The sequence below is a fragment of the Trichoderma aggressivum genome (genome assembly GCF_033847375.1).
Source record: "Trichoderma aggressivum f. europaeum strain CBS 100526 chromosome Unknown scaffold_081, whole genome shotgun sequence".
In the NCBI taxonomy this organism is placed as follows: Eukaryota; Fungi; Ascomycota; class Sordariomycetes; order Hypocreales; family Hypocreaceae; genus Trichoderma; species Trichoderma aggressivum.
The window spans coordinates 1-67,477 of NW_026946447.1; the positions used below are offsets into that span (position 1 = coordinate 1).

The 67,477-nt window shown below is 50.3% G+C and overlaps 19 protein-coding genes across 19 annotated transcripts; 9 read left to right on the plus strand and 10 right to left on the minus strand.

Annotated features, from left to right (window-relative positions):
• Nucleotides 1-1,958: 1,958 nt before the first annotated feature.
• Nucleotides 1,959-3,047, plus strand: Triagg1_10670 (uncharacterized protein; the record flags this gene model as incomplete). The annotated part of the gene is made up of 1 exon (XM_062894767.1): nucleotides 1,959-3,047. The coding sequence occupies one exon, from the start codon at nucleotides 1,959-1,961 to the stop codon at nucleotides 3,045-3,047; it is 1,089 nt and encodes a 362-aa protein (XP_062750352.1).
• Nucleotides 3,048-4,566: 1,519 nt separating this feature from the next.
• On the minus strand, nucleotides 4,567-5,508 carry Triagg1_10671 (uncharacterized protein; the record flags this gene model as incomplete). The annotated part of the gene is made up of 1 exon (XM_062894768.1): nucleotides 4,567-5,508. One exon carries the CDS (start codon nucleotides 5,506-5,508, stop codon nucleotides 4,567-4,569), a length of 942 nt encoding a protein of 313 aa, XP_062750353.1.
• A 2,028-nt stretch (nucleotides 5,509-7,536) lies between these two features.
• Triagg1_10672 (uncharacterized protein) lies at nucleotides 7,537-9,262 on the plus strand (the record flags this gene model as incomplete). Its single annotated transcript, XM_062894769.1, has 4 exons — nucleotides 7,537-7,804; nucleotides 7,895-8,030; nucleotides 8,121-8,656; nucleotides 8,712-9,262. 4 exons carry the CDS (start codon nucleotides 7,537-7,539, stop codon nucleotides 9,260-9,262), a joined length of 1,491 nt encoding a protein of 496 aa, XP_062750354.1.
• Nucleotides 9,263-9,607: 345 nt separating this feature from the next.
• On the minus strand, nucleotides 9,608-12,447 carry Triagg1_10673 (uncharacterized protein; the record flags this gene model as incomplete). Its single annotated transcript, XM_062894770.1, has 6 exons — nucleotides 9,608-9,845; nucleotides 9,916-10,161; nucleotides 10,205-10,487; nucleotides 10,563-11,425; nucleotides 11,496-11,793; nucleotides 11,877-12,447. 6 exons carry the CDS (start codon nucleotides 12,445-12,447, stop codon nucleotides 9,608-9,610), a joined length of 2,499 nt encoding a protein of 832 aa, XP_062750355.1.
• An 892-nt stretch (nucleotides 12,448-13,339) lies between these two features.
• Triagg1_10674 (uncharacterized protein) lies at nucleotides 13,340-18,895 on the plus strand (the record flags this gene model as incomplete). The annotated part of the gene is made up of 5 exons (XM_062894771.1): nucleotides 13,340-13,481; nucleotides 13,593-13,978; nucleotides 14,047-14,689; nucleotides 14,753-15,380; nucleotides 15,448-18,895. 5 exons carry the CDS (start codon nucleotides 13,340-13,342, stop codon nucleotides 18,893-18,895), a joined length of 5,247 nt encoding a protein of 1,748 aa, XP_062750356.1.
• Nucleotides 18,896-21,615: 2,720 nt separating this feature from the next.
• Triagg1_10675 (CAZyme family GT71) lies at nucleotides 21,616-23,085 on the plus strand (the record flags this gene model as incomplete). The annotated part of the gene is made up of 1 exon (XM_062894772.1): nucleotides 21,616-23,085. The coding sequence occupies one exon, from the start codon at nucleotides 21,616-21,618 to the stop codon at nucleotides 23,083-23,085; it is 1,470 nt and encodes a 489-aa protein (XP_062750357.1).
• A 1,229-nt stretch (nucleotides 23,086-24,314) lies between these two features.
• Nucleotides 24,315-28,514, plus strand: Triagg1_10676 (uncharacterized protein; the record flags this gene model as incomplete). The annotated part of the gene is made up of 4 exons (XM_062894773.1): nucleotides 24,315-24,485; nucleotides 24,698-25,048; nucleotides 25,114-25,628; nucleotides 25,688-28,514. The coding sequence occupies 4 exons, from the start codon at nucleotides 24,315-24,317 to the stop codon at nucleotides 28,512-28,514; spliced, it is 3,864 nt and encodes a 1,287-aa protein (XP_062750358.1).
• A 286-nt stretch (nucleotides 28,515-28,800) lies between these two features.
• Triagg1_10677 (uncharacterized protein) lies at nucleotides 28,801-29,693 on the minus strand (the record flags this gene model as incomplete). Its single annotated transcript, XM_062894775.1, has 3 exons — nucleotides 28,801-28,890; nucleotides 28,955-29,261; nucleotides 29,350-29,693. 3 exons carry the CDS (start codon nucleotides 29,691-29,693, stop codon nucleotides 28,801-28,803), a joined length of 741 nt encoding a protein of 246 aa, XP_062750359.1.
• A 1,338-nt stretch (nucleotides 29,694-31,031) lies between these two features.
• Nucleotides 31,032-32,997, minus strand: Triagg1_10678 (uncharacterized protein; the record flags this gene model as incomplete). The annotated part of the gene is made up of 4 exons (XM_062894776.1): nucleotides 31,032-31,770; nucleotides 31,818-31,915; nucleotides 31,981-32,595; nucleotides 32,644-32,997. 4 exons carry the CDS (start codon nucleotides 32,995-32,997, stop codon nucleotides 31,032-31,034), a joined length of 1,806 nt encoding a protein of 601 aa, XP_062750360.1.
• Nucleotides 32,998-34,355: 1,358 nt separating this feature from the next.
• Triagg1_10679 (uncharacterized protein) lies at nucleotides 34,356-38,172 on the minus strand (the record flags this gene model as incomplete). Its single annotated transcript, XM_062894777.1, has 3 exons — nucleotides 34,356-36,285; nucleotides 36,332-37,133; nucleotides 37,194-38,172. The coding sequence occupies 3 exons, from the start codon at nucleotides 38,170-38,172 to the stop codon at nucleotides 34,356-34,358; spliced, it is 3,711 nt and encodes a 1,236-aa protein (XP_062750361.1).
• A 2,625-nt stretch (nucleotides 38,173-40,797) lies between these two features.
• On the plus strand, nucleotides 40,798-42,279 carry Triagg1_10680 (CAZyme family GH7; the record flags this gene model as incomplete). The annotated part of the gene is made up of 2 exons (XM_062894778.1): nucleotides 40,798-41,573; nucleotides 41,655-42,279. The coding sequence occupies 2 exons, from the start codon at nucleotides 40,798-40,800 to the stop codon at nucleotides 42,277-42,279; spliced, it is 1,401 nt and encodes a 466-aa protein (XP_062750362.1).
• Nucleotides 42,280-43,071: 792 nt separating this feature from the next.
• On the minus strand, nucleotides 43,072-43,898 carry Triagg1_10681 (uncharacterized protein; the record flags this gene model as incomplete). Its single annotated transcript, XM_062894779.1, has 3 exons — nucleotides 43,072-43,088; nucleotides 43,148-43,760; nucleotides 43,824-43,898. 3 exons carry the CDS (start codon nucleotides 43,896-43,898, stop codon nucleotides 43,072-43,074), a joined length of 705 nt encoding a protein of 234 aa, XP_062750363.1.
• A 2,233-nt stretch (nucleotides 43,899-46,131) lies between these two features.
• On the plus strand, nucleotides 46,132-47,553 carry Triagg1_10682 (uncharacterized protein; the record flags this gene model as incomplete). Its single annotated transcript, XM_062894780.1, has 1 exon — nucleotides 46,132-47,553. The coding sequence occupies one exon, from the start codon at nucleotides 46,132-46,134 to the stop codon at nucleotides 47,551-47,553; it is 1,422 nt and encodes a 473-aa protein (XP_062750364.1).
• A 2,461-nt stretch (nucleotides 47,554-50,014) lies between these two features.
• Nucleotides 50,015-51,346, plus strand: Triagg1_10683 (uncharacterized protein; the record flags this gene model as incomplete). Its single annotated transcript, XM_062894781.1, has 1 exon — nucleotides 50,015-51,346. The coding sequence occupies one exon, from the start codon at nucleotides 50,015-50,017 to the stop codon at nucleotides 51,344-51,346; it is 1,332 nt and encodes a 443-aa protein (XP_062750365.1).
• Nucleotides 51,347-51,721: 375 nt separating this feature from the next.
• Triagg1_10684 (uncharacterized protein) lies at nucleotides 51,722-55,148 on the minus strand (the record flags this gene model as incomplete). Its single annotated transcript, XM_062894782.1, has 2 exons — nucleotides 51,722-54,663; nucleotides 54,728-55,148. 2 exons carry the CDS (start codon nucleotides 55,146-55,148, stop codon nucleotides 51,722-51,724), a joined length of 3,363 nt encoding a protein of 1,120 aa, XP_062750366.1.
• Nucleotides 55,149-58,179: 3,031 nt separating this feature from the next.
• Triagg1_10685 (uncharacterized protein) lies at nucleotides 58,180-60,259 on the plus strand (the record flags this gene model as incomplete). The annotated part of the gene is made up of 4 exons (XM_062894783.1): nucleotides 58,180-59,008; nucleotides 59,066-59,365; nucleotides 59,429-59,810; nucleotides 59,878-60,259. The coding sequence occupies 4 exons, from the start codon at nucleotides 58,180-58,182 to the stop codon at nucleotides 60,257-60,259; spliced, it is 1,893 nt and encodes a 630-aa protein (XP_062750367.1).
• A 922-nt stretch (nucleotides 60,260-61,181) lies between these two features.
• Triagg1_10686 (uncharacterized protein) lies at nucleotides 61,182-61,939 on the minus strand (the record flags this gene model as incomplete). Its single annotated transcript, XM_062894784.1, has 3 exons — nucleotides 61,182-61,377; nucleotides 61,427-61,848; nucleotides 61,901-61,939. 3 exons carry the CDS (start codon nucleotides 61,937-61,939, stop codon nucleotides 61,182-61,184), a joined length of 657 nt encoding a protein of 218 aa, XP_062750368.1.
• A 319-nt stretch (nucleotides 61,940-62,258) lies between these two features.
• On the minus strand, nucleotides 62,259-63,782 carry Triagg1_10687 (uncharacterized protein; the record flags this gene model as incomplete). The annotated part of the gene is made up of 1 exon (XM_062894786.1): nucleotides 62,259-63,782. One exon carries the CDS (start codon nucleotides 63,780-63,782, stop codon nucleotides 62,259-62,261), a length of 1,524 nt encoding a protein of 507 aa, XP_062750369.1.
• Nucleotides 63,783-64,444: 662 nt separating this feature from the next.
• Triagg1_10688 (uncharacterized protein) lies at nucleotides 64,445-66,386 on the minus strand (the record flags this gene model as incomplete). The annotated part of the gene is made up of 2 exons (XM_062894787.1): nucleotides 64,445-64,916; nucleotides 64,984-66,386. The coding sequence occupies 2 exons, from the start codon at nucleotides 66,384-66,386 to the stop codon at nucleotides 64,445-64,447; spliced, it is 1,875 nt and encodes a 624-aa protein (XP_062750370.1).
• Nucleotides 66,387-67,477: the final 1,091 nt, after the last annotated feature.

A 67,477-nucleotide genomic window follows, 5' to 3' on the forward strand; every position in this document is an offset into this window, starting at 1 on the left:
AGGGGATAAATGGTCGTTTTGACGATTTTACATGGGCTTGGATGAGGTTGGATTTGATTGAGCAAGCGACACGGCACGTTCCTTGATACTTTTTGCTATTTGACGAAAGAAGTTCAGAATGAAGAAGAATAAACTCTTTATTTCTACGTTGGAAAAACTGATCCATGTGCTCGTAGCTGAGAGATGGCGCAATCACCCAATGACATGCACCGTTACGGTTCAAATACTATACCTAAAGCCGTCGAATACCGGCTAATGCACCTTGTCTATTTCCCCATCTCGCAATTCGCATACAATACGAAATGTTGGGGAAGGCCTTTAAAGCAACCAGAGGCGCGACGTGCATTGGCGGTTTCATAGCTAGGCAGAGCAGGGCAGGGTCCAATTACGTTGGTGTCGATATCGGAGCTTTTGTACGTGTCTCAGTTTGCATGTTTGTAAATCCCATGATCAGCAGAGAAAAAAGAAGAAGAAGCAAAAGGCGGAGAACTTGCATCGTGGTCGGTCTAGATCATGTGCCAAGAGTCGAAGCGAAAGCCCGGTAGATGCTTGCCGCTGTACCCCCTCGTGGTCCTTTTTGTTCTTATTATGGGATGCTTTTACCGCAAGGGATGGAGTTTTTGGGCCTGCTTTTTTGATGATGGTTTTACGTGGATTGTATGTCATTGTTGGGGTTTTGCTGCTGTGGCTTGCATTTGATGAAATCCTTCCCCCTGCGTGTCATTGGGTATGGGGGAGGTGAGAGGCTAATACGCTTTCGAGATGATGGTTTACAGTCTAATACTGCGGTGGTAGCATAGTTATCTTGAAACCTCCTGCTGTGGTGGTGATGGACGATGCAACTCGTACGCCCAAAAGCTCCCAAGTCTCCGAGTCTTGTCCGGGCCGAGAAGGGTCTTTAGATAGCAACGGGCTCGTCTTGGCTTAGTAGCTTCGTGGGTTTGCTGATTAGGGGACTTTGCTTGTCCAACGTGGGGCCGATGAAGCGACGATACTGGCCGCTGCTAGTGCACGAGTAGGATCTTTTTCCTTTTTTTTTTTGTCTTTTGCCGTACAGAAATCCCCATCTTATCTCTGCCCATTTGTTCCGTTTGGTGATGTGATGTGATGTGATGTGAGGGGGGGCGATAGGAAGCTCCGGCGCCTCTCTTGTCTCCCCGTCTTCTTCTTCGTGTCGTCGTTTTGAGCTGTGCTTTGATTGAGAAACTGAAACGGTATCACTGCCTTTGTATCATCTGCATCTGCATGGTCACGATACGACGCAAGAGCACAAGCAATGCCGCCTCTCGCCAAACCAAGCAGAATCAATCCCGGGATCCCGCGTCCGATAGTCGGGATGGTCTTTTGGCGGTCCGGCCTGCGTCGGCATGTGCCGGGTAAGCCACTAGTTGGCGCCGGCTCCGGCGGAGACTCTTTCTTTAGCTTTGTCCAAAGAGCCCATCAAAACAACTTTTTTGCACAACGGCGAGGAAAAGACTGGAGAAGCCTTTTTGATTTTTTTTTCCCGGGGCTCGAGTCGGAGTTTCGTAATGGATTAATCTACTTTGCAGTGAATTTCCCTTGCATTGCTCAGGGGAGCACCGTTTTTAATCACGACAACCGGTCTGTTTATCATTAGCTAATTGGCAGGGGAGAGGCTCCGTAGATGGCCCCAGTTGCCCGGCGTATGTGCTGTCAATACTGTACAAGTATCATTGGGTTGCCTTGCCTTGCTCTTGCCTGTGTCTGTGTTTGTCTTGTTCCTTTGCTCTCTTTGTAAAACAAGAGGAACGCTGCTCTCCGCCTCTTGTTTCCTTGCTCCTTCATAAGCTGCTACTCGGTTGTTTACTTTTCGTCATCAACGAGCCTCGTTGTTTGTTTAGATTCAACCGTCTTGGACTCTTCTTTACGCAAAACATCAACAACACCTTACCTTAATCTTCCCAATTCCAACTCCAGCATCGCAATCACAATTCACAATGCCTGCCACCGGCATCGCTTCGGCCAAGACAAAATACAGCTTCACCGACGACTACAGCGAGGGAGCCCATCCCGACGTCCTCAATGCACTGCTGCTGAGCAACAATACCCAAGAGGCTGGCTATGGCCGCGACACTTACAGCGAGACGGCCCGCGACCTGATCCGCCGCCACCTCGGCCGTGACGACGTCGGCATCTTCTTCGTGCCCAGCGGCACTTCGGCCAACGCAATCTCCATCGCCGCCTGTCTTCGTCCCCACGAGGCCGTCATTGCCTGCAGCTCTGGCCACATTGTCACCCGAGAGACGGGAGCCGTCGAGGCCAGCGGTCACAAGATCATCAACGTCGCTCCCGTCAACGGCAAGATGACGCCGGAAACCCTCACCAAGGCCCTCGACGACAACTGGCACTTCCCTCACATGGCAAAGCCCCGTCTCGTCTACATCTCCAACGCCACGGAGATTGGCACCATCTACTCCAAGGCCGAGCTGACCGCCCTGAAGCGCATCTGTGAGGCCAATGGGCTCTTGCTATTCGCCGACGGTGCTCGCATCGGCGCTGCCCTCACGTCCAGCATCAATGACCTGACCCTGCCGGACATGCTCGAGCTGACCGACATCTTCTGGATCGGAGGCACCAAGAACGGCGCTCTGCTGGGCGAGGCCATCGTGGTCAAGGACACCAAGCTGGCGGAGGACTTTGAGTTCTTTGTCAAGCAGCGTGGTTCTCTGCTCGCCAAGGGTCGGATCATGGGCGTGCAGTTTGCGGAGCTCTTCCGAGAGGACGACTGCTTGTACTTTAACCTCGCTCGACGGGCCAACCTGGCGGCTGAGAAGCTGTCTCGCTCCATTACCGGAGCTGGATACGAGCTCAACGCCAAGACGGAGACCAACCAGGTCTTTGCCGTGCTGCCCCTGACTCTTGTCCACGCTCTCCAGCAGGAGTTCTCATTCTACGTATGGGAAAAGTATGGAGAGTTTGCAGTGGTGAGGCTACTGACTACCTGGGCTACCGACCTCTCACAGCTGGAGAGGTTCAATCAGATGGTGCTCAGCTGGAAGCCAGACTCGGAGCAAAAGACGCTTTGAGCGCATGGTTTTCACAAGGTAGAGTGATGGGGGCGCAAACTTTTCATTTTTTTTTTTTTAATTCTTTGGGAAAAGTTGGGGGGGTGTCGTAATGTTGGGACACGCGGGTTGCGATTTTTCAGCGACAAAGTTGATGCACTGGTTATGGCGTTTGAGGGGCTATCGGGTACATTGAGTATAGAAAACTTGGATCAATAATAATGAATATACGGCGGCTGACGGTTTTTGAGTTTTTGAGTTTTTGATGATTTATTGTGCGTGCGATGTTGACTGTTGAGTTCGTCTGTGAGCTATAGAAGTTATGATGGAGAGGTATTTTGAACCGCCCATTCAGCTATAATTTGCTTTAGTTCGAGCCAGAACCAAAAGATGTCTTCACGCAGTCATGATACCGCTATCAATACGGAACATGGAAAGGATTCGTATTAATTACGATCCAAACATCTCTCGAGGAAATGCTGGAGGCAATCATTCCTCAGTTTCAATATTACAAGACCGAAAAACGTGAAGGAAATAATGTGAAATAAATTCCATGGGCCTTGTCTCCCCCTCTGCATCCGTTCACCCGAAATTCCCCGTAAAAACACCCCATTTAGTCTATCGTGAGACATGGGGATGGGCGTGGGGAGGGGAGAAAGGAGATCTCAATAACACGTGGCGTACAGTCTCCTCCCCCAGGTCGTTGATCCTGCGAGTAATGTTGGGTGATTGCGGGGAAGCTTTGCGAGTGAATTCAGGCTTCTGAGTTTGCCTACATTTACCATTGACTATGCGTTGATATAAGGAGCTTTTCCGTGGAGCGTACATGAAGAGGACGTGGATTGCCTGTCTCGAATCTCGTTTGAAGTGAGTCGCAAGCAAGCATGCCGCTGCCCAATGATTTCTCCGCCGTCATGCTCATACGGTGTTACCAAAATCTGAGACATGTCGCAAAGAATTCTCAATCCGCAGTGGGTTTGTGGGCTTGCATTGTCTGACCGTCTCTGGATCGGCTACAAAGATGAAGGAGAAAGCCAATCACCACAGGCCCTGTTAGCGATCGTAGGCATTTGGAACATGTTGTTTGTCATTTGGGCCCGCTCTACCCCTGATCTCGGAACGCTAAAAGGAAAAAAAACTGGAAAAACAAATTGGGTGCTGAGAGAATGTCGCCTTTTCAGCTACCAGTGTAGAGACGCGGACAAGTCTGGGCGAAATGGGTCATGGTAATAAGGATAAGCACATATATTTTGTCTCTATTGGACTGCAAACTCTAAGTGGGAGTAACTAAAAGCAAAAGAGCAAAGTTCTCTTCTGGGCCATCGTGGGCGCCAGATCTAATATTCCTCTATAAACATTTATCCGTCTATTCACACCTTTTCGTGTTTGATGGTTTGCGCCTCGCAAGTCATAAAAAAAGCAATTTTTGAGGATGAGGTATCATGTCGCAGATTTAAAATCCAGTTTAGAAAAGAAGAGGTTGTAACAGAAAAAAAGTACCTCTTGATGCAAAGATGAATGTCAAGTGTCGTTATCTCATTTAGTCGCTGGACTTGTGCATGCTGCCAGTGACGTAGTTTTCAGCCCCGAGAGTGTTGATGGTGTCAACATCTTCCTTGGAGAGTTCAAAGTCGAAGCTCTCGAGGTTGCTCTGGATCCGGGAGGGAGTCAAGCTCTTTGGCAGCACGACGTTTCCGCGAGAAGCATTCCAGTTGAGGAGGATCTGTGCGGGAGTCTTGCCGTACTTGTTGGCAATGGCATTGATGACGGGGTCTTCAAGCTTGTTTCCCCGAGCCAGCGGGGAGTAAGCTTCGATCATGATGCCGTGCTTGTTGCAGAGCTCGACGAGAGCTTCGCGCTGGCAGAATGGGTGGACCTCGACCTGGTTGACGGCAGGGATCACACGAGCATTTTCGAGCAAGTTTTCAATATGAGCTGCGCCAAAGTTGGAAACTCCAATGGACTTGACTTTGCCTAGTCGTCGAGCTGTCTCCAGGGCGCGCCAGCTCTCCAGACGTTTCTCCTCATCTTGAGCGGGGGAGTGAATAAGATAGAGATCCAGATACTCTAGGCCCAGCTTGTCAAGAGAGGAGCAGAGCGCATTGAAAGTGGCTTCGTAGCCGTGGTCAGAGTCCCAGAGCTTGGAGCACACAAAGATTTCCTCACGAGGGGTGCCAGTCCTCTCCATCCAGCGACGGATGGCCCGACCACAAGCTTCCTCGTTGGCGTACCGAGCAGCAGAGTCAATATGGCGGTATCCGGCATCAAGAGCGGCCGTGATGGCGTCCTCGGTTGCCTGGCCGTTTGGAGCCTTGTAAACACCAAGAGCAACCTGGGGTATCATGTTGCCATCGTTGAGGGTGATGGAAGCAACTGATGACACGGAGCTGCTGTGAGACCGGGTCTGGAAGAGGGCTTTCTTGAGACTGGAGCGGCGCTCGGGTTCAGGGGAAGACTTGGGGGAGATTGCAGAGGGAGCCATTGTGAACAAGGGCCAAGTTTTCTGAAGGCGTATGGGAGATCTAGGAGAAAACTTTATCGTCTAAGCTGGGAGAATGGCTTATGATGAGAATGCAGAATCGAAGGTGGTTCTGTGGAGGATTTACCAGCTCCTTAAATACTCGAGAATCCGAGTATCCTCTTGGTCCTTCTCCTTTCTCATGATACTGTGAATGCACATCCTACGAGCTGAGAGCTTACTACGAGCTGAGAGATGCAGACTCGCTTGTTGCCGGATATCCAGTATGCATTCTGTGACTCCATCGGCGGCTTGGCAGCTCAGCAAACACCGGCGGTACACGTCCGTCTCCTGTCGATGCCAACACCGCCTCCGTCATTCTAAGACGGCTTGTGGAGTTCAGCATCCCCTGAAAGAAGGCCTTTTGCGAGTCGGCCCATTGGAAAACGAAGCTGAGCCGCGGGCAGATTCTCTTGACAGGTGGAGAGGACGCGATAACACGGCTGCGGCATTTTATCAGGTCTCCAGTGTTTCATTATCGTGTCTCCAATGGCTGTGAAGACTGTATAGAGGGAAGATATGATGGCCTCGTGGAATTGACGATCTCCGAAGCAATATGACGACGGCGGTGGAGGCTGCCATGGGTATATATATGGGCCGTGATGGATCGAAGGTGACAGGCTGATCCATCTGGAGGTTCGGGGATCCTTGTTGAGAGATTCGCATTGCCAGATTCCATCGCTTGCATATTGAATTAAATAAAAAATTATTCAATGTTGCTGGGTTTCCACTTGATTGTCTATCTAATCGCGCCCTAACGGTGTTGCCCACGGGGAATTTTTTTTTTTTTTTTTTTTTTTTTTTTGGCTTATAGCTAGAAGCTCAAGCACATGTCAGAACAGCCACCGGGAGCGCATCAGCATCAATTGAACTTGATATGCTTTCGTACCTGAGAGGGCATGACGTATGTCTGGTACTCGCACTCCGTATTTAGGTGCTCAGGTACAAGCAGGGTCGAGGCAAGGCCGGTACGTACCTTTTCTTTTCTTTCTGCCTTGTGGGAACCGAAACGGAACTGGGGGAAGGAGGGCAATTTCTGCACCCGGCTACTTGAAGAGTACTTGGAGAGTCCTGCTAATCTATACCATGGATTTTAGTAGCTCTGAGGTTCTCTCTTGGGATTCGACCGGCTGTTGTGACAGAGAAACAACGCGGGGCTAGTCCCGTTGCAGACAAGGCGCGGGTGAGCCGTTCGTCCCTCCACATCGCAATTAAACGCAGTCGAATCAATCACGAGCATGGCTAGACAGGGCAAAATTAAAGCCTTGCTTGCCCGGGACGAAACGAGACGAGACGAGACGAGACGAGACCCGTGCGACGGAATCGAGGCGACGACGGACCGATGGAACGAAGCTGTGCGAATCGCTGCGCCGTCATCGCTGTAACCGCTGCCACTGTAACCATCGAAGCTGTTTACGGGCTCGTATTTGCCCTGCCGCCGCCGCCGTGCGCAGATGCGGTCGAATCCCGATCCTGAGAGCGTCCAGCGTCCAGCGAGAGTCTAGAGAGCCTCCCGAGAGAGTCCGGAATTCCAGAATACATGCGCCTTTGCCTCGGCCCTAGCCACCGACGGCTGGAGCTAGCTGCTGGGAATCGCGTGAAGCGCTGAGGGTGTGTCAGCCAATTTCGAGCGTTAGCATTAGCAGACAATCAACGCGGCTCGCTCACGGAACCAAACCAGACCAGACCAAACAAGACAAGACAAGACAAACCTGGACGAAACCTGGTACGGTACAAGTGCATACGACCAGACGTTCGTGTTCGTTGGGGCCCTGCGCAATATAAACCGCTGCCTGCGCCTGCGCCTGCCCTTCTCTGTAGCACCTGTAACTACCTACCGAGATCCAGACCAATTACCCTCGAGCTCGCATTCACCTTCGCTTCCAACCACACTTTGCTGCTGAGGAAACCGCGCTCCGGGACATGAAACCGCTGATCAAAGCCCTCCCACCGAGCCTCTCCCGCTGCCTCTCCCTCTCCCACTCAACACCAATGTTGTCGCCATCGTCGTCTCCGGCGGCATCGTATCCTGCCTCAACCACCTCTTCCCGCTCTTCCTCGCCGTCTTCGCCGTCCTCGCACTCGTCAGACGCCGCTCTGGCACCGGCCCTGGCATCGCCCTTCCAGCGCCTCGCCTACAGCCGAAACCAACCGCCGGGCCAAGCTCAAGCTCAAACCATGGATCCAGTCAGACACCCTGATTCCCTCGCGATTCACCAGCCCTACCGGAGACCCATGGTCAAGACCTCCTTGGCCAACGGTATGCATGCGCCCCGATCTGGCACCCATCCCGCTCCTGTCCGTCCATGTCCGAGTTTGGTAACTGATCCATGACGCCGGAAAAAAAAAGGCATCATGAACGGCCATCGCAGCTACTTCCAAGAGCCCGACGTTTGGCAGCAGGCCCCCGTCCTCACGGGCACCACCGAGTTTGAGCCTCGCTCCGATGTCAGAAACATCATGATTACCGGCGGCGCAGGCTTCATGTAGGTTTCAGACTCTCGGACGGCCCTTGAGCTCCCTCGCAGGCCGTTTAAATGGCCATGCGCACATGACTAACATTTGCATCACACCAGCGCTTCCTGGGTTGTTCGCCATCTCACCTTGACATACCCCCACGCTTACAACATTGTGTCGTTTGACAAGCTCGACTACTGCTCTGCTCTCAACAACACCAGAGCCCTCAACGACAAGCGCAACTTTACCTTTTACCATGGCGACTTGACCAATCCTTCCGAGGTCCTCGACTGCATGGAGCGCTACCACATCGACACCGTGATGCACTTTGCCGCCCAGTCGCATGTGGATCTGAGCTTTGGCAATTCCTACAGCTTCACCCACGCAAACGTCTATGGCACCCACGTCCTTTTGGAGGGCGCCAAGAAGGCTCGCATCAAGAGATTTATCCATGTATCGACAGACGAGGTGTATGGCGAAGTTGGCCACGGCGAAGACGAGCTGCAGGAGTCGAGCATTCTGGCCCCAACCAACCCTTATGCCGCAAGCAAGGCTGCCGCCGAAATGATGGTGCACTCATATCACAAGAGCTTCAAGCTGCCGACCATTATCGTTCGCAGTAATAACGTCTATGGTCCCCACCAATATCCCGAGAGTGAGTTTTTTATTCAAAGTTCTTCTCAGCACTATGTTCTAACTGATTTGGCTAGAAATTATACCCAAATTCATTTCCCTGCTCAATCGAGGCCACCCTGTGGTCCTCCATGGCGATGGCAGCCCAACCCGGAGATACCTCTTTGCTGCAGACGCCGCGGATGCCTTTGACACGATACTTCACAAAGGCCAGATTGGCCATGTGTATAATGTGGGCTCTACCGACGAAATCTCCAACCTCGAGTTATGCGGCAAAATCTTATCCGCCATGGAGATTGCCCATGACACCCCAGAGCAGTTTCGGAAATGGGTCAAGTACACTCACGATCGACCGTTCAACGATTGCAGGTATGCCGTCGACTGGTCAAAGCTACGCAATTTGGGCTGGGAGCAAAAGACGACGTTTGAAGAGGGCCTGCAGATGACGGTGGAATGGTACCGCCGCTTTGGCGAGCAATGGTGGGGAGACATTAGTCACGTCCTCACTCCATTCCCCATTGTTAGTGAAGGCGAGGTTGTCCCTGATGTTGAGCATCTTGCCAAGGATGATCCTCCAACCCCCATCGAAGATTACCCGCTCAATGGCATTTCTCATAAAGCAAGCTGATTTTTTTTTGTCTTCTCTTTCTTATCGCATCCTAGCGATCCACTTACAGCCGCGCAATGTCCGGTTATTTATTCTTGTCACATGGTTTGGACGTGTCAACTATATCGGTGAATTTGACACGAGATGAAAACGGAGTTTACGGATATCATGAGCATAAGAACGGCGCCCACAGCACCCACAGCAGAGATTATACCAGGGTTAGAAATAGTGAAATAAACAGAAATAGACACTGTAAGAACATGGCGCCATTGAGCTACGTCAAATCCCACAGATAGAGCGGTACTATTCACGCTCGTGTTCTCAAATCATACATCTGTCTTGGTAAAATGCGTCATATACAGCCCATCATGGCCTTTCTGCGCTCAATCTACCAAAGTATCGTAATTTGTTCACATGTTCGTACTCGCCGACAGTAAAATCACGCCAACAATAACAACAACGCTTAACAACCTCCTCCACCACATCCACCACCACCGCCGCCGCCGCATCCTCCTCCTCCTCCTCCTCCTCCAGCACATCCGCCGCCTCCTCCTCCAATACCACATGCCGCTCCACCACCCGCGGAAGCACATGCACCCTGGCCCTGTAGAATTCTTCAATTAGCTTACGACAAGACTAAGACGCAACCCAACGGAGCGTATCGTGAAACTTACTGGGTTGACAGAGCATCCACCAGGGCCTCCACAGCCTCCCGCGGCGATGTTTCCGTTTCCACAGGTTCCGGCGGCGCAGTTGGCCCAGGCTCCATCTCCCGCGGCCATGTAGCACGGATCCCAGCCGTAGTATAAGCCTGGGGCGAAGTAGATGGGATACATGAACGGGCCGTACACTCAAGGGGGGTTTTGATGTCAGTATTTGGTTTTGTTCCAAGCGGCCTTGACATGAAGGGGGGGGGGTTTCTTTTTCTTACTGTAGTAGTTGTATCCCCAATGATCGTAATACTCGTCCCGGGGCGGCAAGGCCCTCCCCTTCTTCTCCGCCCGCCTGGCGGCCTTCTGGTAGGCCTCGTTGAGGCGGCGGTTCTGGCGGGCGCGGATGTAGGCCGTGAACTTTGCGCGCTCGGGGGTCTCGAGGGTGCGGACCGAGTTGTGGGCCGAGATGTGCGCCGAGTTGTCCGGGGGGCAGAGCTTGGCGGAGCCGGAGTCGTGGAAGACGTCGGCGAGCTTTTGGCTGGAGGAGACGTTGAAGATTTTGCCGATTTTGGAGCCTTGGGAGACGCGGATGGCTGGGAGGGCGTTTGTTTGTTAGTTAGTTGCTCTCCTTGTTGGTGAAGAAGGGTGGTTAGATGTATAGGGCTTACACTCGCAGTACCAGCATGTGCACTCGCTGTATACTTCTTTGAACAGTTCTTGATATGTCTTGGTGGTCCATTCGAATGCGTCGCTTAGTTCGCCTTCTTCAATCTTGTCGTCGTGGTCGATAAACTTTGTCGTCTCCTTTACGGTGTAAGCGTAGTAATCCTGGGGACTCAGCTGGTGCGTGTGCCAAGCCAGATCTACATCCAATGTAGGAACGGCCATCTTGAAGGGGTTCTTTTTGATAATCTGCATGAAGCGGTTGTACTTTGTGATGAGGCGGGCCATGGTGGCCTTGGCGGACGGGCTGTGCAGCCAGTCAAGCTTGACCATCTTCTCGACAAAGACGCCTTGACGCATGACGGCGCCGCACAGGTCGAGCGCGAAGGGGGAGAAGTTTTCCCAGTAGCGGCTCATCATCTTGCGGGTGACGATCTTGGCGTCGCGCCGGATGAGCTGGAGTCCCACGCGGCGCGTTGAGCCGTCGATTCGGCGGACGGCTTCGTCGCTGCGGATGGTCTTTTCGATGAGGTCGCGCACGTCGGCCATGGAGGGGGAGGATTTGGGGCTTTGCGATGTGGGATCGAGGAGCTCGACGATCTTGATGCGGAGTTCGTGCCGGATCATGCGGTTTGGAAACATGCGGGTGAAGTTTGGGACGACTAGGGGGTTGGGTGTGAGTGATGGCTGGCCGGACGTAATGTCGAGCAGGGTGCCGGGCATTGGGACGCCTTTTCCGAGTAGAAGAGTGGTGTCGTGGACGAACTTGGAGAGGGAGAGGATTTCCTTGTTGATGGCTTTGTCGCAGGACGGGCATTGGTGTGAGAAATTGCCGTCGCCGTATCCGCTTCCAAGGATGCCAATCGGTCTATATTCATCAAGTGTTAGCTGCCAAGGGTTGTTTTGAGCGCACTCAACATGGCGATACTTGCATTGACGTATCTGCATCTTCGACGGCTCCGCAGGTGGTCCAAGGAACTCGCATGTCCACCTTGCACCACGGGCACTTGAGCGTCTTGACCATGGGATCTGCCGAGTTGTTCCATTGGCGCCCTGTCAGAAGCCAGTTGCTCTTTGCCACTTCACTGGGGGTTTCCTCGAAATCAACGGTGATAGCCTCAGATACTGCCTTCCATGGCATGCCCGCGGTCCAGTATTCGACCAAGCCGGCGCGCATAGTGTCTTCGAGGAAGGCTCTGGGGTTCAACATGTGGGCATGCATGACCATGAGGACGTCTGGAGATTTGTATCAGCCAAAGGTTTCCTATCTAATAAGCGCAGTGGAGGGTCAGCTTTTGAGCTGTCGAGAATTAACTCACCCAACGGTGGAATCGAGTCTCTTGTCCAACCTAGTGGTTTGCCGCTGGTTGAAAAGGCGATGTACTTGGGGCTATCTGGCGTCGACATGTCTTCTTCGGTCAACATGGTCTTGCTCTGGGCCATTGCATTCCACCACGCCTCATATCTATCCACTGCTCGTGCAAGGAAGATGGCCCATCGCTTTTCGCGCAGACGACTAAGAGCAAGCTTTTCTTTGTCACTTTCACCAAGCTTGTCTAGCTGAACTCCTGGAGGCAGGGCCGCGCCATGAAGAATCTCGGTGTCCCATTTGGCACGACTGTCGAAGATGCCATAGAGGCCGTCGGTATAACCCACATCTTCCTTGAGAGTGTCGATGGCGTGGAGAAGCTTCAAGTGAGCGAGAGTGGTGTCAGCATTAGGGCCGCCAGTTGCCGGGCCGGAAGAGAGGGAGAGATTGGCAAAGGCGGTCGTAACGTCGATGTTTTGGGATGGATCTGTGGCATCTAGAACATCTTCGGTTGCCGTGGTATAGCTTGGCGGTGCTTCGCCATCAGGCGGCGCCTCGCCCTTGGACGCCTCTTTGGTCATGGTTTTTATTCTCAAGAAAAGGGTATAAGTTTGTTTGTGATAATAAAGAATTAGAGACACTGGTGATGCTGTTGATGGAGGATCCCAGAGCTATATATCGTTGCTTATGCTCTCGATGATGATCACAGGATGTGCACAGCCAGTGGTGACGTCGTCTTATAAGACCGTGCAACAAATGGACTCCATGTACCTACATAGATTGACAGAGCACAAACCAACAGCCTCGCGTGTAAGGCGAAAGAAGAATCCTTCAGGAACACACGTGATGGCCATATATGACGATGAGGCGGAATAGATCAAATACATCTTGCCAAGGCGCGGTCGGTGTCCTTGGACGGATAAATGTGCCGCCACATGGTGATCAAGTTGTTGCAAGTACCTGACGACATGACGCTTGTTCCGGTTGGAAGAGAGAGGCGCAGCGCATGTACCTTTTGTTAGCGCGAGGGCATCGATCCGATCCCTGCGGTACGTGGAGGTACCTGTGCTAAAGCATTACGGGCGTGATCGAGTCTAGAGTGACAAAAACCCCATTAATACGTGTACATGTTAACGTCCACTGGTACTTGGTGATGCTGCACCGATTCGAGGATTCTGTATCAGATGAACGAAGCATCAGCTCTCTCTGTTAGCAGCTTCAAAACTCACCTTGCATGATACTTGAATCCATTGGACCAGTCGAGGCCCGAGTTGGGCCAATAATGCTCTTAGTGCAATGAGGGGATTTCCGAGCTGAACCACTCCGCTGCAAGAGATTGTGGCTATGTAAGTGACCTTTCGCCTCATTCAGGCATCAGACGTCGGTCCTGCTTCTTTGAGTCTCTCATGGGACCATGAGCGGTTTATTGTACATTCTCCAACCTTCTCCAACAAAGGGAACGAGTTACACAATATGGGGAAATCGTCCAGAATCGACAGAATCAAGGATAAGACGGAGAGGGTGAAGGAGTTGTTCACGCTTAGAGGCAAAGACGGGGATGAGTCTACAAGCTCCTCGGCTACACAGAAGGCTCAAGAATTGAAAAGCTCGCATTGTAGGATTCATCCGGATGATTCTCTCACAAAATAAACATCAAGATTGAATTAATGCGGGGTATCAGGTCCTTCTGTTCTTCTGCCCTTGTCTAACTCATCACCAAACACAGCCACATTGGGCAACGATAACGAGTATCAGAACATTCCCATTGGTGAACTCTGGAATCTCGCGTACGAGAAATTACAACAAGAGGATAGCGCACTCATTGAAGAATATGAGGCGAGACTCCGCGGAAGCGTCACCGCCGCCCTGGGATCGACGTTAGCCGCGGAGGAGAACAAGGGGAGGTGGATGAACGTCATGCTACGATGTAAGATGGAAGAGGTCCAGAAGAACATTTGGAAGTTTTCGTTTCGTAGCTCAGAGGTTCAGCCGGCTGAGGTTGTCCAGCCCATCTTGGGCGTTGTCAAACTGGCCAATGACTTTCTCACCACGGCTTTAGCTTCCAACCCCTATGCATCATTGGCGTGGGCTGGCGTCAGCGCATTGCTGTCGGTATGTTTTGGGTGTGACCTGTGGATTCTTCTACGTTATGGAGTGGGTTAACTGAATCAGGTGCTTAGCTGTTTTTGAATCCCATGGATCAAGCTGCATCCCTCGCCAAAGGGTTGGAGTACATCTCATTACTCATCGTCCAAGGTCGAATGAGGGAAGATCTCTATCGTCGACGCTATGAAACAAGGCAAAGCGACGACCAACCATCTACTGTACCGCATGTACTTTATAAGAGCTCTCTGGAAAGGCTATATCGACAAGTACTAAAGTTCCAGGCAACATGTTACTGCTACTACGCCAATGATGGGGCCACTCGCTTGGCTCGTGATCTTATCGGACGGTATAATTGGGTTGGTTTGATGGAACAGATACAGCGCCAAGAGAGTCAGATGGGTGCGATCGACCAGGCTTGGAGCGATCAACAGTATAATGAAGAATGCGCTGCAGCCGAGAAGCGACACAAAGAAACGATACACAGTTTGATGACTGCTGGTGCGGATATTTCCAGCCTACGCAGGGCAGTAGAGGAAGCCAATGCGAAACAAGATCACCGGGATTTCTATCGCTGGTTATGTGATGTTGATCCATCGGACATGTACAATGCAGCACGTAACAGACATGAAGCTGGCACGAGTGAATGGTTTATCGAGGGCGAAGCGTTCGAATCATGGATGAACAATCCTCGCTCTCTTTTATGGCTTCATGGTAAAGGTGAGTTCCATGTTCCGTCACTCCCTTTTCAAGTTCCCTCATATACCTAATACGCCTGGCCAGCTGGTTCCGGAAAGTCTGTCCTAAGCTCTTCAGTCATCAAATTCTTGCAAAGCAAACACAAAGACGATGTTACAATCGCTACGGCGTATTATTACTTTAGCTTTAGCGACGTAAAAAAGCAGGAAAGAGATGCCATGCTCGCGTCTCTCATCAAGCAAATTTGTTGCTGCCGCCCCAACATGCCCGACTCAATGACAAGACTTAAAAAACACAAAGACCAAGATATGCGCCCACCTACCGAAGAGCTTCAAGAAGAACTTATTGCGACTCTGCGCGGGTTTTCTAAAGTGTACATCGTCATTGATGCGTTGGATGAATGCCCAGAACTAGGCGGGCGGCGTGAAGATCTCATGAAGACATTGCGCTATATCCTAAATGCTGCACCCGATAATCTTCATGTGATGTGTACAAGCCGAAAAGAGTCGGATATATACGCTGAACTTGAACGCTATTTATCTGAACCAACGAGGATAGAATTCGATCTGTCTTCTTACATTCACCGAGAGGCAATCAAGCGCGACATCAGCCAATATATAGACTCAACGCTCGCCGATGCCAACTATAAATCTTGGTCAGATATCATAAAGAAGAAAGTCAAAGAGACTCTGATTGATAGATCAGATGGAATGTAAGTCTTGAAGGGATTGTATTGTACTGCTTTTTGAGGAATCTCGTGTTGCTAATTGCTTTACAAGGTTTCAATACGTTCGTTGTCAATTCGAAGTACTACGGAGCCTCAGGTCTTCGAGTGAAATAAAAATGGCGCTATTAGACCTTCCCAAAGGACTTGACCAGACATATGAGAGGATACTTGGCATGATAGATCCTAAATACCAAGAGCATATCCTAAGTTGTCTGAAATGGCTCGCCTTCTCATTTATACCTCTCTCTGTGGACCAACTAGCACATATCTTCATCATGCGGCCAAGCGACATGGATACAAACGAGAAAATAATGCAGCGTCTGAATCAATCAGAACAATTGTTCGACTCTCAAGATGTCTTGGCATACTTCTCGGGGCTTGTTCTGGTTGAGTTTGGAACAGTCCGCCTGGCACATTTCTCAGTCAAAGAATATTTAACATCTAGTCGAATTTACCGAGATGATGCACTATCGCTTGGGTTTAGTGCGGCAGACGCTCATCTTTGGATCGCCTACTGGTGTCTTGCGTACCATATATACTTGAGCACTCCGGACAGCAGGATCATCCAGACTCGATATGTTTTGAAGAGCTATTCAACAACCTATTGGCCACTGCATCTCGAAATGGTCCCTTATAAGATCTGGACTGCTCAAGTGGTTGAGAAACTGGCAATATGTCTTGCAATGCAAAGCCAAAGCTTGCTCAACATGATAGTTGGCAGCAAGATGTACAAAGATCAGTGGCGAAGAATGAAAGAGCTTTCCTATTCAGACATGACAGAAATGCTGATGCGGCCATACTGCTTTACAGCCTGGCGTGGCTTTACTCTTATAACTGGACATGTGCTTTCACAGAGATTCGGTGTGAAGCAATACTTTGCACAGGAGGATTTCGATGTAGCGCTGTACTATGCGATTCGTGGAGGCAGTCTACGACTTGTTCAACTTTTGCTAGACAAGGGCGCCAACGCGGATGCATCGGCAATATCAACGATTAAAGACGAGTCTGGAGATGGCAAAGCTGGGGATATGCTTCAGTTGGCCGTGTTCCGTGGTAGCCTTGCAATGGTAAACCTACTCTTAGACAGAGGTGCTGATATCAATGCTCAGCGTGGTGGATGGGGTTCAGCTCTGCAAACTGCGGCGAGAGATGAGCATCTCAGTATGCTAAAGCTTCTGGTAGAGCGCGAGGCGGACATCAACGGCCCTTCTAATGAAGCCGGGTGTGTTCTTTACGCGGCTGCAGGGAATATGGATTGCCTTCGGTTCCTGCTTGACAATGGAGCAGACGTCAACAAGCGTGGTACTGGAAACATGGACAAGACGGCTTTTTGTGAAGCGGCAAGGGCAAAAGACTGGGAAATATTCGATTTGCTGCTTGAACAGGGGGCCAACGTCAACCTAGGTGGCATGGGAGGATATCCCCTCCACGAAATGATCACAAACTACAGGCCAGGCATGGATAGGATATTTCCCCAATTGAAACGCACATTCGGCCTTTCGATCGGCGTGGATGGAGAACTTCGCAGACTGAAACTCCTACTCAGCCTTGGGGCAGATCCAAATGCCTTGGACGGGAAGTGTGATACTGCATTGCATAAAGCATGTGGACATCACAAACTCAGATGTTCTTCTACCTGCGTTCAAATAGCACAGCTTCTAATCGACCATGGTGCTGATGTGAACATTGTGGGGAAATCCCATGGGACAGCACTGCAGAAAGCTGCATACAGGGGCTGCATGAATATGGTCAAGTTGCTTCTCGAAAATGGCGCCGATGTGAACATACAAGGAGGAACATACGGTAACGCACTACAAGGGGTGTGTTACAGCCCTAGAGGTCTTGGGACAAAAGCAGAAATGATACAGCTACTTGTTGACCATGGAGCTGATGTCAATGCCAAAGCCGGCGTCTATGGGACTGCGCTGCAAGCAGCAGCTTGTTGCTCCAGGCAAGGTATTGAAACGATGCAGATTCTTCTCAAACTGGGCGCCAATGTAAAGGCAGAGGGTGGTGAATTCGGAAACGCACTGCAGGCATCTTGTAACCTGGGGGACCTCGACACGGTATCCTTGCTGCTCGACCACGGAGCCGATGTTAACGCAGTCGCCGGCGAAGAATATGAAACTGCACTTCGGGCAGCCTGTTCCTCGATGCGATGGAAAGGAAGCGAAGATATAGTGCGGCTTCTACTTGAACGGGGAGCCGATGTGAATGCCGAGGGTGGAAAGTTCGGAACCGCCCTGCGGACGATATGTGCTAAAAGTCCAAGCAGCAGTCAAATCGAGATGGTGCGCCTGCTACTCGATCATGGTGCGAATATCAACGCCGTCACTGGTGAGGAACATGGAACTGCGCTTCAAATAGCCTGTGCCTCGCCTCCGTGGCAAGGGGGTGAAGAGATTGTGCGTCTTTTGCTTGAACGGGGCGCTGATGTGAACGCAGAGGATGGGAGATTTGGGACGGCACTACAAGTAGCATGTGCTGCACATTGTGAGCACAAAAGCCAAGTCAGTATCATACGTCTGCTGCTTGAACACGGAGCGAGTGCCACGGCTGTGCAGAGCAGCGAATGTGCCAGTCCGCTTCAAGCTGCTGCTGGGTTTTATGCCGGCGCTGATGTCGATGGAAACGCTCAGATGCAGCTCCTGCTAGATCATGGTGCTGATGCCAATGGTTACGCGTCTGGCAAGTTTGGCTCCGCCCTTCATTGTGTTCTCTCTCTTGAAGGAACCCTCCGCAAGCTGGAGAAGGGCGAAACGGTACATCTGTTTGCCGTGTCGGAGATGGTGGAAAGGAGGATCCGGCTTCTTCTCGATCACGGCGCCGACGTAAACCTCAAGGGGGGCAAGTATGGCTTTCCACTCCAAGCGGCCTGTTCGGTGGCGTATGACATTTATGAAAATGGGCAGCCACGTGAACGCTGGTATCGCCGGGAATCTGATACTCCCGGTATACGGCTTCATTTAACGGCAATTGCTACTGATGCGGTAAAGATGCTCCTTGATGAATGTCCCAATATTGATGTTAATGCCCGCGGTGGAATCTTTGGCACTGCTTTGCAAGCAGCAGCATATTCGGGCCAGACGGCATCAGTACAACTGTTACTGGATCATGGAGCTGATGTATCGTCGAACGGGGTTTGCGGTAAATATCGCACTGCTCTCAATGCAGCCGTGGTAAGAGCTCATTGGGACATTGTCAAGATTCTGCTTCAGGCAGGGGCAAAGCCGGAATGCCATTTACTTCTACATCCAGATGAGAGATGGCTTGAACAGATCGGAAAAGAAGACGGCAAGGTTGCAGTGGAGAGATATAGAAAGTTTTGGGAGGTTGAAAAGTTGCAGCATGAGCAGGTACTGCTTGGACGCGGTAGACATGTTGCGTATTACCACTTTATGACGATGTGGTTGCTTGCTCAGTTTCACCTGCTGACGGGGTTTATAACGGTAGTTTTCGATTTTTTGATGTGGAAGAAAAAGGACGCTTTAAGGATGTAGCTAGAATCTCATATCATCAAATCTTGTTGAATACTATACCCTATACGCTACAAGCTGCCATCTTCTTTCTACATGACACTGATGGGGAAATAATGCATCATCATCATCAAGCACATGATGTTATACTCGCCAGATATCGGTTTCCCCTTTCATATACATATAGGTATCCTATAGTTTAAGAATGTCCTTCCCTTGACAAATGTCAATCTAATGAGGCAGGGTTTCCATGAAGAAAAAAACAGCTATGATATAAATCTCCTCGCACCCTCCCCCGAGCCTCAAACAATGAGTAGTTTGATGCCCAACTTACTAACAGCTTAGAAATCCGTAGAATCGGTGTTGTTTAATGTCTCTGCTATAATCTGTCCCTCCTACTCTGCAGATACTGTGGTATTCTTCGTATTCATCGATTAGATGCCCAGGAGTCCATTCCCCCCTCTAGCTAAGGGAGGACTTTTCTTTAATGCAACGTTTGTTTGTTACAGCCCACCAATATGTTTTCCGCCCTGTATAACTTGAGCTATCACTTAACTAGGGTATATCTTGATACATTCGAAGTTGGCTGCGCCTCAATTGTGTCGCACCACGCAACGGTAATGAAGCTACTTACCTTCCGAGTTCATGTTAGCCTTCTGAGAGGCGTATACAATTGTTATTTTTGGAAAGTTCAGGCTCTGTTTTCCCGGTGATTTTCTTCATCGTCGGACCATAATTGGTGACGAATCCCAACAGACCATATTGGCCGACTGGCAGGACCTAGTAACAAGCCCGATAGACGCCCGAATACGAACTTGTGCCCGATCTCCTCATGCTCTGGGCCGTCACATTGCTATTTCAAGAGATCATGCATACCTTGATAGGTCGGCAAGGTTTGGATCATTCGTAATCCAAGCCATATCAAATGCCTTACGAAATTTGACCAGGAAGGAGATCCAATCTTGGCTCAGCGGTAACCGGCGAGTTGCGCGACTATCTTCGGAGCTCGGCACAGCAAATGAAATAAAACCAAAGATTGTGACTCGTGATATCCTTGCTAAGTGGTTGTGGAGAGATGATCCGGGCTAAATGACTGTAACTGGTGGTTGCAGAAAGTGTCAAATAGCCTGAACGACGGATATAGCTCATATAAGACGGATGAAAATGATTGCTTAATAGGGCTTTTTTTTCCTTCTCTTCGTCCTACCTAGACAGTATGACTAGTTGTTCTAGATTGTCATGAACCCCCTCGAAGAAACTAGCTCGCTGTATATTTAGAAGAACACTATTGCCAGAAGCTTTGTGACTGAAAAGGTGACTACCCTGGCCACTCTAAGACAGGCAGATATCTCTTTTAGTCGAACAACGGTATACAATACTGGCTGCGTCGGGGAGATGATTGTGCCGTATTCGTCTAATATCCATACAGCTGGTGGATAGTCAACAGTGAATGTGGGGATTATGTGTAGAGTGCAGTTCGAGCCCATGAAGGATAGGTATACCTCGCTAGTATGATATTTGATGAAGACTTTGGTTGAGCGTTTCTATATGATAGTTTGAAACTTTGAATAGAGGCATCGGCGGGCTTTCTTCAACCCTGTCACTTCAGACATGCGTCTCTTGAAATTTGGTCTCCCATAGCAACTTCTTAGTCAAGAAATAATGAAAAAAAAAAGAGCTATATGATACATGGAAATCGCATCAAAATACTAATCATGACATTGTAGGCCGTTTACCGGATGCCTACCTGGTAGTAATGGCTCCACCCCCAATACAAAGTGCCATGATGGGAGCAGTTTGCCAGTCGTAGTAAGACGTTACCAATTGAGTATCCCAGCATACGACTCGAAAGTACAGATCACCAACTGCCAAGACTTGGATAAATACAATGTCAGGGCATGTCTAGTGAGGCGCGGCGAATCAAAGAAAAGCCGACATGTTGTATGTTGCAACATGCGGCATACTGTGGACCTTGGAGATGCCACGGCCAGCCCAAACAAGGTTGCTGACTATTCCATTCCATAGTACTGGACATGGTTCACCCATATGCGTATAGCTTCCCAGCTCCATCATGTATGCCATTGATGCTCGGAGTTAAACAAGGCTGGTTAGTTGGCTGTGAAAACTCGTGTTTGCAATGTGGGTTGCGTGGCGCAGTACGTGGTCATTGCGTGTACAGCATCGTGCAAAAGAAATGAGCCGATGGACCGAGAACCGCCCGAATGGAGGGCACGGCAATGTGAAACAAGGAGGCTGTAATATATCACAAAAAAAGAACGAGTTTAAAGTATTTAACGTTGTTCGTAATTACGAAGATGCGGCTCGACAGGGCTCGATCGAAACAGCGGCATGGGTGCCGTAGACGCGGCCTCGGAATAGAAACTGAGGCAATACGAGAAAAGGGTTTGGCTGCCAATGACTACCTAGTAGCAGCAATAGTTTGACGGGGGACGCAAAAGTGGCACCGCGGCAGAGAGGGCATGACAGCTGCAAGCACGAGTACGTGTACTCCTAATACTACCTACTATTCCCTGCTAGAGAAGCAGATCGAAAAACTAGCCGTTATTTCGTAATCCAAGTCGTGATTCGTCTTACTCGTGGACTCTCCTGTCTGGAATTGTCACTCTCCATGACGGGGGGAGTCTCTCTAGATCCATTGCTCTCCTATTAACTATTCTTGGCATTGCTTTTTTCGTCTTTAGTTTTCCAACTGCCGCTCTATCTTATGCTCTTGTCGTATCATAATGCGTGGGTCTCTCTTTCGTTTACGCGCTTGTTTTGAACGCTCACCAAAAACCGTCGTCTTATTCGTTGTCATTGCTGTTGCACTCTATTTCAGTATTCGTAACGTCGCTAGCGATGTAATCATAGAGACACTGGACTCACACTATCCGGCCAATGGATCTCTCAGGGACATCCTGAGGACAGCGAGAGACTACCGCAGACATCCCATCAAGCGTCCATACAAAGACAAGTTTTGGGAAGTTGGTCAACGGTCTCGCAGCTTGACCCGATGGCTTGATGGCCTCAATGGCCCGTGGGGGTCTAAACTTGGCGACTTTGAGAAAGAGAGGCTTGTTGTAGCCATCGAGACGACGGCCACCTCCCTATTTCCGTTTCTCAGCCCGGAGCTACGCAACAAAGGTAGTAAAACACCACTTTTGGACTTGCGGCGTTCTTTTACCAAAGGCTCACAGGGGATCGTCATCCCTGCCGGCGGGAGTGATCTACAAATCAGGTTTGCGGGACATTTGATTGCTTCTCTCAGAGATGTCTTTGGCTGCTCGCTGCCCATCCAGATTGCCTATGCCGGGGATTCTGACCTGCCAAAAGAACGTCGCGATGCCCTCTTGTCGTTTGACAAGACAAACAATACGGAATTCCTAGATGTGTGGACAGTATTTGACGATGAAACTCTGCGTCTTCGGAGAAAGGGCTGGGCCATCAAAGCTTTTGCGGCTCTAGCATCTAGGTTCGAACAAGTCATTGTTCTCGACGCCGATGCCGTGTTTCTTCAATCACCAGAAGTGCTTTTTCAACAACGAGCGTACGTCGAAAGCGGAGCGTATCTATTCCACGATCGACTATTATGGCAGCATTCTTTCGGGGACAGACACGAGTGGTGGAAAGACCAAATCAAGGAACCATCACCAGCGATGAACAAATCTCTCGTCTGGACAGAAGACTACGCGGAAGAATGCGACTCAGGGGTCGTCGTCCTCGACAAGTCCCGAACCGAAGTCTTTGTTGGCCTGCTTCACATCGCATGGCAAAACTCATGGGCGGTACGAGACGAAGTTTCCTACAGGATCACCTACGGAGATAAGGAGACGTGGTGGCTTGGGCTGGAGCTTGCTGGATCAAAATACGAATTCGAGGAGCACTATGGCTCAATCGTTGGATGGGAAAGGGAGGGGAAACCCGACGAAAGGGCGGTATGCAGCTTTGTTATTGCGCATACGGATGAAAGGGACAAGCTACTGTGGTATAACGGCAGCCTGTTGAAGAACAAGCTGGTCGATCCGGACGGGTACGAGGTTCCATTGTACTGGATGATGGATGGCGAGTGGGAAAAGGGAGGGAAGAAGGACATGAGCTGCATGGTGGGAGCGACGAGGAGGCGACTGAGTGGGGAGGAGATTTCGATACTGCAGGACAGCATGGAGGCAGCGGTCAAGGTGGATGAAGTGATGGCCAGCATGAAGGCATCGTGAAGGTGCATATTGATAGCGGTCCGTCTTACTGTACATTGGGTGGGAAAAGCGTATTGTTGTTAACGAAATTGGACAGTCATAATATTGAATGTTAGGATATCTAGATGAAGCCTTTACTTGCCTGATATCGGACGACGAAACGACAAATTAATGTCACTATTTCCATCGTGATGATGGTGGAGACGAGCTTCAGCCCGGGACGCGCGCGGTTACTCCAGGGCTGTTTGCCTGCATTACCAATATTCCAGGTCTGTCCAGCGCTGTAATACCCTGGAACAGTGCTGTAGCTGAACTGCCCCTGCTGAGTCACGATTTAGCTCCCGAAAGGATCGTGCCTCCTCCTGCTTCTGTTCATCCAGCGATTCAATCCTTGCCCTCAACATTTGACCGTATCAAACATTTTTGCAACGTCAAAAGGAAAAAGGGGCAGCATCACATCATGCAGCGATTCACCCGCTGGACTCGGTGGATTCGGGACAAGCCCTCCGGAAGACGAGATCCTTCAGCTTCTCCCTGATTTCCTTCTCTTCAGCTTGGCCCGCTAGCCCTAGTTCTTAGGCCATGGATGGGATGATGGTGATCCATCGATGGTGGCTCAGCCGAAAGCAAACCAAGCTTCAGCGCTTCTCCACCCGCGCCATCTACGCAATCTCGAGCCGATCGCTTCCTAACAGGCCTGTTTCTGAGATCTCTAGGCTTGGCGATCTTTTGCTTTTGCGACATGGTTTACAGCGTGATTTTCCTTCGATTTGGATTTTCGATGATTCTTGTGCGACGAGGTGGCATCATTGTGAAACAGGCGATATGCTAATGCAGCTTGATGGGCATCCATGGTTACGTCGTTGCGACTCGTTGATATCCATGGGATCCCAGCCGATAGAAGCACAAGCACAAGCACAAGCAAAACTCAGCAGAGCACAATGCAGCACGGCAAACGTCGAAATCTCACAGTGCGTGGCCTCTGTAGATAGCACTCGGGTCTTGACAGTGATGGACAGGATTCCCGAGCCGCGAACGCTGTGGCCTCCATCGCCAGAATGACGAAAGCGCCAAAGCTGCATTGCTGGATTACCGCATTACTTGCAATTAGCCTACCTGCTGGAGCTGCCAAGCTCAAGACTGAGACACTTTAATCTGCAGCTCGAGCTGGAAGCCAGATCTCCACCAACTTGCCTGATGCGCTGCTCTAGCTCGTGGCCGCCATTCACACAATACGTCATCCAAGACACATGCGCGGATCAAGTTTGCAGCTTCTGATGGCTGGGTATCGACATTTGCCACGGCACGGCCGGCTTGTTGCAAATAAGTTGGCGCCGTGGAAGCGGTTCAAAGACAAATTGACTTTGTCCATCTCGACAACTGTCGCTGCTCCACGGCTCTTGCCAAGGCGCGTTATTACTGTACGAATGCCTGGTGGCTGCCCGTTGATGCTGTCAGAAGCGAATCGAGCACATCGGATAGGTGTATATCATATCTGCGGATTCGCTCGTCGTCATCACTACCTAGATCTTGCCTAGTTTGATCCTGAATTCTCCAATGTCTATGTCTATTCCATAGAGTCGACAACTATCCCCGAGTTCAGTTCTCAATCTCGAATTAATTCATCAACCAGAAGCTGTTTGTTGTCTCTCATCCTCCCAACCCAGAGACGAGCTTCGACAACACCGGCGCCATGAACGTCGACGACCATGTGGTGCCCTCGGGCGGGCAGCACTACAGCGCCACCAACCGCGTGCCCAACATCCAGGAGTTTATGCAGCGTCTCGACGCCGAGAAGAAGCAACGGGATGCCGAGATTGACTCCGAACTCAGACGCAACAAGCGCAATCCCGATGTCAAGGTCCATCGCAACGAGCTTCTCAAGAAAAAGGGCACGCGGAAAGTGCGTGATCCAGTCACCGGAAAGGACGTTGAGATTCGCGATGCGGATATCGATTTCACCGAAGCCGTGGAAAACCCACAGGTATGCCTTCTTCCCACATCTGAGCGCGTCTCGATAGCCTTATGCTCAACTAACCGTCCCAACAGATGTCTGTTCCTAACGGGAACCTGGGAAAGCCTGCCACCATCGCTACCTCATCTCAACAATCTGGTGAAGAGTACCGCTACGCTCAAGATGTAACTGCACCTCCCGATCCCATTCAAGAGGGATCAACTTCCGACGTACCTATTCGCAGTGAGAAGACGTCAGTCCTGTTTTACAAGACTCCGTCGGTCAGCTACGAACCAATGTTTGCCTCTCTTGAGCTGCGATCAAACGCCTTGTGCGCTGGCATCTTTATGGGTATCGTCTTCTTCGGTAGACTGTTTGGCGGTGGGCTCCTTGGTCTGATTCCTCTGGCTCTATGCGTTACCTCTGGCGTCCATTTGTGGGTAAAAGAATTGATCCGCCAAGGACGAGACTTGGAGTGGTCCAGCGAACAGGAGCGTGGCGAAACTGCCACCATCAACCTGATTCCCGAGTCTGTCGAGTGGATGAATACCGCAATCGGCGTCTTTTGGGGTATGATCAACCCTGAAATGTTTGCCGGTGTTGCCGACACGTAAGTTTACCTCGCCGTTTCAATTTTCTGCCACACAACAACTGCTAATCCCTGGGCAGCATCGAAGATGTCATGGCTGCGTCCGTGCCTGGTATTATTGAACATGTGCGAGTGGCCGATATCTCTCAAGGAAACAACCCTCTCCGTATTCTCAACATGCGAGCCCTCCCAGACTCTCATGTTCAGGACATCAAGGATGAAATCCACAAAGAAAATGAAAAAGTCATGGACGAAGATGAGCTTGCGGCCGTGGCGCAAGCGGGGGCGTTTTACAACATGGAAGTTTCGGTCGCATATCACGCAAAGCCCTCGGGCGCTGATATCGCCTCAAAGGCGCGGAATATGGGAATGCAGCTCGTCTTCTACCTGGGAATCAAAGGCCTCTTTGGCGTTCCTCTTCCGATCTGGGTTGAGCTGATTGGCCTCGTTGCCACCGCACGTGTCAGACTGCAGCTCAGCCCCGAGCCCCCCTTCCTAAAGACCATGACTATAACTTTGATGGGAGTTCCCAAGGTGCAAGCTGGCTGCACTCCCATGGTTGAAAGGGCCCCCAATATCTTGAACTTGCCTCTCATCTCCAATTTTGTTAATTGGGCCATTAGCGCCGCAGCCTCCATGTATGTCGCTCCCAAGAGCTTGACCTTGGACATCAGCAAAATGGTGCAGGGAGACGATATCAAAAAGGAAACCGAGGCCTTTGGAGTTCTCTTTGTGAGAATCCACAAAGCTACTGGCCTTAGTAAACAGGATCAGCGTGGTAGCAAAGGCGGTGGCTCCGATCCGTATATCACCATTAGCTGGAGCAAGTTTGGGAAGCCCATGTTCTGTACCCGTGTCATCCAGGATAACTTGAACCCTGTCTTCGAAGAAAGTTGCGGACTGCTGGTTACCAGCGACCTCATTAAGGCTGACGAGCAGCTCTCTGTGGAGCTCTGGGATAGTGATCGATCCTCTGCGGACGACGAGGTGGGCAAGATTGAGCTAAGCATTCAAGAGCTCATCCAGCACCCGGGACAGATGTTCCAGCACGTCTCGACGCTGAGTGGTCTCAAAGCCGAGAGCGTTATGCCCGGCGAACTCCACTGGGAAGTTGGGTTTTTCGGAAAGACGCAATTCCGCAAAGCCTTGCGAACTGATGGCCACAACCCTAATGTGGCTAAAGAACTAGGCGACAAGCCCGAGTTTCAAGAAGACTGGGGTACGATTCAAAATGCAGAAGAGGACGCTGTGGTCCATACTCCCCCTGACCCTCTTTGGCCGTCTGGAGTCCTCAGCATTGTGGTCCACCAGATTGTCGGCCTAGAGCTAGCCAATGTCAAGGGCTCTCAGGGGAACCGCAGGGGCAAAGAGTACGAGCCTGCAAGGCCGGAAGCTGGCGAGGTCAAGGAAGAGACAAGCAAGAGACTGCCGAGCTCCTACTGCACCATCCTCGTCAATGATGATTTGGTTTACAAGACGCGAACCAAGGTGGTGTCGTCGCAGCCCATCTTCAATGCTGGCACCGAGAAATTTGTTCGCGATTGGCGCTCTTGCATTGTTACCATTGCAGTTCGAGACTCCCGCAACAGAGAGCACGATCCAATCATCGGAGTTGTTCCTCTCAAGCTGTCAGACATCATGCAGACTAGTAGCGAGGTGACGCGGTGGTACCCTCTCGATGGTGGCATCGGCTTCGGCCGTCTGCGTGTCTCTCTCCTGTTCCGCTCCGTGGAGCTCAGACTACCACCTCCGCAGCTGGGTTGGGAAATCGGAACCTTTGAGTTCCTCTCCGACACAATCAAGGTCTCAAACTATACGCCGGCGAGCAAGGTTCGGATCCGACTGCGCACTGGCGGCTCTTCTGCCAACGTAAAGAGAGACCAATCTGTTCGTGAAACCGATGGTATGACATTCAACATTGGCGTCCCTGAAGGTGAAAAGAAACTTCGACTGCCAGTGCGCTATAGATACAAGTCTCCAATTTTCATGGAATTCTATCCCGCTGGTAAGAGGGGAGCTGATGCGTTTGCCGCATTGTGGCTTTTGGAGCTGGTTGATAATCAGGAGAAGGAATTTGACATTCCTCTGTTCAAATGCGACAATTCTCAACGGCTATCACAGAACTACATTACGCAGGAGAATTTTACTACCATCCCTGATACGAATATTCAAGAAATTGGAAGGGTTCGGTTTAGAGGCCGATTCAAAGCTGGTACCGACCTGGATCATATCAGATTTGTCACTGACAACGATTCTCGCGAGACAATCGAGACATGGGAGGCCTGTTACGCCGAGGGGGTGCGAGATCTAGAGGTTCAGCCCGAAATACCCCCATTGACTCAGAAATTGCATGACGAGTCTCTGACGCAGGGCCGAGATGTGCTCGCACAGGCTGACGAGAAAGAAAAAGACCGCTGGTTGGCAAAGGATGGCACCGACTGGACCGGAGCTTTTGGCAAGGATCCGCAAAACTCGATGGCTCCCGCCATGTCCAGCGCGGATACCAATGGTCATGAGCATTTTGAAGTAGACACGGATGAGGACGAGGACGCCGACGAGGACGGCGAAGATAGAGACCGAGTTATGGACATGCGCAGGACAGAAACAGACCCAACCTATGGCTCGGCCCCTTCTGAGGGCAGTGACGAGCGGCATTCTTTGGATAGCCGTGCGTCAGGCGCGTCGAGGAAGAGCACCGGTAGTACTGGGAGTAAGAATCCCATCAGGGCGTACAAAAACTACAAGGAGAAGAGCCGGGATTTGAACCGCAAGCAACGCGGGCTGATGCAATGGCTCCCCATGCGAAATGCGCGCTTTGCCAAGAACGAGGCCAAGTTTGCCGTCCGCAGAGTGAAGAGAATGGGATCTTTGGCTGGGCGAAAACCAGATGTCGAAACCGAGGTGTAATACCCCTACGCGTTGCTGTACCTGTTATTATTCTAATGTCTCTTATTTTCCTTTTTTATTAACTTTTGTTTCAACGGAATTATTACGGCCTTGTATGGGCGGAACTGGGTGTCAAAAACCATGATTCATGATAAGCTTACGACATTGGTGTTGGAGGTGTCGGATAACGCTCTTTTGATCAATTGCTAATGATTCTTCTTGACACACTCGATTTGTGAAAATCCCCATTAAAAGACTTTGAACTTGTATTTATTACATTGTATGATATCACAAACGCTATCGTTGATTAAAATTTCTCCACGAATGGGCGGATATCCAGTTCCTGCGTGAAAGCTGATCTGTGCTGTGTGTGTAAGTGCCAGTAGCTCTCGGCAATCTGTACATTCATTGTCAGTCATTTGTAGAAGAGAAACAGTTGGACGGTTTGTCACAATACGTACGGCATCAGGGCTGATCTTGCCATCATCTACACCATTGTTCACAACGTAACCCTGGGTCCGGGGAATGTCAATGACACCGTCAATGACAGCCAGGGCGACATGCACGCCCTTGGGGCCAAACTCGCGGGCCAGAGACTGGGTGAGGGCACGCTGGGCGAACTTTCCAGCGGCAAACGTGCTGAAGAAGGCGGAGCCGCGGAGGGAAGCGGTTGCGCCGGTGACGAGGAGAGACGGGGGGTGAGGGGAGGAATCAACAGCTGCGAGAAGAAGAGGGATGGATTTTTGGGCGAAGTAGAAGAGGCCGTTGCTGTAACATATTTGTTTCTGTCAGCGAATGTTTTTTTCAAGAGCATTATAGGCATCGAAGCAAAGTAAGCTCACGGGAGAGAACTTACGCAGCAGAGTCGAGGCTTAGGTCCAGATCGGCGAGGGTCTGCTCCAGAAACGACTTCCGGCCTGTGCCGCTGCCGCCGTTGTACACGGCGGCCGCGAGCTTGGAGCCGGGCAGCTCCTTTTCGATCTGGGCAAAGGCGGCGTCGACGGCGGCCGGGTCGGTGGCGTCGGCGGAGATGCCGATTGCGGTGCCGCCGGCGGCCTTGATGGCGGCGACGATGGGCTCGTAGCTCGAGGGCTTGCGGGCGAGGAGGACGACGGGGTAGGACTGGGCGAAGCGGCGGGCGACGGAGGCGCCTGTGCCGGCGCCGACGCCGGAGACGATGGCGAAGAAGGGGGGGGCCATGATGCCGGGTGTGTTTTGTTTTAGGACGGGGAGATGAGGAAGAGGAGAATGGGAGTGAGTGAGGTTGTTTGATGAGAAGAAAGTTGAAGTGGTATAAGTGAAAGGATCGAGTGAGATGAAGGAGCGTTTATATAGACATGACGATGCTAGATCGACGAATTGCGCAAGACTGCTGCTCGAATCGTATCAACAACCGACATGGACCGCGAAACAACAAGAAACGCTGATAAATCCTTCCCCACGTCCACATACAGCGGGACATTCATGATTGTGCCATTTCGGCTTATAAAGCAAGCATGGCTAGATGCAGAATGTGGGGCTGGATGTAGGAAAGATGGTGATGAACCGGGGCGGGTTTTGGTGCGGGGTGGGCGTTTTTGTGGCTCATCTGGAATCTTTTTTCTTCTTCCTCGTTTATCTCGCTCTGCATATTTGGGGGTTTTGAGTTTTGGGTTTGTTTCGTTTTTTGCTGTGAGGTGGTGTGATCGCTAATGGGCTTGGTTGAGGTCTCGCCATGTGATCCTGCAGCTCTCATCATCGTCTGGTTATAGGGTTTCAGTAGGACCGGCTTGAGCCCCAATGGCGTCATCAGATCTTGCAATGAAAACACTCCGGTGGTGTAACTGTACAGACGCAATGAAATCAAGGCTTCATAACCACTTAGTCACCCTCCTCCTCCCCACAGCTGATTGTCGGGTGGATTCCGCTTCATCCGGGCCGGAGCCGAGGCTTGATGCGGCCCCACACGGCGCCGGAGCCTTTTTGCGCTTCAGCAGAACTTTGCGATGCAGTGTCATTATGTGCATGAGATGAGGTATCTAGTCATGCATATAATATGGAGAGGCTCGTGTGGAGTACAGTTGGACTCGAAAATACAAGGTTCGTCGTAATTACTCGCGGTACCTCTTTAGTTACTGGTGAGTAGTCTCATGCCTATGGCCTTATGGCAGGCCATCGACTTCATCGGTCACGACCTCCATTCTGCGATTATGGATGTGAAGGTTATCGATCATTAATTCATTCTAAATCACACAACTGCACCGGTAGGCTTGAAAAGTACATGTACTCTTGTCCGCATATCTCCTTGTCGCGCCTTGCCTGTGCTTCAGTCTCCCTAGCTACATTTCACCTCTGGGACGCTTTCCACTTTGAATCGGCACACTCAATTTCATCATACCGCAATTCGGGATTCATCATCCTCAGAAGCTTTGGGCGCGAAATTCACGAGCCAAAGCAGCGTGCGCTTTGAAGAGTTCCACATATGCCTCCGCATACCCCGTCTCCGCTGCGGACTGAAGATACGCAATTGAGGCGTGTGCGCGCATTCCTAGACAGGTTTTAGTTGGCTTCAGCTGAGAAGAGACTAGAAGACGGGTGAAAAATGGACTTGCCTTGGGCTGAGAGCGTCAAGCCTTCTATCCTAGCAGATTCGACTTCTTCCTGAACAACGTCGCAGACGTTCCAGAAAATGACTGCTCCAATCAAGAAATTTTCAACTGGGCTGCGGTCTCCACCTTTGTCAGACAACAACCGAAATTGGTCTGTGGAAAGATGCTCTTCTGACTGTTGAAACTCTTGTTTCTGCTCGTTGAGCTTCCTTGCATGAAGCACTACGGCAAGAGCCGCATTCACAGCCTCTTCAATCTTTCGGTCATCTGAATTGTTGGCGTCATCGTCATCAGCCTTCTTCACTTCGGCTTCACCCGTGTTATTGGGCTGATGGGGTTCATCTTTCTCGCCTGTGGCTTCGCCCTTTGGTTTCGAAGCCTGTTCAACTTCCGCGGCAGCTCCCAGAGCGTTCGGTGTGGACATGGCTAGCTGAGCTTTCAGGTCAAGCAGCATGTCAGCAGCAGAAGCCGCAGTTGGCCTGAGCAATGGATTTCTGCTCCAGCATTGCACTATCAAGTCCCGAGCGCTTCCAAAGCTAGAGAGGCCGCTTGCGTTGACATCTCCCGGGAGGTGAGTCCTGTCCAAGGCCTCGCGCAATTTGGCGTAATCCTCATCTTCTGCCCCGACCTCGATCGAAATGTTGTATGGAACCAGGCCTGTAAGGCACTGCCAAATGATGACGCCGAGACTGTATTTGGTTAGAGAGGAGGCATGTCAATAGCATTTGGTGCTCACCTCCAAATGTCCGTGTATTTGGAATGTTCTCCAAGTCTCGCGTACTCCGGAGCTTCGTACCGGACATCGTACTTCAAACAAGGAGTCGGTTCCAGAATCTGATTGCTGTCAACAAAGATTCACAATGTATCTTTAGGGGCTACCGGTAGCTGCGAGTACTTACGTGTCTTGCACTTTGCAACTTGGTGAGGAACGGAACCAATCTCCCAGATGAGAGTTCCTGGAGAACGATTGTATGATCGGAAAAAGATTTCAGCAGCAGCTGAGCATTGTGGTACCAAGCCATCGTCTTTGCGATATCATATGCCAATGATACGCGAGCTAATGCGGTATCCGGTAACCCATTATCTCTGCATGCTGACGCGAGTGTCATGCCATCTCCTAGATCCTGCATCACAGCATAGTAATCCTCGCCGAGTTTGACAGTTCCAAACAGCCGTTGCGCGTATGCTCCTACTTGAATGTTCTTATATATCTTCAAGAACTCTGGCATCGACCTGGTCAACTGAATCTTGTAACACGCGACTTGGCCGACTTTGTTGATAGCGCCACGTTTGAAGAGGCCGTCTTGGGACTCGAATGAAAATGTAAAGTCCTTTTCTTGAAATTCCGTGTGCAGTTCAACGACCGGAGCGGAAGAGAGCCAATCTGTTTTCCCGTCTTCGACAAGCTTTGCGGATGTTTGCAGGTAAAGTACAATCTCTTTCAGTGATCCCTGAGTCTTCAACACGCTCTCCAATCGTAAACTGACCAGGTCCTCCCGTGATAAGATTTGAGTCTGCTCATTGTCAGTGTACGTCTTCGATGGAACAGGCAAATGTCATACCACTGATTCGACTAGAAAAATCGATTTGATAGACAAAATTTGGCCTATGAGCGACAGGTACTCTTGTGTCCAATATAACCTAAGGGCTTTGTCATAGGATCTGCACTGGTTGATCGCAGACACGAAGGCGTCAATTCTATTCAGACATGCCGTGAACTGGCCCAATCTCCCGAAAGAGGTGATTGCGCCTCTATGCTTGTCCAGAAGATGAACCAAGATGTTGGCTCGGATACCCAGGACCTCGCATTCCTTTTTTAGTGCTCGAACTTCATTGATCTTTTTGATCAGTGGGAATAGTAGAGCCGTGCTCTCCGTCACACAATCTTGGACGGCCAATGCAAGTTCGGACCCCATCCTTGGGCAATGGGCAGCTCCCCGTCTCAGGCGGTTTTCTTGGCGGTTCAGTTGTAATATCTGCGAATGTAGCGCGGAATTTCGCTGTAGGACATCCACTTGAAAGCCCGAGGTGAGGTATCAAAACGCTCTGGAGCCTTACCGGTGATATGGAAGTGTGTTCAACAGGTACAGAGGACAAAACACGGTGAAACTACCCCGCAGATCAGAGACAAGGTAAAAACGAGGCTGAGAATTCTCGACGATTGATAGGCCAAGGGCGTCCGAAGTCGCGTTTCTTGGTACTGCTGCATAATGTGGCATAATCACGCGTTTCTCTGAGGCTGGGCGCTCGTGTAACGCGTATAATGCACACGACTTTTCAGCCCCCTTGCTTCGATGCCGGCGCACCTCTTCATATTCTCTCTTTTGATTTGCCCATGAACGTGCACGCCTCTACCGATATACCCATTCACTGTCATCCTTTAAGAGCAGCAGTATGTCCATAGACATAAAATTTAGCTTGCATGACTAAAAAGAAACTTCTTCGGGACCTTTTTGGAATCCTTTCCGTCTCAAGACTTTATCAATGGTTTTCAAGATCCGTCGCTGGAATAGCAAGTCACGCTACTGCATTCATGGTCTTGGACGCGAAAACTGGCAGAAGACGCGTCCACGGTATGCTTTTCTGAAGAATGAACCGCAATTCATGGCAGCCCCGCAGACATTGCCTGGCTTGTAATACAGAGATTCTGGGAACGCGATGTGAGATGTTTCTACAGTAACCACCCTAGATTTGGTTTGCTACTATGTGGTACCCCTAAGCTGGAGTCTCGTCTCAAGGATACGGAGGATGGGCCAAACTTCCCACGCACCGACTATATCTTTCGCCCGAGGACAGGTGGTACTGGAAGATGGTAGCGATAATTCGACTCGTGGTTGATGGTGATGATCGAGCAGGCCGGAAGACCGACTCAACTGCGTCAGTCCGATGCCTTCCATGAAAATATCCATGAATGTGCCAAACAAGAAATGGATGATACCAGTCCCCAGTGGCGTAACGATACAATAGTCAGCAGCGAATCTTCGTAGTTTGAACAGCCGCCAGCTGTCGAAATACCTTACCCTTTTGAAGCAAAACTGGTTCAACCCTATGTAGAAAACATATGTGAATAGCTGTCTCTTTTGTCAGTTGCCGGTACTGCTCAACGATTTCCAACTACAACTTGAAGCGTGAAAACCCTGTTATTGCTGCGAAATCTGGCTGGCGTATACTGCTTCTAGTTGACAGATCGATCTTGGTCGGCTTGCAGCAGCTTCTCAAGGCTATATGCCCATCCTCCACCGAGGAGTACAACAATATCTAATCTCTATTGTCATTAAACTGCAGTGATTTCGCTGGCCAGTAGCTTTACAACCATCTCATGCCCGTTTCTGGTCGCTAAAGATAGCGGCGTCCGATCCCTTTTATCCTTAGACTCAGCCTTCGCACCTTTTTCAAGCAGCAGCCCAACTACCATTTCATGTCCGTTCTCTGCTGCTAAGGACAGCGGCGTCTGACCCCCGTTATCTTTATCATCTATCTCGGCACCCTGCTCGAGCAGCAGTTTTACTACTGCCTCATGCCCATTCTTTGCCGCCCATGATAGCGGTGTCCGGCCGCTTCCTTGGACGTATATTTTCGGGATGCAACGAGTTGAGTTGTGGCTTTCTAGAGAGTGAAAATTTCCCGGAGAACGATAGTTCTCTAGAGAGTCATAGCTCCGTAAAGAATGATAGTTTCCTGTAGAATGATAGCTCCTTGAGGAATGATAGTTTCCTGTAGAATAATAGCTCCACGAAGAATGATTGTTCCATGGAGAGTCATGGTTCCATGAAGAGCGATTCGTTGCTCTGGCTCTTCCCAAGTCAAGCAGCCCACCGCCCTCTTCCTTGGAGTTTATGTTGACCTCTATTCTCAGAAGGAGCAGCTTCACCACTGCCTCGTGTCCGTTTTGCGCAGCCCGCATCAGCGGCGTCCACCCACAATTGTCCTTGGAGTCTGGGTTGATGCTGTTCACCCCCAGCAGCAACTTGACGACTGGCTCATGCCCACCTGATGCGGCTTTTGACAATGCCGTATGTCCATCTATATCACAGCAGTTTGCCTCGATGCCCTTCTGCGCTAACAGTAGCTTCACAACTCCCTCGTAGCCCTTGTTGGCAGCAATCCACAACGGTGTCCAACTGTATTCGTTTCTCGAGTTTACGTCGACATCCTTCGCAAGCAGCAGCTTCACCACGGCCTCGTGGCCATTCTCTGCTGCCAAAGACAACGGCGTCCGACCCTCTTTGTCCTTAAACCGTACCTTGGCTCCTTTCTCAAGAAGCAGTTGTACTACTGCTTCGTGCCCGTTTATTATAGCCCATAATAGCGGCGTGTTACCCCTGCCATCCTCAGATTCTAGCTCAGCACCATTCTCGAGCAGCAGCTCTACCACTTTCGAGTGACCGTTCTTTGCCGCCAAAGATAACGGCGTCTGACTGTCGGTGTTCTTGGCATCAGTTTCTACTGCATTTAGCAAGAGTGCCCTAGCCGCGTCCTCAATCCCAAAGTATGCCACTAGGTGAAGAGCTGTCATACGCCTGGGCACTGGTTGACTGTAATATGAGTTTCGTGGAGGCATCATCAGTGCTTGACTCGCCGCCTCTACTTTTGGTTGCTGCTCTAGGAATCTCATGACTTCCTGGCATAATGTCAAGGCCTTGCGAGCATGGTGTCCCCAGTTGCGTGCTGCGTAGTCATAGAAATGATTCGATCGCAATCTATCATTGAAGCTGTCGTCCGTTGGACAAGATCCACTTTCGAAGACGTGGAATGACAGATATGTAACGCAGATTGTGGTAATGCTGACATTTACATTCGGGAACCAATGCCTTTGAGTCCGCTCAAAGTATTCCTGTGTTGTATAATGGACCAGGCGGATAACATTACTCTCCTCATCAACAGTAACCAATCCCGCGCACACAGTGACCAAATCTTCGATTTCTGGGAGATTGTCTTCGTCCAAGTTAGATTTGCCAACTTCTACAGCAAGTGCATGCTGAAGTTCTAATGTTGTCAGCCGTCTCTTTGCACAGGTGATCCAAGATAGAACTTGTATTGCAAGCTCTCTCGAGCCTGTCTGCCCCTTGATTCGATCCATCGCTGCGTCGTACGTTTCATTATATACTTCGGATCCAGTGGGGAGGGTTTCTAAAGCCCTTCGGATAGCCTTTGGCGTCCATTTACTTTTCAGTGAATCAAGATGAAGCTTTGCGAGCAGGAACCTACAAACAGTTAGCCTTTTCGCGACAGACGAGGGGAGCAACATACATTCCGTCAATCGCTTTGACGATTTTGATCTTAATTTCCTCTTGTAGATCTAGCCTCTTTAAGACACATCCCGGGAGTTCTGACATTTGACTATCAAGATATGTTTGTACATCTTCATCACTTGCAAGGATCTCGAGAGAAGGATATTCCTTGAATGCCTTTTCAATGTCTGGGATTCGTCGCGAAGTCGCAAAGAAATTTGTTTTCGTCTTCGCCTGAAGATGAAAGATTTCCAGAAGGAGTGTCGATCGGCATTTACTTGATGTGTGGCATTCATCAAGGGCGTCGACGACAATAAAGACTCTTGAAAATAAGTCTGCGAGAGTCTGTAGAGCCCTGGAAATTTCGTCTATTGGCGGCCGTGTTTTCTTAGCTTGGTGTTTGTTATAAAGGTCCTTTACGCAGCCTGGCAGAGAAGACTGGCCTTGGGCTAGTTGTTTAAGCAGACTTGCAAGTAAGTCGTAGGCCGTTTGTTCGCCTTTCTGCTGGAAGTTACAGTAGATGTACGCAACCCCGATTGTGGTATCATTAGGGTATCTCTTGCAAAGGTCGTCCACCACAATTGATGTAAGGATGGTCTTTCCTGCTCCTGGAATCCCGGGGCAGAATAACGTCTGCTTGTCGGCCCCCAACCAGGTGGAGTACTCTGTAGAATCCAGAAGCCATTGACCGGTTCCCGGTTGCCGCCTCTGCAGATTGTCACTCTGTTGAGGGCCATAATCAATATTCGTAAGCCAGTTAAGGATTTCGGCATCTTCCTTTCTGTCCAATTTACCCTCGACTTTTTCAACATAGTTGTGAACTACAAATTTGTTAACAATATGCTACTAACTCGGCAGAGGGGCACTTGGTAACGACTAACCTCGAGAAAGAAGCTCCGTAACCTTCTCCTCAGCTTCAACCTTATTGGGAGGGATCCGGTATAAGAGGTCTCTAGCATATGCAGCCGCTGCCATTGCTGCATAACCTTGCCACTCCTTGCTCTTGTGTGTGTCTGAGTAGTCGCAGATGCCCCGGATAACTAGGCATGGGAAATGGTTCATCAGCCCTGCTGCTTCCATTTCAAAACACAAAACGTCCATTTCCGCCGCAATTTTATCTCGAACTAGTGCGTCTTTCATCAACTGGTTTGCGGAAGCTATTAGACCGTAGTGAATTGCTAGATTGTCCTCCTCGCTTCCCCGGTCAGATCGTAACACTAAGTTCGATGTATCGCAACGGCAGTCTTTGGTACAGCTAGAATCGTGAGTGGCTTCAGGCTTGAAAAGTCTATCTGTACTTATAGCTGGGCGTTTGTACTTCTTGCTCAATCTCGGTTTCTTCTCCAGTACGTAATTAATGGCCTCTTCAAGCCGATGGCCATCGATCTCATACTGTGCCTGAAGTCCATTTATAGCCGTTAATAGCACTATTGGTGGCTGGCTTAAGAACCCTGTTGTGCAAAACCTCTGGTTCTGTATTGTCTTGCCAAAATCGTATTGGAAAACGCCGCCCTTCCCATCTCGAGGCACACTGACCACGATGTCGCCAAGACGGATATCGTGCTTTTGGCTTGGTGCACCGCCGCCGATACCAACCATCAGGCCGATCCTGACATTAGGGAAGCTATGTAGCATATCTCTAGCTACAATTGCAGCAGAAGCGATACCATATTCTCCACCAGGCAAAACGGCCGTGACAACATTGTGTTTTCCAATCTTACCTAGGGTGTAATCGTTATTATCGTTAGGAGACACGTACTCAGGCCCTTCGTGCTTTTCGTCAAGAAAAGCCTGCGCTGCAACATACTCCGTGCTTATGGCACAGATCCAGCCAACTGTGTAGTCGTTAGGGTTCGACATAGTTGCCAGCTAAGTCATTAGAGTGGTGGAAGGCGTGAGGCTCTCGATTCGGCTCGCGCATTGATCAAGACTTTTACCAAGCATCCGGTGAGCAAGACTTATCAAGGTATATCAAGTGCTGCGTGCCTCTCGTATACGGATAAAGAGTGGAATGATGTAAAAGAAAGATGCTGAACGTGATGTCTGAGAGAGAAAGGAATATAAGGCAGATTTTACTACATACAGCTTTCAGCACGTTAGGCTGAAATGTGAAGGATTTTGGGCACATTGCAGCCTAGTTGCGGCCACATTGGCGACATGAGCTGTCATATTCGCTCAGCTATCAATTGCAGCTCGAAAAGGTCTTTAAACAAAAAGCAAATGAGACAAATTCAGCGGGAAATTTACGAGGCCCGTCCTTAGATTTAATGTTACTAAGTAAGCTGATGCGAGGCTCAATCTCATTTATACACACAACGGCAGTAGTATAAGAAAGCAAAATATCGCTTGGAATCTTTAATGTTTTTGTCTAATAAAACTGTATATTCAAAGTTTGGCTTTTTTGCGATATTCAATAACTTCAATCTTTTCCTAGTGTTTCTAGTTGCTACTTGTAACCAGTTGAGTATGGCAAAGATGCGCATTAACTAAGTAGCTAACCCAGAGATGAGTGGTTGCCAACATTAATGTCATCGTGCGAATCCCACCACATAGACCTTCAGGGAAGATAAGCAGACGCAATTCACCTATTCAGTGGTTAAGCTAACATCAAGGAGGAAACGCTTTGCCCTACTTGGCAATTCTTCTTGGGAACGTAGCAGGCAAACGGTCGGGATACACATCGGAGGCTCTATATTGTCTTGCACACGCATTCTAGAGTCAACGAACGGTGACTACACATGGGGAAGTTTGCTTCACGTTTCAGTAAACTATAGAGAGGATCTTGAGGGAATAGTTTGAGGAAGTGTCTTATGAGGAATTGCTGGCGCGGGTGATGGTTACTATGAACAAGTACCACGAAGCAGTAGATATACACTTAAATGTAGCTAAACGCTATCGCGAGACTTTTCTTGAAAATTCCTACAGGACAATCGCAAAAGTGTAGAAACTCGCGAATAATTTTCACCACTTGTGTCGGTATAGGGAATCATAATCCCCTCAACTCAAAATCGTCGAGCTCCTTCGAAATGCAATCAGAAAGAAGCATCCTTACCCAATATAGCAAAATGCCTATAATGGTCCACGTTGATGAGGCACATGATGGAAACGGGAAAATACCTAGAGGTTACCTCATCTTTATCACATCTGGCATCTCGCTCTTCAGAAAGGTGGATCTCATTAGATCTTCGTGCGATGGGCCAATCAGTGGGCAGTCGACGACAAGCAATGAACAAAGGCTGTTATATTTGTTTTTCATTCCGTCGTTATTGATCAGCTTTCTATCTTATCAGCGTTTCGAGACTACATGGCGATGTGATTTATGGTAAGTGAGGCTATACGTGTCATTTTCGATCCTTCCGGGGTCCTTCATAGTGACTCGAGTCAGCATTACTGTATATATTCGGATAGGTGCACTTTCTCAATATAGTCTAGATATCAGTGTATGATCGGAGAATCCGGCTGCATAGATTGGTCTGGCTAAGTGCATGCAGGTTGGATCGATCGGGCCGGTCAGCCCCAGCGATGAATGGCCGGCTTGACTAGCGGTCTCTCATCGACAAAGGAGCATCCGGTGGACGAAATATCTACATGTATTCATTCGATTGTGTTATGGTAGTTACAGTTCACTGCGTTTGGTTGATCAATAGTTTCGATGGGATCTGTTGCGCTTGAATCCATTGTTTCGGGTCGCAGTGTGATCGCTACTACCATCATGATATGCGGCGGACTTTATGAGAGACGGTGTTTGGTGTAAGAGGCGTTGGCTAATATCGTTTCAATGTAAGAAACTCCTTACTTGGCAACTGCATATAGAATCTAGCCAATCAGCCTAAATCATCTTATATAATAAGCCCAGCAAAAGTGTATGAGCCCCTTGTCGTTTCTTTTTTCCTTTTGCCTTTCCTTTTACCCGCCACTCGACTATCGCCATTATGAGTTTTGCCGAGATTGCTAAAGGTAACATAGGTTACAATACATGTAAGCAAGAGCTTTGAGTCAATATAAATGGCTCTTGGCAATAGATGGAAGAACTGCAGGCCCCTCTTTTATTTCTTTATCTTCATAGTGCCAGCTTGCAGAACTATACAACGGTAGCATTCTGATCCCATTTTGATCCAAGTCTTCTCTATAGCCTTTTTTATCAAACTAGCTGTTACAGTTTAATGGCCCAAGCATATCATTTGTATATAACCTCTATACAACGGTAGCATTAGGACTGCAGAAACCGGCAAAACTGCTTAGATACCTTCTAGCCAACCTATAGGGTCTTGGGGGTTATTACCACTTCTCATAGCCTAACAGCATGAAGACACTAGGAATTAGCAGCCTTTTGGATTAGAACAGATGCAACGTGGTTTATCGTCCAGAATCGCTGGTGCTGTGTAGAGAACATCTTAAAAGGGGCCGTAGTTTCGCAACATTGTTGTGGAATCATTCCTATCAGGTCTTGCTAAAATCTGCCTCCTTGGCCCATATAGTTTCAAAATGGCGCTCTCTGGTCCCTTCCAGCTAGCCACGGCTGTCCTTGTTGCATGTCTTGCCCAGATTGTTGCTGGTCAGCAACCTGGAACCAGCACTCCCGAGGTCCATCCCAAGTTAACGACCTACAAGTGCACAAAGTCTGGAGGATGTGTGGCTCAGGACACCTCCATCGTCCTTGACTGGAACTACCGCTGGATGCACGACAAGAACTTCAACTCGTGCACTGTCAACGGCGGAGTAAACAGCACTCTTTGCCCTGATGAAGCGACTTGTGGTGCCAATTGCTTCATCGAGGGCGTCGACTACGCTGCCTCTGGGGTCAAGGTCTCGGGTGATTCTCTCACCATGAACCAGTACATGCCCAGCAGTACTGGCGGGTATAGCAGCGTATCTCCTCGACTCTATCTCCTGGGATCCGATGGAAACTATGAGCTGCTTCAGTTGAACGGTCAGGAGTTGAGCTTCGATGTCGACCTCTCAACTCTGCCCTGTGGAGAGAATGGCGCCCTTTACCTCTCCGAAATGGCTGCGAATGGCGGTGCCAACCAGTACAACACAGCTGGCGCCAACTATGGAAGCGGTTATTGCGATGCCCAGTGCCCCGTCCAGACCTGGAAGAATGGAACCCTCAACACTAACCATTCAGGCTACTGCTGCAACGAGATGGATATCCTTGAGGCCAACTCGAGGGCTAATGCATTCACTCCTCACTCCTGCACGACTAATGCTTGCGATGCTAGTGGTTGCGGTTTCAACCCCTACGCAAATGGATTCCAACGGTGAGTTCAGACTTTCCTAATTCTTTTGGCGGCACTGGGGCTGGAAAACCAGAGTATAGCTGACATCAATGATTTGCGTAGCTACTGGGGCCCTGGGTTCACACTTGATACCTCAAAGGCCTTCACCATCATTACACAGTTCAACACGGACAATGGTTTGCCATCCGGCAACCTTGTGAGCATTACACGCAAGTATAGACAGAATGGCGTTGACGTCCCGAGTGCTCAATCTGGTGGCGACACTATTTCATCTTGTTCGTCTGCTTCAGCCTACGGCGGTCTCACAACCATGGGCAAGGCTCTGGCAAACGGCATGGTATTGGTATTCAGCATCTGGAACGACAACGGCGGAAACATGAACTGGCTGGATAGCGGCAATGCCGGTCCCTGCAGCAGCACAGAGGGTAACCCGTCCACCATTGTTGCCAACAACCCGGGCACTCATGTCGTCTTCTCCAACATCCGATGGGGCGATATTGGCTCAACTACTGGCTCATCCGGCGGCACACCTCCTCCTAGCACATCCAGAACCTCCACCACGCCTCCTCCCAGCACGACCCTGAGGACTTCTACTTCAAGCAGGACAACTACCTCGACTGCTGCAGGCTGCACTCAAACCCACTGGGGCCAGTGTGGCGGTAACGGATATACCGGCTGCAAGATTTGCACCGCGGGCACAACTTGCCAGTACAGCAACGATTGTTAGTACTTCCATTACCATTATACCGTAAAGCATGTTTCAAATTCTAACTTCAAGAATATAGACTACTCGCAATGCCTATAGAGCCGACTTGGTCGTATAGAAGGCTACCTTCAGTTGCCAGTATACAGTGGACATCTGTGTTAGTGTGGTTATGTAAATAATCTTGAGAGGATTTGTTCTCGAACATAAATGAGACACCTGAATGTCAAATAACAAATAAGAAAAAGACTTTGAACTACCTATAAGAAAGAAGAGCTCTGCAGTATCCCGAACGTCCGCTTCATAAATTCAAATATCCTGGTATAGCAAAACCAATTATATTGGATAAATGACGAGCTAGAGAGACGGATATATGTTATCATAGAATGGAAATTTTCTGATACAGAATACAATGACTAATTAGATATCTGGAATTTAACAGCAGGGTTTTCCGACCTCGTGCTAGTGTTATTGAGCATTTGACTTCTGCGACTTTCCAGAAGGCTGTTGCTACTGCTCATGCTCTCTTTGATGACTGAATATTAGATGAGATAATTATTGCGTGTGTAGATTGTATATTGTCTGTTAACCTCTCCAAGTACATGAGAAATCCCGTAACTGTTCTGCTCTAATTTATAACTCCTAATTGCCACCTTTGACTGAAACAGCCCTTGCCGGAAGCATCATGTCGTTACATTTAGCTACTGCCATGGTACTGCTAATACCCTACAAACCAATCGTCAGATAGCCCACCGCACTCTTTTCAGCAGCCATCCAGAATCCGGGGGTAATATTAGGAGTATATAGATCTACCCCTTAGGCAGAGTCAAGACCTAAGGAATTCACATGGTTAGAACCATCCACGGAAAACGTCAAAAGTTTCCAAACATACCAAGTGCCTTAGCAATTGCAGCGCCAACACCTAGAGCAGAGTTGGGGTTCTGGCCAGTGATGATGCGACCATCAACGACGACGTGCTCCTTCCAAAGATCTTCTGCTTTGACATATTTGCCACCCACGCGCTTGATCTCGTCCTCCAACAGAGCAGGCATGAACTCAGTCAGCTTGATGGCATCTTCTTCTGCGTTGCTGAAGCCAGTGGCCGTGCGGCCACTAAGGAGCGGCTTTCCGTCGACAACGGCATTCAGGAAAACGATGGGGCCATGGCAGACGGCCGCAACAACCTTGCCAGCATTGTAGAAGTCCTCAATCAGCTTGATGGAATCCTTGTCGTTAACAAGGTCGAACATAGGGCCGTGGCCACCGGGGTAGAAGATTGCGTCAAACTCAGATGTCTTTCCCTGAAGATCCTTGAGGGCTACGGTTTGCTCCCAATGATGCTTCTTGGTTTCGTAGAACTTGACTGAAGCATCATCCTTGAAGTTCTTCACTGACACTTCGTCAATGGGAGCCAGACCGCCGGCAGGGGAAGCTACGACGATTTCAGCCCTGGGGTTTGCCTCATCCGGACCAATCAGGTGGAAGTAGGGCCGGGCAAATTCAGGCTGAGATTTTATGCTGTAAGTGACTATTTCCAAACCTCAAGGGACGAGGTCTTAGAAACTGACCAGATACCACCCAGTGGGTGCGCCATTGTTCATCTTAGCAGCGCTAGTGAGAACGAAGAGAATTCTGGGAGACATGTTGAAAGATTTTTAGGAGTGGTTTGTGGGTGATTTAATGCTTTTAGCTCACTGGAAGGACTATGATAATGATGGAAGATGTGTATTTCAATTGATGCATGATTTCCGCTGGTCTTTATACTTGAGAAGCAGCAATAGGGGGAGTCTTTCCACAAGATTAACATGGGGGCATTGACATCACAGAACCAACTGTTTGAAGCCATCACAACTCTTCGGCAACGATTTGCTCAATAAGCATAACCTGCCAAATAGAATCTTTCAAGGCATGATTCCATACATATTGGGTTGTATCGTTGCTGTTCTTGTCTGCTTTCTAAGCCTATGGTGGGCCAGAGTTCAAAGGACGGAACTTGCCGCACCAGGTGACGGGACTTTGTATGCGGAACTCCGTCCTAAACATTCCAACCTGGTGTAGGAAGCGGAAAAACCGTCTGCGTTCTATTGTTACTACTTTTAACTCTCCATTATTAATTATCATCAATATGCGAGTATTAGCCTCAAATGAATTGGTTTCTACTTTTGGTGTTGATGCCATATGAGTGAGTAGGGATAATGTCAGGTATTCGGTCTTAAGGGGGTGAACTAATCCCCCGCCATTGTTTTTGGGTGCAATTGAGAAGAAGCTCGCGCCATACGTCTATGTGTAATTTCTATTCTATTAAAGAAGGGTGGCTCGTACAGCGCACCCTTGTTGGATTGCTGATGTGATGAATCTTTAGCCTATGCATTGTCATCCACAAGTGACCTATGTCAACGACTGACCATCTAATATGACTTGATAAATTGATTCAGATAGTTTAAATAACAGGTCAGTAGCGGAATGTCAATGCTAAATACAAGCTACACCCTTTGTTCTACTCTACATAGAGGCTCGTGCATGTCCGAGGTGATCACTGGCCAAAGTCTACTAATATTGTGATATTAATTTCCGCAAAAAGGAGTACAGTAAAGCCTTTCTGAAATGTAAAAGATACTTGGCACTTGCTAGCGAAGTAGGCCTTTATCTGTACATGCATAAAGTTTCAGGGTCAAAATAGCGCCGTCAATCGAATCAAACGCAAGATAGCGACAACGGGATTCACCAGCTGATCAATATGATCGTCAATCTAGGACATCTGAAGGGCTCTCAATGACCAAGTAAGGAAAGACAGCCAATAAAGAATAAATTTTCTCCAAGATATTCCGAGTTACTAAGGGAGAATACCGTGGGATACTACAGATAGATGGTGATTAATATTGTGGACAATCCATCCCAGATCTAGAAGATCAGAAACTCTGGGAAGCATATTATACAGCAGACGATAGACCCTACACTCAGCCTTTTCCGGATTCAATAAATCCACGATGCCCCATGAAATATGGCCGAGCAAACAATCGCTTTTACGACGGCTGCTATTTCGATATGAGAGAGCCAATATATCGGAAAGTAGATGGAGCATCAGGGTATGACCAAGATGAATATGAGGGTCATCATTCTTTAGGCGAGACAGAGTCAACGTGGCGATTCGAAAAGGTCAACCTGCAAACAGTCCGGACGAACTCGACGAGGATAAAAGGAATGGGAAAAGCCACGTATACCTATTGCTCAGCCACCACTTGGCAATTGGAATTCCTGGGGGTAAACACGTCTCTCAATTTGAACTTGAACAGAATCGTTTAACTTATCGTCTTCTGGTCTCGTCCAAAGAAAGGCTTCCTTGTAGAATATCCTGTGACACGCAATGGAAATTTGCTGTTATTCGTTCAAAAGGAGCCTGTTTAGATCTGCTGATGCAATGGCTCTGCTTTCTGATACCAAAGAATTCATCTCAGTGCATTGGTTTTCTTTGTTTTGTTGCGCGAAGCCAGGTTATCTGGCTTATTAGACAAAACACTGCCTCCTGGAGTTCTTTGTCTGCTATGTCTTGTAGGAGATGCCAGAACCAATGAATATGCTTTTCTGACCTCACGCTGAAAACGTGACTTATATGGACTCAGATCTCTTTCATCCTTTAGGTCGTATTCTTTCAAGGGTGGCAAAACTCTTTGTGAGGCTCGTTAGCTAAAATGTCAAATTTTGCACACAAATTGATACCAAGCGCCCAAGTAGCACTATATCAAGGCATCATCCCCCTCTCCCTTCTACACGATCACAATTCTTCCCCCCTTTTCCACTCCATTCACTCAAAACATCAAGACAACCCTAAGGCAACGATGGAAACGTTTTGGTAAACGCCCAAATACCAATGCCAACATGGTTGAAGAATCGAGTTACCAACCTTGTCCCGAGGTGTTACTGAGCTTTCCCCAACCAAATCTATTGAACGAGTTTGGGAGCGCTCCAATACACAGCGCCGCCTATGAAGGTCAATTAGAGGCCATCGAGATACTGTTGAAATTCGGTGCGGACGTTTACATTACGAATCATGACGGATACACGCCGCTTGTGTACGCTGTGTCAGAAGGAAAACGGGATGTTGTGCAGTATCTTCTCGAGAAGGGTGCAGATGTTAAACTGCAAGACAATCGAAAAGCGTCAGCTCTGCACTATGCCAAGACAGCGGAAATAGTCGATATTCTCGTTGAGAAAGGCGCTGATGTCAACACGGTAGATATCGACGGGAACACTGCTCTTCATCATCAGATCAAGAAATCTTCCGCCGGCATACCTATTATCGAACGACTGATGAATGCTGGGGCGAATATAAACGCTAAGAACAGACTCAGAATTACGCCGCTAATGGAATCTGTCAAGAACAACAGCCCGGGCCTGGTCAACTATCTGCTCTCTAAAGGTGCCGATCCGAACAATGCCGAGCAACAATCCGAGTCGCCACTCTTCTACGCATGTTATCATGGAAATGCAGAGGTGGTAAAAATGCTCCACCGAGCCGGAGCACAAACAGATTTCCACTTTGAGGACTTTGTGGAGACTGCCCTTCATGCCGCCTGTGACAGTGATTCTGACGACCAAGACTTGCTTGAAGTCATTCGCTACCTTGTGGAAGATGGAAAGGTGAACGTGAACAAACGCTGTGGAAGTCAAGAAGAAAACGAAACTGCCGTTCATTGTGCCTGCCGTCGAAAGAGCCCAAGTGTCTTAGGATTGCTCATCGACAAAGACAAATGCAAAATTGACTTTGAGGTATCCGATAGGATGGGCCGCCGGCCGATTCATCTAGCTGCCGGCAGACAGCCTGACTGCTTCCAACTCTTGCTCAACCTTGGGTGTAATATTCATGCCACTGACAAGACCGGTCGTAACGCCCTGCACTGGGCGGCACAAGGCGGCAGTATTGACACTCTCCGTCGAATTCTTGATCAACCAGGTGTTAACATCGAGGCAACTGATCTCGACGGCTGGACGGCGCTATGTTGGGCAGCCCGGGGACCAATACCGAAGTCGACGTCAGAATCGAATTCTGACAGCAGCTCGCAGGCACACGTTGTTAAACTTCTTCTCGAAAAGGGAGCTGACAAGTCTGTAAGAGTTCGGGGCGATATAAATGAGCTCTGGACGCCACTTGAGATTGCCAATTTTCACGACACTGGAGATGAAGTGATACAGCTACTCAGAGAACACCCTACTGATGAGGACAATTTGAATTCATCTCAGAAAAGAGGATTTGTGCATGACGAAACATGTTGTGATTTCTGTAAAGCGGTAAGCACGTAACGTTCACTCAGAATTCCATGTCTTAGGCGTGTTCAAATTTCGCTAACATGGGGAAATACACCTTAGAACATTTACGGTACAAGATATTACTGCCGATTTTGCGATTATTATGATCTCTGTTTTAAATGCTTTCCTCATATGGAAGCATTTCATGAGGATGATCATGAATTCGGCTACTCATACGACAGGCGTAGAACTAGCTCAAATTACGATTCTTGAACTTGAATCTCTATATGGTTGCGTGTATAAAGACAAAATGAAGGCTTGGAGAGTTTCTGGAACATTGGGTGTTGAAGTTTTTTGCGGCTTGCAGATACACGCATCGGAAGTGCCAACGCTCAAGGCTCCACGATGGTCTTGCTTTACGGGTTCTCTTGAGAGGGGATAGGTGTTTTGTTTCATCAGAAGAGATTGTCGCAGTGATATCAACGCAAACGCGGAGGCGAACCTGGTTAGTGATTTCATAAATACAACATGCTGTCCACTTAATCGTTCCAGTCGCTCGATAAAAGACATAAAGGTCGTATCCTGATGAAATTTGTGCGCTGCTTCTATGGTTCCAGTAGTCACTCATGTCAAGATCCACGGTCATTCGTGTTCATTTGAGTTTCTCAATATTAAATCCACAAAAAACACTTTCTCAGACCGATTGGATACATTTTGTAGCAGTAAAACAGCCCTTTCCCCTCCAAAGTTTCTCAGAAGCGGTGTCACCGGCAGCAGGAAAGAAATCCCATCTATAGTCATCGTTAGTCATTGCCGTCTAAATCTGAGTACTGTACGCTACCAAGGAAGTTGATATTACAGCTCCTGCTGCGATAATGATCAAAATATAACTCTGTAAGGTAGGAATGGCGGGTTGGCACTCATCTGTATCATGCGACTCCAGCCGCTCCTGCATCTAGATCGACCATAGACGAATCGCGACAGGAAGTTGCAGTTGGAGTTGCAGAGATAAAAAACTTCAGATCTGCATCTTCGATCCTTGTTGTTCTTTCTCCATCAATATTTTGTCATTCTCTTCGCAACACTCTGCACATTTGCCCACGCCTTTTGTCATCTTTCCGGTCAACGGCTTCACTGCCGCTTGGACGAGCCGATGACCCTTCAAACTGTCGTTCCCAAATACCATCCTGACACATTTGCCTATGCAGTGTCTATTCAACAAGTGGTAATCCGTCTCAGAGCAACTCTCCAGTACGCTGCCTCTAAGGGCTGTCATCAGATCCTGCGAGGATCTTCGTCGCGTTTGGAGGGGATTCTCATCATCGACGGGCTTCTAAGGTAAGGACCCCTGAGATGATCCCCTGGGTTCCCAGTGAAGATAAAGCAGAACCGAAGCACTGCACTACTGCTTCGTGCAATGCTGTTGACGACCAAATGTCATCCTTCTGAGGGACGAAAGGGGTGAGAGGGGGTCGGGTTCACGCTTTCTCTTCCGAGTTTCCTTGACGCCGCACCCTACCAGCCGACTAGCGACATTCGCCAGAGCTGACAAAGGAAAAAAACCATGTTCTAGGTTTCCAAACAGGCTTTCCAATAGCCAGAGCCACATGAACGCCTCGAGATAACCCACGACCGATCGAGGACTCTACTCCTGAGTTTCAAGGGCGAATGCTTGCTCCGAACTCAGAAGTAAGTTTTCTACATGACGTCAGGTATGAAGTTTGCTGCTGACTACATGTACATATGCAAACACGCAGGGCAGAGAGCTGTGGGTGATGCTTGGTCTCCAGCAGCTTGCGTGTAGGTTAGAAGAAATGAGCATCACAATGAGGGTTCCGTATTATTGTTGGTTTTATTTTCAGTCTGCTCTTAGATATGGAGTATGTATGCACATGTATATAGCAATTCCAACCCTTTTTATTTATCTGACCCAACTACCTTCCAGCGCCTTGTGTAAGGGAACCCTCGGTAGAGAGAACCCAATGCCAAAGCACTGCACTTGGCTTCTTAATAGTACAAGTAGTGAGCACCATAGGGAGTTCGTCCTCTTTATATACCTACGCGTTGAATTCAGAGCAAGTTTCTGGATTTGCGGTAAAGGGCCGATGTTCACGAAAGTGAAATTGGCGCCTCTTGAAGCCATGGCTATATGTAAGCAATGCTCCCCTTGCGCGGTGGCAAAGATATACTTTTCTAATCTATAAAATCCAAGAGTCTCTTGATATATTTCAATCTCACATCCTATCATGATATGCTCCGTACATGTAGCATCTTCATTAAAACCCCAGATATACGCCTAAGATTTCGAACTTGGAACATTGAAGCTTGTACAGAGTTCATACAGAGGTACCCTGGACTAAGTACCTACTGCAGGCTCTCCTTGTCGCTTATCAGTGGGTTCCCGAAAAGGCAAAAACTGGGTCCGGCAACCACTTAGCGCCAAGCTCTTCTCGATGTCACTGCTCGCTGCTGTTGTTCTATTCCTTCAAACTTTCACCACCAGCAACACATCAATATGAATAACTTTCCAACCAAGGAGAAACAGCTCCTGATGGATCCCGTCGAGTTCTGGAGCAGCCAAAAGGCCCCCAAAAGGCCGTCCAGCTCCGCCTCGCAACGGCCATCAGCGCGCTCTGCAAGCAAGGATCGCGACGACCCGCTGCTCACGGCGCCTCCTGCTCGAGCCAGGGCTCCCGAAAGGAATGAATCGCGACAGTCGCGAATTGCTGTTGTTTTGAAGTCGCCGGCCCATCTGAACAGATCATCATGGTCACACGTCGAAGGCGAAAATGGCGGTGATAGTAAAGCAGTTGCAGCATCGGCATCGTCACGGCAGGCCACTCCTAATTTCGCTTCACGCGCAAAGAAGGAAACGCCGGTGCCTCTCCCTAAGACGCTCATCACAACATCAACAACAGCCTCAATTCGCACACCAGTGCCTCTACCAAAACCCTTGTCAAGAACATCAACACCAGCAGCCGGACCCGCAGCCGCGCCAATGGCTGTATCAACGGTAGCACGAGTGGCAGCACCTACACCAGTACCTCTTCCCAAACAGCTGATAAAACCACCAGCGCCAGCAACTTCAATTCAAAACGCGACAGCGTCAATTCCAACTTCATTGCCGGCTCTAGCCTCATCACCAGCGCCAGCGCCGGGTTCCCAACCAAGCGCCGGCCGGGGGCGGCCCAAGGGTTGGAAGCCCGGCATGTCTTATGCTTCACTACGAGGCCCTGTTTCTCCGAAGCCTGTCAAAGAGAGAACAGGAAGACCCGGTCGGCCGTCTAAACCAAAGCCTATCCAACTGGGTAACCCAAAGCGGCGCGGCAGGCCGCCAAAAGCGCCATCACCTCTACCGTGGCAAGTCTACCGGTCTCTACCAACCTCGTTTGCTGCCTTTTTGTGCGAATGGAGTGGCTGCAAAGCTGAGCTTCATAACCTGGATACGTTACGGCGCCACGTCTCCGTGGTGCACTGCCGGAAAGCGCCACTTGTTTGTTGTTGGGGGAAATGCGCGCAAAGCTCGCAAAGCTCGCCTCCTTACCAGTTCCCTGATGTACCCTCGCTTCGTGCGCACATTGAGCAGAAGCATCTTATACCATTCAGTTGGCATACCGGTGATGGGCCTCAGAATTATGGTGCCTCTAATCAGCGGTTGAATGATGAAGAGATTCCGGATTATCTTAAGGACGATGAAGGCAATCAAGTGACGCCGTCTATACGAAATCAAGAGGTGGAGGATTTCGCAACATGGAAACAGAATCGTCAGAAACTAAAGGATCTGCTGATCCAATTGAATGACAATCTACCGAGCGAAGAATCAGATTCTCCTGTGGACGAAGATTAACAAGGAGGAGGAATAAGCATATGATACCCTTGGCTAATGGTAAAGCTAGCAGTAGCTGATACATTTTGTTCACAAATGATTCAAGTATATGAACCTAATTCATATAGCGAAGAAAAAAGAAACACTTCATAATTGGGTAGGATGTTGAATCCATGCCCTTACGCCGTACTTTATATACGCATCCAGGTCATGGTGCAAAGATGTGAGCCGATCATTTGCATCTTGGAACCAAACACGTGTAGTGAAAGTAGCGGGTAAAGAAAGAAAGTAACAGACTGCGCAGACGCATGAAGTCGCCTCGTGACGCAATACTGTAGAAAGGCACTACGTCGATGCCGTGCTCACATCACAAAGACATCTCTTCATCACAAGCGGTCAGATAGTAGACCATCTCAACAGCGTGGCCGCAGCAACAACAGGCAGTACGCTGACGAGCTCGCCCAAGCCGGCGTATTCGGGCGGGATTCTCGCGTTGACAAACGCCCCAGCGGCAAGCAAGATGGCGAACAAATTGTACACAAAGCTCCAGCCAAAGTTGAAGGCGATTCTGCGCATGGATTTTCGGCTTACCGCAATGACAGTGAGGATACCGGCGAGGTTGGGGCTCATGAGAACAACATCAGCTGCTGATTTGGCGACATCAGTACCCTCTTCGTTCATGTGTACGCCAATGGTGGCCTGGGCGAGGGCGACTGCATCGTTGGTTCCATCGCCACAGAAAATGACGACAGGTTTCTTTGACTTGCCAACCTTATTGCTCTGTCCAGTGGGGGTAGGGCTTTGGACAAGGTCCTGAATGTATGCTTGCTTGTCAGCGGGAGTGCAGCGGGAACGAACATTGGCCTCGATAATGTTCAACCGCCCTGCAACGGAGCGTACAGCGCCATCGTCGTCCCCTGAGATGATGTGAACCGATATGCCACGATTGAGCAAAGTCCGAATCGTAGAGGTAGCATCTGGCCGAATTGAATCTTGGAGGGCAAAAATAGCAGCGATAGAACCACCGATTATGAAGCCGAAAACAGTGTATCCATGTGACAGCATTGATTGTACGACTGGATTGAACTCGAGGCCGAGCCAGCGGGAGTTGCCTGCCTGAAGAGCCAATCCAGATTCTTCTGCGATACCTTCGATGCCTTTCCCTGTCAGAGCTTTTAAACTTGATACCGGCGCAGGAGATATATCCTGGCTTTTTAGATGCAACGACATTGCAGCAGACACTGGATGCTTGATGCCATCAACAAGACCAAGGAGGAGAGACTTTGTAGCGGTCTGGTCACCATCGGCATACCATTCCTCGATCAATGTCAGTTTGCCCTCTGTAATGGTACCAGTCTTGTCGAATACTACGTGCGACGTCTCATAAGCAACCTCAAGGCCTTCCGCCGATTTAAAAACAACGCCCCGTTCAGCGGCAACACCGCTAGCAATGACTACAACCATGGGTACCGCTAGGCCGATGGCACAGGGGCATGACACTATTAGAACTGTGATTGCATATGTGATTGCTTGGATCGTGGCCTCGCTTCCAGATAGACCGCGAATCTTGATGCCAATGGCGATCCAGATGCAGAAGACGATAATGGTAATGGCAACGACGACGGGGACAAAATAGCTCGCAACCCGGTCAGCTATGGCTTGAACCCTTGGTTTCGATAACTTTGCCTCGTCCACCATGCCAGCGATGGTACTGATTGTATTGTCGCCGGGAAGTCGAGTCAGTCGAACATATAATGCACCTGAACCATTGAGAGATCCGGCAATGACTGGGGAATTACTGTGCTTCACGACCGGCATTGATTCTCCAGTCATCATAGATTCGTCGACCTCAGAGTTGCCAGACATCACCGTACCGTCAGTTGGAATCCTCGAATCGGGAGCGACCTTGAACACATCCCCATACTGGAGGAGACGAGCATCAATCTCCCTTTCACCTTCGTCAGTCACAATGAGGGCTGTTGTGTTCTGAAGAGATCGTATCGAGATGGATTCCACGGCTTTTTGGCGGGCCATGGCAGCCACCCAGCGGCCTACCATGATGAGAGTCACTAGTAGAGTACTGGTCTCGAAGAACTGGCCAGTCGACAGGGGCTGACCGGAAGCCAAGTAACCGAATGAGACAACAGAAAAGATGTAAGCTGCACTGGTACTAAGAACAATGAGAAGATCCATTTCAATTACCCTCGAGAAGACGAGCGCTTTGAGGGCCTTTGGATAGAATGGACCAGCGATTATGAATTGGACGAGTGTTGCCAAGGCCAAGGATGCCGAGCTGTATTCCAGATCATGCTTGGGGAGCGGAGCCCAGGCCATGACCAGAACTGGAACAGTGAGGCAGGCGGAGAGCAGTGTCATGTAACCGATATGACGAACGTGTCTATTGCCGGCCTCAAGTGTTGGGTCCCCGCGAGCCGTCGCGAGCTTGATTTGAACCTCGCCCCAACCGCGCTCGATCAAGTCTCTTGCACCGATAATGTCGGCGTTAAAACTAACATTGACGGTCTTGTTATCAACGACTTTTACTTCAGTAACCCCGTCTGGCCAAGGCTGGTTGACAAACGCAGCTGCATCGCCGTCGCAAACAATGATATCGAGGTTCGAGCCTTGATTCGTAATTCTTTCACATTTGAACTCTGTAGTTCTTTCAAGGTGCTTCGTCACCTCAGCCGCAGAAATAGATCCGACCAGGTCAAACTCGGCGCGAGCAAGCACTAAGCTGGTCTTTAAGTTCTTGACTGACGGGAGGGCACCGAGACTTCGCATCAGCTTTGTCTCGCATCCAGTGCAAGTCATACCCGAAATGCTGAGGATCACATGTTCTGTCTCATTGCTTGAAGACGGGCTCTTTTCAACATCAGCATCTTGGGCGACGCTGGTAAAGATTTCTGTCGATCGCTTGGCAGACCGACTTGGTCGCGATTCAGCGCAGCAAGAGTCGGCACAAGATTCCGCCACGCTCGGGGTCTTCAGCCCAGCTGGATCTTTGCCATTATCCAGACTTTTCTCATTCAAGACGACTGACTTGTTTGTGGGGCAGCAGTTTCCACCCGCCCTATCAGCGGCACAGCAATAGTCAACAGACTTGCGTGAACGGAGCGACAGCGTCTCTCTTGAGCGGCGTCGCACGCTCCCCGAGGTTGAGCGGCGTTGAAGGTTACAGCAAGTTTCTTGTCCAAGGGCGATGAGGGCACGGCAGATGCATCCAAGAGCCTCAAGTTTGCCCAAGTACATGTCCCGAATCTTGCGAGAGTGGCCATCACATGGCTTGCCGTTTTTGCCTCGACCGCAGTTGGAGGTCGTCTTACCATTGCTTGAACCTGTGAGTTGACAAGGTTAGATTTACCTATGCATGGGCGTTTGTCGAGCAATCGAGTTGCTTACCAGAGCCAGGGCCTTTGCACTCACGAAGCGCAAGGCGATCTAGACAGGTTTGGTCACAGCATGGAGAGATTTTGCCCTCGCAGCAAGGTGGTGCTTTCATGATATCGGGACATGGTTTATCTTCCTTGGAACAGCAAGCCTTGCTGCAACTCGACTGGGAGATCTGTGGAGCGCAACAATCATCCTCGGAGTCGACTTCTTGAGCCTTGTTCTCGCATGTCTCGTCAGTCTGTAGCTCTGCTACCGAACCACCACAGCACGAATCCTGGCATTGCTCGTCGTCTGACTGAATCGGTTTGTTGCATTCGGTATCGGCGATTTCAGGCTCCTCAAGGTTGGTATCTGGCACATCATCAACGCAGCAGTCTTCCTCTGGCGGTGCCTTGGAGGGCGGTTCACAGCAGCCAGAGCCGCAGGCCATGATGGAGATTTGGGTGATTCTGTCGACTCTGGATAATTTGGACCTGGTTTGAATCGGGAGAGACACGTCAATGGAGGTCAAAGGTCAATGCCAAGCGTGCACGGTAAATCAAAATGGCGACGACAAACGGATGAGAGATGACCCCTCCCGAAGGTCACCGAATATCACCAATAGTATAGCGGGAAACATATTGCCTAGAATTTTGCTCTCTCTTTTGTGATAATAGCTGTTGATACATTCATCAAGCGTGACACGTTGGCATACTTGTTTAATGTAGTCAATTATTTAGTATAATAATGTCAAGCCCATGAATTGGCTTCATATCATTTGATGCTCATGTTGCATCGATTGATGGTTGGCTGGGCCTAATGAGGAAGAGCGTCCACTTAACCTTAATTGACAGCTCAACGAACTCTATCAAGATTCTTGGCGCAAATGGCGTCTTCCTCCTCACCACTTTGTGAAATTATTCATCAAAATACATTGCATGGCCATCTTTATTAGGTTCCAGATGATGCCGTATGTTTGTTGACTTTACAAATGCTGGGCCGAGAGAGTGCTATCCTATTACTGACTGCCCGTGTTTAGGCGAAGAAGAAATGTGTGTGTGCTTCAGTCCAGTTCGTTCAGGGGGCCAGGATCGTCCCATCTATTTAATCAATGCCAGTGATGATGGTGCATGTGCCAAAAAGATTCCTTCAGTGCTACCGTATGCAGCCCAATCTGCATTCCAATGCACCAAATAGACTACGGACATGGCTCTCGGGTTTTAGCAACCCAGACGACACCAGATACCAGGATTGGCAACTGGCCACTTCAGCCTCCCATCGCAATACGAGTCTTCAATGCTCATCACCGGGCTTCCGGTCGGCATACAAAGAGGGCGTGCGCGGCTGTGGCGCTGCAGGGAAACAATTAGATACTTGACAATTGACGGGAATCGCGACGCCTCGTCCAAGCCGATCAGCATTGGCGGAGCTTATGGAGCATCACGGCCCACCCCTTTCCGCCATGTCGGGCTTGAAACAACCGGAGAATGGAGCATCGTTGTTCTGATTTTTCTCTTTTCTTTTGGCCCATTCCTTGTTTCCAGTTCCAGCAACTGATGGGATGATTACATCATGGCATGAACGGCTGCACTCCGTGTTTTAGCGCGAAACAAATTCCGATTGCCATCTCATCACGAATTTGGCCATGTTTGATTGATTGCATGGGTGCTCGGCGACATTCTGGGACAGGACAACGACAGGCATCACGCCAGGCCTTGGGGCTCGTATGATGGCCTGTAGAGTCGCCAGATTCCGAACATACCGACCAGCCGTTGGTCGTGTCTGGTCTGGGGCATCGCAGCGTGTTGCATTGCATCGGTTGCAGTGCTGTACATTAGTAGGTACGAGTGATGGACGGAGTACCAAGAACGGGGTCCGTACGAGTGCTGGCAGAGGCGATTCCGGGCGCAGAGAGGCAGTGTCTCGGATGACAGGCGGGAAATGAGCACTTGTTGGTGAAGCTCGACTGCTGTTTGATGGACTAATGCAGCCCTAGCCTCAACTCAGGCACATCAGGCAGTGGTACGAGGTCAAGCTTCAAGCTTCAAGCAGTCATGCATCGCATCAGCCCTTCGCAGATGCACATCAGGACGAGGATTGGTGGTGGAGACTCGACACGGGCGCTGCTGCGGATAATCGAAACATGGATGTCGTGAACTCTGCCTCATTGGCCTGGTTGGTAAGCAGCTTCATCTGCCGCAAACGCGTCCAGTCTCACTGGAAGGGAAAATGGAGGGAGAGGGGGGAAGGTGGTCGACTCCGCAGCGCGGCAAGTACAGGTACATCCTCCGCCAAAGGTACCGGTACGAGCAGCAGCCACAGGCACAGGTCCCGACAGGCACTGAAGGGAGAGCATGACGACTCACTGCTGCACTAGCATTTCATTTCAGTCAACACGAAAGCGAATGCGCGCGCGCGGCATGGCGTCAGGCGGGTTCCGGTGCAGCCCGGCATCAAATTTGCAAGCTCGGGCAGCATTATAAATTGGTTTCTGAAGCCAATATCAAACAGACGCCCCCCCGTATCGTATTGATCGGGATACCGAATACCAGGTTTTGCAAATGGAAATCAAATTGATGCATCGGGTGGCTGTGTGCCTGTGCTTACGAGCGGGCAGAGAAGCGTATTGAATCTTCGATGGGTTGAGTGAGGCGCCATCCCATCGTTTCTCATGACTCGCTCTGCGGTACCTCTACCAACAGCCCCAAAACGCTCACGATGCCCTTCCCAAAGATCCCCGACCTAGTCCGCTACGGGGCTAACGCGCACCCGCTAGCTGCCTCTCCCCAACGCCCCCTGAACGCCTCGTCCTAACCGCTGTGGCCCCCCGTAACTCAATTGTGCTGCCCCGTTGGAGGGCTGCAACAGCCTGAACTGGGCGCCCTCCCGATCTGGCACGCCAAGTACCTGTACCTGCTCGCGCCTCCACAAATCTCGCCCAGTGATAAGCCCGCAAGGGCCAGTGACGCTGATGCCTGAGGCAACGTGGCTTGCCGTGAGCGGACCGGCCCACCAGCTTTTGTCTCAACTCGCGGTACCTCGTCCAGCCGCTTCAAACTGTTGGCAGAAGCGTTCGACCTGCATCCAACAAACATCATCGTCGCCCATAATTCGAGCCTCTTTTTTTCTCGCTATCCCGCTGGAAAAGTGTCTCTACCATCCAGCACCTGCTTCCACGTCTGCTGTGCGAATCATGGCCGCAGTTGCTTGAGCGAAACCCCCGTTAGCGTCACCCGAACATTGATACCATCAAAAATCCACAACCCACCTCCGCATCCACTCGTCGGATCCTCTCCATCTTCATCGTCATCGTCAACGCCTGCGTTTGCGTTTGCGTCTGAATCTGCATCTACATCTGCATCTGCATCTGCATCTACGTCCTCGACTTCGGCTTCTTCTACGTCATCAAGTCTTTCGTTTCCTCATCATCATCACCATCATCGTCGTCGTCATCCCCATCTTCTCCATCTCCTAACCCAGCAATGCCATCCTCAAAAGTCGCCAACAGCTCTGCTGGGGGCCAGGTCAGCAATCGCCTGCGCAGCTTCTTTCGCATGAACAGCAGCGCCAGCAGTATCGGCGAAAAAGAAAGGAGCAGCAACTCGCTCAACCTCAACGGGCCTTCGAGCAACGGCAGCGGCAGCGACTCGCACTCTACCAAAACCTCTCGACACACAAAACTATTCAACAGCACCGTTGGTCGCCTGAGGTCGCATACCGTCGCCAGCGAGAGCAACAAGCTAGAGGAGGCAATGAGCCCTACGGCGCTTGCCAACCCCTACTTTGCTCACCAGGGACAGCCTGGCCTGCGCCATCACAACGAAGGCTCTGTGCCACCAAGTCCTCCCGATACGCCAACGTTGAAGGTGTCGGGCCCAGATGGCACAGAGGCCGAACAGGCTACAAGCGAAACTAAGGAAGAGCTGGCCCGCAGGTTAAGGAGGGTTGCCAGTGCACCTAATGCTCAGGGACTGTTTGCGAGTGCTGGAAATAAGGGCGAGCGCCCGGGCACCGCTGAACTCGGCAAAGACCCCTTGATCCAGAATGCCAAGTCAGGGTCACTGGGCCTCGTCGACGGCGGCAAGGCCGATGCAGCACAGCATTTACAGAGCGAAGATACTCTGGGTGCCCTGCCTCCCCCGCAGACTTCTTTAGCCTTCCGCAGAACGTATAGTTCCAACTCGATCAAGGTCCGCGATGTCGAAGTTGGCCCTGCCAGCTTCGACAAGATCAAGCTTATTGGCAAAGGTGATGTGGGCAAAGTCTACTTGGTTAGAGAAAAGAAGAGCAACCGGCTCTACGCCATGAAAGGTAAGAAATGAGAGCTTGAAAATTGACACCTCTGCGGTCGCTAATTTGGTCCCATAGTCTTGAGCAAGAAGGAGATGATTAAGCGAAACAAGATTAAGCGCGCCCTCGCTGAACAGGAAATTCTTGCGACAAGCAACCACCCCTTTATCGTCACTCTGTACCACTCGTTCCAGTCAGAGGACCATCTTTATCTTTGCATGGAATACTGCAGTGGAGGAGAATTCTTCAGAGCACTCCAGACTCGCCCTGGCAAGTGCATTCCAGAGGACGATGCTCGTTTCTACGCCGCCGAGGTCACGGCTGCTCTGGAGTACCTCCATCTCATGGGTTTCATCTACCGAGATTTGAAGCCGGAGAGTACGTGCCCCCTTCAAATGGGAAGAGAATGAGGAGACGCAGCTGACTAACGTGTTTCTTTAGACATCCTGCTTCACCAGTCCGGCCACATCATGTTGTCGGATTTTGACTTGTCAAAGCAGTCTGGCCCTGGTGGCAAGCCGACGATGATTGTTGGCAAGAACGGAGCTAGGACCGATTCTTTGCCCACGATTGACACGCGATCATGCATCGCCGACTTTAGGACAAACTCGTTTGTCGGCACCGAGGAGTACATTGCCCCCGAGGTGATCAAGGGCAGTGGCCACACGAGTGCAGTGGACTGGTGGACCCTGGGCATCCTCATCTATGAAATGCTCTACGGAACCACGCCTTTCAAGGGCAAGAACCGAAATGCCACCTTTGCCAACATCTTGCGTGAGGACATTCCCTTCCCGGACCACACTGGAGCGCCACAAATCTCAAAGTATGTTATTCTTGTCTTATATAGAACGACTTGTCACATGAATTGTTGCTGACCCATCTCGTTATAGCCTCTGCAAATCGCTCATCAGGAAACTGTTGATCAAGGACGAGAACCGCAGATTAGGTGCCCGAGCTGGTGCCTCTGATATCAAAGCCCACCCCTTCTTCCGAACGACTCAGTGGGCTCTGATTCGCCACATGAAGCCGCCTATTGTCCCCAACCAGGGCCGTGGAATCGACACCATCAACTTTAGGAATGTTAAGGAGAGTGAAAGCGTTGACATCAGCGGGGCCAGAGCCGTTGGTGTTCCCCTGGATAGCGGACTGGCAACCCCGGGCACTGAAGCTGCAGACCCATTCCTTGAGTTCAACAGCGTCACGCTTCACCACGATGATGATGTGCAGTTCCACGACATAGCCTATGCTTCATCACCCTCTTCCCGAAGTTGAGCTTTTGATCTTTTGAAACCTGGCGATCCGACATCGAACCGATTATCTTTCTTCTTTTCTCCAGGAGGCTCCGGCCCAAATTTTGATATCATGCGTGTACACGGCTAAGGTTATGGGGATTGTTAAGATTACGACATTTGCGTCTTTTATTCGAGCGACCGAGTTTTTTACCCTTTTGGAGTTGACGCCTGCATGGAATATCCCGTCATTCGCTCCTTTTGCTTTACAGCAGGCAAGCTAGCAGATACAAACTCATAGCGGATTCCGTACGATGCCCACCCCCAGAGTTGTCGTTTAGGATTATTGTTGAAGAAAAGTCTGTCCAGCATTGTTGCAAGTCTGTCCACTTGAATTCGGCGTCTTTTTTTGGTTGTTTTTCTTTTTTTTTTTGGGCGTTTCTTGGGAGTTTGTTCTGGCGCCAGGGAGGGCATGTCATGTAAACTGTCAACAGTCTATGAAGATACGTTTGATCTACCAATAGAACAAGGATATTCTGACGAGTTTGAGTGTGTCATTCTGTGATTGGTTTTTATTTGCATGGCGGCTCTCGTCTTGTTGGGAGGTTCTTGTTTATATTAGTGCAAGGGTTTAATATCAGCTTTGAGAACTTATTCAACCACAAATTCTCCAAACTCGCGTCTTTTGATATGTACACGATGGTACAAGCAGGTCCGACCAATACAAAACATGGTAGATTCACTTTTGGCATCGAACCTGCGAGGAATTGAGCATCGCAGTCGCCAAAGAATAACCCACCACAGGTCCTTGTTTATCAATCCTCGGTAAACACCAAATCCTCCTACCCTCAATACTAGTTGCCTCTCATTCTTCAAACCTTTACATCAGTAACACGCTATATAGCAGCCAAACATCACATCCTCTTAGTTATACGCAAAAAGACGGCATATTCACGATAGCAACCCTACTCCTCTTCCACGGCTCGTCCATTCTTTGCAACGTCGAACCGCGCTGCAGGTACAACGGGCCGATGGCCTGCCGCTGGATATTCCCTCAAGTGATGGCGGACGGGTGGGAGCGTCGCGAGACAAAGTACAGCAGCGCGCCGGGCAATGTCGGTGATGCTGGCCGTGTCGTAGTGGTGCGTCAAGGTGCCGATGCTGTTCGTCTCGCAGCCGACGTTTACGAGCTGGGATGGGCCGTTTGAACAGAGAGGCCTGGACCGGGAGATTGGCGAGGAGTTTCCTGTAAAGCACCCGTGCGAGATGAAGACGGAGGACTGCGTCAACTTCTGGGTGTACCATCGCTGGGTGGCTTTTCTGGGGGGCGCTGAGGCCGTGCGACATGACGCGGGAGATGGTTTTCGCGGTGACTAAGGCGCTGGAGCGGAATCTTGAGGAGGCGCGGTATTTGCTGGGGAGGCGCTTGGAGATGGGTGGTGCGGATGTGAGGGATTGGAGGGAGTTGATTGATCGATTGAAGCGCCGGGTGAGCATTATGGCGGTGGGAGTCTTTCCGAAGCTGGAGGTGGGAGAATATCTGGGAGAGGCGGCGAGGGCGGCATGAGATGGATATTTGGAGCGGCTGTTTTGTTGTGTCTTGAGTGTCTTTGAGCGATGGATTGTGTCATTCTGTGTATGCAGTAGCGTTGTGGTGGTTATAGAATCAAAGCGATCAACTCACAAAAGTCTTTGGTGTAGTGGTCTCGTGTAGTGGTCTCATGTGTAATATGAGAAAATCATTTTCAATTTTCTTGCCTCTTCACCTCCCCCTTTTTTTTTCCTCTTGCAATATATCATACAGTCATGGCTATGCCCCCTCGTCCGTCCTCCCCTCCCAAGATGTGATGTTCCCATTGCATGACAACAAAAATAGTAGTATGAAAAACCCCGTTCCTTGGCACACACGCATTGATATGCTGGGACAGAAGAAAATAAATAAAGTGAACCCCGGATAGAATGCCTCCATGAGTTGTCATCATAATCATCGAAAACGCTGCTGCTGCTGCTGCTGCTGCTCGAGTTCGGCATCCCCCCTCATCTTATGCCATCATCTCACCCGCATTCCCATCCTTCTTCCTCCGCGCAGACGGCCCAATCTTCTCCTGCCCGCCCATCCACGGCCGCAGACACTCAGGGATAGTCACGGTGCCTTCTTCCTCGTCCCACCCGTTCTCCAGCAGCGCGGCCAGCACCCTCGGCACCGCCAGCGCCGTGCCGTTGGCCGTCCAGGGGAAGCTCAGCCTGCCGCTGCTCGTCTTGAGCCGCGTGGCGAGGCGCCTCGTCTGGTAGTCGGTGCACAGGCTGGCGGAGGTGACCTCGCCCCAGCCGCCGCTGTGGTGCTCGCGGCTCGGGAACCAGGCCTCCATGTCGATCTTGCGGGTGGCCGAGGCGCCCAGGTCGGTGGAGGGCATGGAGAGCACGCGGCAGTAGAGCCCCAGGGACGAGAGGATCTCGGTCTGCATGTCGAGCATCTCGTCAAAGACCTCGCGGGCCTCGAACTCGTCGGGGCTGGTCCACGCAAACATCTCGACCTTGGAGAACTCGTGCACGCGGTACAGGCCCTTTGTCTCGGCGCCGCGGGCTCCGGCCTCGGCGCGGTAGCATCGCGACACGGCGACTCGCTTCAGGGGCAGGTCCACGGCGTCGATGGTGGACATGGCCTTCATGCCGGCGAGGGGGATCTCTGACGTCCCGGCAAGACTCATTTCAGGCACTCCGCGGTCGATGTCGGCCTGAGACTGGGCAATGGAGTAGACTTGCTGCTCGCCGTTCTGGTCTCGGGGCTGGAAGCCGCACGCGGCGCCAATGTGGCTGTACACCATGCTGGGAGGCGACACCTGCGTCCATCCGTGCTTGGTAGCAACGGTGAGGGCATATTGGATGAGAGCCTGTTCAAGCTGTGCTGCCTCGCCAAGCAGGTAGTACCAGCCCCAGCCAGATGCCGTCGCCGCTCCGGCAAAGTCGAGAATGCCCAGTTCGGCGCCAATGTGGACATGCGACCTCCAGAGCTGCTCCGGCCCTTGCTCGAAGCTCGGCGGCTCATTGATGTAGCTCAAGACCTCGGCCTCGTCCCCCCTCGGCGTGTCGGCGCTGGTGAGGTTGGGAATCTCCAGCGCCAGCTCCTCCATCTGCGCAACCGCATCGGCCTCCTTCTTCTCAATCACAACCAGCTCGCTCTTGAGCGCGCGAGCCTCCTCCTGGACCTTGTCCCGGCTCATCTGCTTCACATCCTTCAAGTCCTCGTCGTCAGAGCTCGTCGCCGAGTTCGCCAGCTCTTTTCTCAGCAAGTTGGACCTCTCCCTCAGCGCACGACCATCCTTCTGCAGCTGCTGCCACTCGGCATGCAGCCGTCCGATCCTTGCGGGATGCGCCGCCTGGCGCTTGTAGTTGCGCTCCAGACATGTGTTTTCATAGAGCTCCGGGTTTTGCCGAATGTGCTTGATGTCCACGATGGGCTTTGGCGCGGACGAGGGACGTTTAACGTCTGAGAAGCTCCGCACGTAGAGGATTCGGGCTTGTAGCCGCCATTGAGGGCAGCGCAAGCGGGCCAGAGACGTGGTCATGGCGGATATTGTCGAGGCATGGTGATGATGTCAAGCCGAAGCTATTGGCAGCTCCATCTGATGATGGTGGTGTGGTAGATGGAGAGCTCTGCCGATATGCGATTAAGCGGAAGACTCACAGTGCGAGACAATGCTGTACGAATACTGTCTCGACCGCCATCCATCCATTCCATCTAGATCATGCGAGTAATGAATTGGATGGTTCGGTAATATCTGCCAAGAGTCGATTCACACAATCACATCGTTAGGCTGACCTTGTTTGAAGTTCGCCTAGTATGCTTAAATGTTACAGTGAGAACTTTAATCACCACAACGCGAGAGACACAGTCCTTGCATTAGAAGTATATTTCATCATGGACACGAGTCTGGTGTCGTCGCTATTTTATCTGCGCTTGAGCCAACGGCTCTGTACAGGTTTGCATCGAATCTAATACATCATTCGTACCCCCCTTCCCCCAGAGTAAGACATTATTCATGTTGTATGTATATATAACGCTTCCAAATCCAATGGTGTAAATAAAACGCCATGCTCACGCAGCTGCCGTCGCCCCCTTTTTAAAATGGAATGGTATCAACCCAAAGCAAAAATCCCAATCCGGAGAGATGAAAAGAGCATGCCAGAAATGACAAGATGGAACGCTTCACACTTCCTCGTAGTGTTTTTACACGTTCTCGGCGGGACCACCGGCCTCGCTTTGTTTCGTCGGGGCATTGGCCAATGCTGCATTGTGTTCCTCCTCCTTCTCAGTGGTCTCGTCGGCGCTCGACTCGGCTGTCTTGGGGTCATCGGCCGGAGCAGAAAAGACTGGGGCGATCTTGCTCTTTGATCTAATTTTGGCGCCATAGAAGTAGAAGGCGAAGGGAATAGGAGCAAGCACAAGGGCTACGCAGCCCAGCAGTGTCGAAGCCCACTCGATATGCATGCCGAGGAACATTTGACGGCCAAAAAGCGGGAAAGCAGCGCCAAATAGGGATCTCATGAACGTGTTGCCAGCAAGGGCTGAGGCGGCGAACATGAGGTATGCATCGACAATGTAGTTGAGGGCCTGGAGGAAAATCGACATGAGACCAAAGCCGGTGAGGATACCGCTGACAGCCGGGGCCGCCCAGTGAATGCTCTCCTTGTATCCAGTCCTGACATGTTTGTTAGTTAACTGATCAAATGAAATGATGGCAAGTGAATTTGAGATGGACAACTTACCATCCGAACCAAAAGATACCGCCGGCAAACGCAACGCCACCAACCATCATGTTGGGCAGTCGCCACTCGGGAATGGGTATGCCGTGGTTGGCCTCTAGCTTGCGGTTGTACCACGGAACCTGAAGAATAATGGTGAGGGTCGCAAGAAGCTCACCAATGACCAAGCCAAAGAAAGTCAGACCGGACTGACCCAAGTTGAAGCCGTGAACACCGACGAAAACCAGGGGGTATGCGGTAAAGAAAAGGTAGAGAAGCCCATAGATGAAGCTCATGTAAATGGAGAGAAGCAGGATGATGGGCTCCGTAAAGAGGAGTCGCAAGGGACGGGTGAAGTTCTTGCTGACGAGCTCGCCAAAGTCGATTTCGATTTCCTCCTGTTTGGCGTGGATGCCCCAGTTCTTGGTGCGACGTCGCAGTTCCGAAGCCTTGCCAACGAGAATGACTGGTGGGTACGACTCGGAGAGGAAGAACAAGTCGAGAATGAAGGCGACAAATCCCATAATGGCAGGGAGATACTCGGTCCAGCGCCATCCCAGATATGATTCGACAATGAAGCCGCCGATGAAAGGCGCCAGCATGGGGCCAGTAAAGACAGTCATGGAGAAGATGGCAATAGCCGTTCCTCGAGTCCTGTTGTCGAACATGTCGGAGAAGACGGCAGCAACGACAGCCAGGGGGGCGGCGCCGAAGAAACCGGCAAAGAAGCGACAGATGAGGACGGTCTGAATGTCCTTGGCGGTGGCGGTCGCGATGGTGAAGAGGGAGAAGCCAAATATGGAGAGGACAATGGGCAGACGGCGGCCCTTGAGTTCGGATAAGGGAGCCCAGAGACTGGGACCAAAGGCGAAACCCAACACATATAGCGATGTGCCTAGAATGCCAACCTCGAGGCCAACGTCAAACTTTTGAGCAACGGTGCTCGTTGCGGAGGAGAAGATGGAAGATGTAAAGGTGCTCGTGACGGTGGTGTAGGCCAGCATGGCAGCCGTCAAGAGCTTCTTTCGAAGGGGCCAGTTCTGGGCGTGTAGGGGATCGTTGGGTCCGTCAAACTCGACGACGTACTCTTCCTGGGCCGGCAGCTGGGGAGGATATGGCTTGCCGCCGCCAAATGACGGCAATGGCTTTCGAGAAGCTCTACTCTCTGTACGAATTGAGCCTCCAACAGTGTTAACGTGCTGGCTTCGTTGAGTTGCAATGCGACTCAGGGCGGTGGGGTGGCGCTCCAGATCGTTCTGCGTAGATACGCGACTCATGTTTCTGCGGAAGACGCTGCCTTCGGAAGACGCAGACGAGGCTGAAGATGCCGTGATGACGCGCTCTATTTCGTTGCTTGCCCGGCTCTGATAGCGCTCGGGGGAGGCAGAGCGCTCTGCCTCCATGAGTTCCCGGTCGAGGGGATCCATGGTGACCAAGTCGGCTGACGCTCCTCTCTATGCGTGATGCGCAATCTGCAATCTTGTTCCCAATTGCGCTTGACAGTTAGTTGTAGCAGCTACAGGGAGGAGCTACAAGAGAGACGAAGAAGAGGCCGGAGAGCGGACGAGACTCCGGATGGTATAACAAATATTGATGGTCCGAAGAGAATTTCTGTCCAGGAAGAGAGAAGAGAAGAGAAGAGAGATGTGAGAGCTAGAAAGGCAAGGGCCGAAAAGCTTGTCGCAGGGACGGCAGTTGTGCGATAGGTGGAACGAGGAGTCTACAGTACGATGGATCGGGAGCTGGGCGGACCAAGATATCATGTACTCGCTACTCGGTCGGTCTAGTACAGCCGAGTGTTACCGAAACGGGACAAGGAAGTCGGTAGGCTAGTACGAGTGGGGAATCTTGGACGAGCTGGCGGGGCGGTCTATTAGCTAAGGTGGATGCGATGATGAAGAGTTACGAGTTGAGTCGAGTCGAGTCGAGTCGTACGAGGTAGTGAGAAGAAGAGAAGAAGAAGAAGAAAATGATGGGCCGTATATGCTTGGTGATGAATAAAGACGGAGGGAAAGAGTCGCCGGCGGGGGATATTCGCTTGTTCCAATGCTAAAGAGAAATGCAGCAAAACAAGGGTTGATGAGTACACCAATCCTATTGCATCAACCAACTAAGTAGCAGGGCGAGACAGAGGATCTCAGCGACTGCACGGAAAAGGATGGCGGATAAATGAGAACAGCCAATGCATGTAAGACAAGACAAGCGGCGCACGGCGTTCTTTTATGGCTGGCCGACTTCAATGCCAGACAGGACATGTCACTACTAATTGCTACCGTCGACGTTCGGCTTAAAACTAGTCGTACGTAGGTAGTTGATTACGGAGCATGTTCCGCTCAATATAACCAATATGCTATCCGTCGTAGTACGAGTGCAAGCAGAGCTTCGGCCCCCCGATGTTACCCAGCCCGTCGATGGGGCCGGCTTTGAAATCTCTGCGCTCCCTGACAGGGCCCTCCCCTATTTTTCTTCGCTCTCGCTCTGCGGCAAACCAAGCAATGGAGCCAGCTAGAATCCGGAA